This window comes from Candoia aspera, chromosome 1, assembly GCF_035149785.1.
Source record: "Candoia aspera isolate rCanAsp1 chromosome 1, rCanAsp1.hap2, whole genome shotgun sequence".
Lineage (NCBI taxonomy): Eukaryota > Metazoa > Chordata > Lepidosauria > Squamata > Boidae > Candoia > Candoia aspera.
Genome location: NC_086153.1, coordinates 282488921 through 282556061, shown reverse-complemented (window position 1 = coordinate 282556061; position 67141 = coordinate 282488921). Strand labels below are relative to the sequence as shown.

Sequence of the window (67141 nt, the reverse complement as noted above, 5' to 3'; positions counted from 1 at the left end):
CATGGAGCGAGAATTGCCAGATGTACAAGCTGGGTTTAGAAAAGGCAGAGGAACTCGGGACCAAATTGCCAATATCCGCTGGATAATGGAAAAAGCCAGGGAGTTTCAGAAAAACATCTATTTCTGTTTTATTGACTATTCTAAAGCCTTTGACTGTGTGGACCATAACAAATTGTGGCAAGTTCTTAGTGGTATGGGGATACCAAGTCATCTTGTACGCCTCCTGAAGAATCTGTATAACGACCAAGTAGCAACAGTAAGAACAGACCACGGAACAACGGACTGGTTTAAGATTGGGAAAGGAGTACGGCAGGGATGTATACTCTCACCCTACCTATTCAACTTGTATGCAGAACACATCATGCGACATGCTGGGCTTGAGGAATCCCAGGCTGGTGTTAAAATCGCTGGAAGAAACATTAATAATCTCAGATATGCAGATGATACCACTTTGATGGCTGAAAGCGAAGAGGAACTGAGGAGCCTTATGATGAAGGTGAAAGAAGAAAGTGCAAAAGCTGGCTTGCAACTAAACCTCAAAAAAACCAAGATTATGGCAACCAGCTTGATTGAGAACTGGCAAATAGAGGGAGAAAATGTAGAAGCAGTGAAAGACTTCGTATTTCTAGGTGCAAAGATTACTGCAGATGCTGACTGCAGTCAGGAAATCAGAAGACGCTTAATCCTTGGGAGAAGAGCAATGACAAATCTTGATAAAATAGTTAAGAGCAGAGACATCACACTGACAACAAAGGTCCGCATAGTTAAAGCAATGGTGTTCCCCGTAGTAACATATGGCTGCGAGAGCTGGACTATAAGGAAGGCTGAGAGAAGGAAGATAGATGCTTTTGAACTGTGGTGTTGGAGGAAAATTCTGAGAGTGCCTTGAACTGCAGGAAGATCAAACCAGTCCATCCTCCAGGAAATAAAGCCAGACTGCTCACTTGAGGGAATGATATTAAAGGCAAAACTGAAATGCTTTGGCCACATAATGAGAAGACAGGACACCCTGGAGAAGATGCTGATTCTAGGGAGAGTGGAAGGCAAAAGGAAGAGGGGCCGACCAAGGGCAAGATGGATAGGTGATATTCTAGAGGTGATGGATTCGTCCCTGGGGGAGCTGAGATTGTTGACGACCAACAGGAAGCTCTGGCGTGGGCTGGTCCATGAAGTCACAAAGAGTCGGAAGCAACAAAACAAATAAACAACAAGCCATACATCAGAAACATCTCCGAAACCACCAACAGACTGTTACAACCACATGGCATCACCATAGCACATAAACCAACTAAAACTCTTCAAAACATATTAAGCAACCCAAAAGACCCAATAGCCCAAGAAGAAAAAACAGGAGTTATTTACAACATACAATGCAAAGACTGTAACAGCCACTATGTAGGATAGACAGGCAGAAGACTAGCAGAGCGCATCCACGAACACCAACTAGCAGTCAGAAGACACGATGAGAACTCCTTAATCTCACAACACATGGACATAGTTTTAACTGGGAAACTGTGAGCATCCTAAACCAAGCCAAATCCAAAAAGGCCAGAGAATTCCTGGAAGCCTAGCACAAAGCAGCCATCAACGGACACGTAGAGATAAACAACATTTACTTACCATTCAAAAGAGACAATAGAAAAGCCAAAAGACCAGTACACTCCCTTGCCAGCAATCAACACCCAGATATGCAAAAATCAACACTAGGATTAACACCAGATGAACCATCAAACAGCACAATACATCCTAATCAAGGAACTATTAACTCAGGCAATCAACCAAGCAGCAAACAACAGCCCAATCAAAGAACTCCCAAGGAGACAACAACAGCCCCACCAACCAAGCAGGGTAAGCCATGGTATATAAACTGAGAGCAAGGCCCACTCCCTCTTCGTGCTGAAGATGTTGCCTAGTCTGGCAATGAAACGTCTTCAAGAAAGCAACAAGGCTCAGAGAGCACCAAGGACTCGACAACATTATGATTGAAAGCAATGGTGAAAGACCAAAGACAATTAAGATGGAAGTCCTTCTGTTATTCCTGATGTAGAGTCTTTTCCCACTACTGAGTTTAATGGGCCCTTTGCCGAGCTATGAGTCAGCACAAAATTATGTTGGCATAAAATCTGCTAACTCCATGGCCAGTCTCTTGCCTGTGTGCTAACTGTGGCTGTTCTGAGCCACTGCTAAATGGCAATGTCCTGATTTATTCGTGTGACACTCATCATCAGCAAGGATATTAGTTTTCTCTCTACTTTTGCTGCCATCCCCTTTCACTATGTCACCGGTCTGCAGGAAACCCTCCAGCCACCACAGCATTGCAGCAGGAGTGGGTGGGAAAAGTCTGACTTCAGAACCCTGCATAAGATTCTCTAGGCTCATTTGTCTGCCTCTCCTCCTGCATTCATTTGGGCATCCTCTCAACAATGTGAAATAAACAGACAGCCCCAGAGAAGGAGACAGACTCTGCAATACTTGTTTAACTAATCAGATAGTGCACAGTGAAAAAAACTGAAATTGAACAGCTGGCAACTAGATCTCTGACTGATAGATAGAGAGTGGTCTACCCATGGAAGAAACCTGCAGTTGGCCGGGGATTTTTAATTTTTGCTTAACACTTAACTTTTATCGAACAGAATTAGCTGCCATAATAATATCTGACAAATTTAATTTAGGTTGGAAGCAGAATGTTTTGGCTATACTGTGGACTAAACATCCATCTCCAGAGACTTTGCTGTCCATGGATTATCATCAAGCCAGGATGCTTCTTAAACAGGGAGTCCTGGCATGGAATGGGAAAATAAGTTTAATTTAGTTCTTAGAAGTCTTGGCCCCTGGAGTTTGAGTCTGAAGCAGAGGCCACAGCCAGTCAAACCTTCCTCCCTTTGGAGCTGCCTAAACTTTGCAGAGCCTTCTCTCAAGTTCAGTTTAATGTTCTTCCATCAGCCGGTGCTGGAAGAAGTTTTAATAAGACCCCCTACAACACTTGCTCTTGCGATCAAAATAATGTCCTGTTACACAGTAAAACTTCAATTTAACAGATAATCCGGGGCAAGAGATACCTGTTAAATCTTACTTTACACTATTTGTGTATTTATGCAAATGACTTAATACCATAATCAATTAATACAAATAATATAACATCAAGTATTGTACGTAATTGCACAAATGACATAAATTCCATCAACTGTCAACAGTTCTTCAGCGGTAATGGAGTGTATCCATTGTTTTGGGATGGAGTCTGAAATAAATGTTGTCGTATCTGAAGTCCAGTGAATGGATGTCTAGAGAACTTAGGTTTGACTGTAAATATTGTAAGCATCTACATGAACTTTTGATATCCCTTTTAGCAGATTTTCCTGATCACCCAGACAAATTCTTTTTCACCCTGTTAGACAGGTAGTCTGCTAAAACTAGTAACGTAGCAATTTTTTATTGGTTAAGGCACCAGGCTAGAAACCAGGAGACTGTGGGTCTTAGGCCCAAAGCCAGTTGGGTGACCCTGGGCCAGTTGCTCACTCTCAGCCCTAGGAAGAAGGAGGCAATGGCAAACCACTTCCAAAATCTTGCCAAGAAAACTGTAGAATTGTCTAGGCAGTCAATGCTGACTCAGGGGTGCACACACACACACACACACACACACACAAAGATAAAGAGGAGTTGCCAACAAAAGTTTGTCCAACTTTCTCAACAGCTGTACCAATTTATCTCCTACTGCTTTTATGTCATCTGTTTTATTACAGCAATATGTTTTATTATGCATTTTTATTGTCTGGATATTTTAACACTTGTAGGCAATTTTAAGCTGGTGGTCTTTGGCCCAATCAAAGTATCAAAATATTTAAGTATCAGATCAGTAGGGAAAAAGTACCTAAAACTGGCAAATATAGGAAAACTGGCAAACAAACAGGGTAGGTGTCCTATTATGTGACCTGAGGTATGTTTGGAGAGTTGTGGAGGGCAGGTAAACCCCTCTAGCCTCCACTGCAGCCATTTTTTCCCCACATTTTCCTTTTCCATTAGTTCTCTCATTATTGTCTGAATTACTATAATGAAAAAGGTGCAGCCGCTGTATCTAAAGATAAGGAAACATTTTGGAATTCTGTTAAAGTAGAATAGTGCAAAGATTACCCCTTTTCTCCAAATAAAACAATGGAGCTCTCTTCTCAGCCTTCTTGGAAGCCTGAAGAAAAGTTAGTGTCAAAAATAAGAGGAGAGGGTGGTGACTGACATGAAAGGAACTCAGGAAATAAAGAACTAATAGAAAGGGAAAATGTGGGGGAAAATGGCTGCAGTGGAGGCTGTCTAGTAACCGAGGAGATGGGTTTACCTGCACTCCAACACTCTCCAAACATACCTCAGATCACATAATAGGACATCTACCCCGCTTCCAAGATATTGGGGGATATAGAATTAGAGATTTTACACAGCTGTTGTCAGCTTAATTAGAAAATACTATATTAAAACCAGTACATCTTAAGATGACTTAAGGATTATTTATTCATGGGTTATGTGTCCTAACAGTCAGGAATCACGCTGAGACGAGGAGTAAGTCTCTAGTGTTTATTACTGCTACATAAGACAGAAAATCCTAACAAACTGAAGAAGCGTGGGAAAAACCCAGACAGATAAACCCCGAAAGTTAAGGCGGGTCTGATCTGTGTCTCTTTGAATGGCTGCTTAATTCCTCAGTACTACGCATGCGTTTTCCACCCTGGATAGAGGCCCCCTCCTGCTCGCCATCAGTACTCATGACATTATGGTTCAGAAGAGGGCAAAGTCATGAGGCCAAGGGGGCAGACTGATGAGGTCAGGATGATTATAATGCAGTATGGGCACGGCCACTGTCGACCTCCCAAGTAGACCAGACAGGAAACACAACCAGATTAGCTTATTCTACTTTATTGTTAGGCTACATTAACAGAATTTTGCAAGTCTGAAGGATTGCCTGATCAGTTAGAGTAGATCCTTTTTTAAGTTTCTTTCTCTGTCTGTTACTCAGTTGTGGGCTCCTTCCCCTTTTATCTGATTGTTCCCTTGGGACATACCTTGGGGTATGGGGGCAGCATCTCCCCCATACCCCAAGGTCATTCTCACATTCCATTACAGCCATAGAGCAATCAGCAGCATGACTGAACTATTTCTAACTAGACCAGCAGTTAGAGTGCCAGGGTTGAGCATTGTTGGAAGATGTGGGGAAACCATCCACTGGCACTTCTCAATAGTTCCCTGTCAGCCATTTAGACAGCCATTTTTAGACAGAGCCAGAAAAATATAAAGTGAGAGAACAAAGAAGAGTATATGAGAGAATGAGAGAGGGCACAGGAAGGAGAAGTAAGAGAAAACCAAGACCATGAGAGAGGCAGAAAGCAAAAAAAAAAAAAAAGACCAAAAAAGGGAGAAAGAAGCCATATTAATTGAACTTCATCACCAAGGGCATTCTAGATCAGGGTTTCTCAACCAGGGTTCCATGGACCCCTTGGGTTCCATGAGAGGTCACTAGGGGTTCCCTGGGAGATCATGATTTATTTAAAAAATTATTTCAAATTCAGGCAACTTCACATTAAAGAGGTAAGTTTCATTCTTTATTTTTCATTTAAGAATACTGTTAATGCATATATACAGGCCTACACACAAAACGAATATAATAATTTTGTAACTTCTGGCCTATATTTGAGCCTGAATGTGCAGGGGTTCCCTGAGGAATATTAGGATGGATATATCTGACTGGGCTTCATTCTCCCAGCTACATGGCCATATAAAGAGCTAAAACAGGGTCAGGTGAACAGTTGGTCTTATAGAAGGACCAAGCAACAGCCAGGACAACTGGGTGGGGGGAGGCAAGCGGGGCATGTGCCCTGGGCACTGTGCTGGGGGGGCGCCAAAATGACAAAATAGTATTTGGATACTGAATGGGAGGGGGGGCGCAGAATCCATGTTTGCCCCTGGTGACACAGACCCTTCTTTTTCACATTTCAAACTGCCATACTTCTCAAGAGAAAAGAGGCAAAGGCACCCAGCTGCAAATGCTATCCTCTTTTGCATGCTCATATCTTCACAGGGCACACAACCCTGACTATAGTTTATGTATCTTACTAAACTACATAGTCTGGGTTCACACAACACCAGGCCCATAAATAGTGGTTTACAAAACCACTATGATTGGGTGGGTTTCATTTTGGCTTCATGAGTTCCACGAACTCAGACTCTCTTCTGCCAGTCCAGACACTGTCCCAGAAGGCAGGCACAACTGGAAGCTGCAACTGCTAAATGAAGCCGGCAGCTGCCATGTCCAGGCCACGCTTTGGGTGGAAGGGAAGCAAATGGAGATGTGCCTGGTGGGACCCAAATTGGCTCATGAAATCCACCAGCCCCGGTGGCGCCCTATTTCCATTTCCAAACCACTCCGAAGGGAAACAGCATAGAACTTCCTTTAAGAAGGACATCCCGAAGGTGCGGGGCAGCAGCCTCTGTATTGAGGGTTAAGCTTAATAGATGATCTGGATGCGGAAAGTCCCATGCAGCCCAAGGTGGGGCTGCCCTCTTCAGCCACAAACACCTTGCAGTGCTGGGGAGGGGAAGTTGCACATAGGTGGGCTAAGGGCAAAAGTATAGGAATTAATGCACTTTAAATGCTCCAGAGATATAGATATCAGCCCTGCCTTTTCCTTCGGATTGAGGAACTTTATTCTATGTATATGAAGACACAGCTGTTCCCCCGGGGAGTGGGGACATCTTGGATAGAAATCGGAGGAAAATTAATCAATCAGCAAAGCAGCGCCAGCTCCGCTCCGGGTTTGTTTCCCCGCCATCGCAAGGGGCAGCACCGACCTTCGGTGGGGCCTACAGTGCAAGCAAGGCGGAAGAGCTGCGTGGCGCCGCCCCCAACAGTTCACGCGCCGTGGCACTAAACAAGGGCCCGGCGCGGGAGCGCTCGTGCTCGTTTCCTGGTCGCCGGGCTTGAATTGCTCGCGCTGAGATGGCCCATTTGAGTGGGGTCTTGCAGCCGAGACTCGAGGCGGCCGAAGTGATCGCGGAGCAACCGGAGAGTTACCAGCTCCGCCAAGAGAACGAGCTGCAGGTACTGGAGTCTATCTATGGGCGGGACTTCCAAGACCTGCGTCTCGGCCAGCCGTGGAAGGTAATACGAAGAGGCTAATCGGATTTCCTGTTGTCAGTGTTGTGCAGATAACGTATGCAAACTGGGAGTCGTCGCGGAAGCTTATGTAGATTTAGATTTACTATATTGATTTAAATACATTAAACGGATTTGAAGGAGGCCAGAAGTTCGGGTTTTTTGTTTTTTTTTGAGACTGAAGTTTTGGTCTTGTTTGCCTGACTCGCCCCAATCCTTGTTTTCACCCGTCCTTTCCTAAGGTTGTCTGCTTGAAAGCATTTGATATCTGAAGGTATGTTAACGACCTACACCTTTTGCATTCACACCCAGGATGGTTAAAAAAAGTCTGCCTTTAACTGTTCCATAATACATGCAAACAGCCTTCCCATGGAGTAGCATGGAATTTGAGTCCTATGGCAGCTGTGCCTTATTCTTGTGTATTTCTAACAGGGACCTATTTTGACCAGGTAGCATTCATTGTTTGTTACAAACCTATCTAGCCCATGCATTGGCTATTTCTGTCAATTGGAAGGAAGTAAATTACAATAGGACGGACTATCTAAAAATTAACAGCGTGGTGCAGTACGCTTGAGAGGCATGACTTAATTTCAAATAATGTGTCTATGTGTACATATACACACACAGAGATACATACACTAGCTAATTTTAATGGAGGCAATTTTTAACAATTATTTGTAGGGCAACAATTACTAAAACTTAATTAACTCCAAAAACAAGGGTATGGTTTTCTGTCCCTCACATTAAGTCTTTAATATAATTTTATAGTTTTAGTGTTTTGTCTGGCTGTAGTAGTATTCTTTTTATTGTTAGGAACCTCACTGAGATAATCTAATGAAGGTGCAATATGTAATTTTTGTAGAAAAATAAAATGGGATCACTGGGAATTCATTAAGGATTCATTCACAACCAGAGAAAATCTGAAGAACCTATACTATAGAATTTCTCAGTTATATGTTTCTGTGGTTTCCTAGAAATAGTTTGTCACATATTCATCTGACAAGTCATGTTATTGCATGCACTGACAATTGCAGGGATGAACATGTACACCCAGCCCCCTACGCACTTACTTTACCCCTTTCTTATTCTTGGCTGAAATAACAGGGAGAAAAATCTTAGTTTTGTGCTTAAATTCAAAAACTCACTTAACTGTGGAGTTCCGTTGGTAACTTTGGACCAGTACTCTTTAGCCCAGCTTACCATCTGGAGTTGTTAGAGGATAAAGCTAGGTGATACCCTCCCCCATGTAATCTATGTAAAGCTCCCAGGAAAAAGAATGGATGTTAATGTAATAAATTTGGTCTAGTGGCTAAGGTGCTGGGCTAGAAACCAGGAGTCTGTGAGTTCTAATCCCACTTTAGGCATGAAAGCTGGCTGGGTGACCTTGGGCCAGTCACTCTCCCTCAGCCCAACTCACCTCACAGGGTTGTTGTGCGGAAAAGAGGAGGAGGAAGGAGTATTACGTATGTTCCCCGCCTTGAGTTATTTATAAAAATATTAAAGGCAGGATAAAAATTAATGAAATAAATAAATCTCCATGCAACAGTCATTTAAAATGAAGGGATAAGAATATATTTTGTGTTCTAGCAACCACAGATATAACAATTATACATCCTTAGTTATACCTCCTGAATTAAAAAAAAAAATAGCATAGGAAATTGTGTGTAATTTTTGTGCCAATCCTAATATTTATTTATTTAATTAATTTTCTATCCTGCCTTTATTATTTTTATAAATAACTCAAGGCAGCGAACATACCTGATACTCCTTTCTCCTCCTATTTTCCCCACAACAACCACCCTGTGAGGTGGGTTGGGCTGAGAGAGAGTGACTGGCCCAAGGTCACCCAACCAACTTTCATGCCTAAGGTGGGACTAGAACTCTTATTCCTTTAACAGTGTTGTAAAATATTTGGCAATATTTTTTTAACAAGTCAGCTGTATGATAGTTTCCAGCCAATTATCTTCACAAAAAAACTCTCCTGCTTTCTTCTCTGGTATTAATCACTTGAGATTAATTAATTTTAGATTTTACATAGCACATGGCTAAGCCTAGAGAAACTTAATGGGACACTAGGATTATCACCAACAAGGTGAGTTTTTTCTAGTGTGCCTTATGTCATGTCTCCTTCTTTTTCCTTCTTGAATTTAGTTTGAGATACATGAGAAAAAAGGTGAAAGGTCCCCTGTGCTAGCACCGAGTCATGTCTGACCCTTTGGGGGGATGCTGCTTTCTTAGTGATGTTTTCTTGGCAGACTATAGAGCAGGGTGGTTTGCCATTGCCTTCCCCAGTCGTCACCTTCCCCAGAAAGCTGGGTACTCATTTTACCGACCTCGGAAGGATGGAAGGCTGAGATGAGTATCAAATTATTTCTTAATATCACTAACCTTTTATCAAAATGAGCAAGTAAGATAATAAGTATCAAAGGGAATTGTTTTTTCTTTTCCCAAGTGCTGCTGCTAAACTGAAGCCTTTTGTGAACATTAAAAGAAAAAAAAATCAACAACTTACTTCACCCATGGGTAAATTAAGCATAATTAGCAGGGTTATTACTTCCCCAAAGACTATGCTTTTCCCCAAGACATTTATTTATGACACTTGATACAATCTTTCCTTACTTAAAGTTCTTTCATGTATTTTGTTTGTAATTTCCCTTGAATACAAATTCTGCATACCAGGAAAATAAAAATTTTGAATCCATTCTTGTCAGATAGGAAGTCTTTGAGGGTTTGGTTGAGCCCAGTTTCTTATTAACTTTCTGATTTTTTTTTCCCCGTAATGTTGTAGATACGACCGTCTCCTGAAATCAATCTAGTCTTGCGACCTCAGGGCTTAACTGGTGACCATGAAGTCTATGCCAAAGTTGACTTATGGGTCAAGTGTCCCCAAACCTATCCTGATATGTGAGTAAATACCGAATCTATTTTATTCTTTTTCTGAATTTAAAAAACAAACAAAATTTTCTGAAAAATCTGGACATACCATAGGAATTCATATGGATGAATGAGAGGATGCTTAATTGAGGAACCATGTATGGGGATGCAGAGCAGTCTGGATCAAGGGCAAATATTCTTTGTCCTCCAGATTATTTGAAATATAGTTCTTATTTTCCTTTGTCATTACTCATTGTTCATGCAGGCAGGGTCTGGTGTGGCTTGGAGTCTAAAACATCTAGACAAACCAGATGGCATCTCCCTGACATTGTTAGAGGATAGCAATCTGTTTTGTACATGATTGCATTCTTTTGAATGACCGTGTTTTCTGCCCAAAGATATTTATTTTTATTTTATTTTAAATATCAAATTTATTCACCGCCCATCTCAGAGAGTGACTCTGGGTGATTCTTTTGTTTATATACATGCAAGATGTATCAATGGCTCAGAGTAGCTTTTATCAAGTTAAGGTGGTATGTCATCTACAATCCAAATTAGAGAATACGGTTTTAGCATCAAAGATTCAGGAACTTGTGACTTCTAGAATGGTATAATCCCATTTATATGACAGTATTTCAATTCTTGCAGAATGTAGTTACATAGATGCTTGAAGCTTCTAACATTGACATGTATCACTTTTACTGCTGGCTGTTACATTTGCAGGTTTAATTAAAAATGCTCTAGTGGTTTTCAAAGCCCTAAACAATTGGCTGTCAATTTGCCTGTAAGAATATCTGCATTCATATGACTCTGCCTGGGACTTCAAGCGTAAAAACACTGTGAGGCAACTTTATAAATATTTACTGGTGGACATCAGCAACAGAGCTTTCTCAGTGTTGCTTGGTATTTTTAGAATTTGGGCTCAAGAAATGGCTGACTTTACAATAGTTCTTTAGAAAGTGTTTAACCTAGAGTTCTTTGATTTAAGATTAACTTTTTAATGTTTTATATTGCTTGTTAGCTGTTTAAATTAATGAGTGTGGTATGTGCTTTTGAAATGTGTAAATACACTTTTATTATGATTATGTTTTATTGTGTTTATGTAAGCACTTTGAAGTAAAAGGTGGCCCACTGGTCTTTTAAATTAATTAGACAGTATATTTTTCATGATTTATTGGGAGTAATAGTGTTGTGGTCTAACGTGGGTAACGCCTTGTAAAATTCGCCTTCTAGTGATTTGTTCCTCTTCCCTCTAGTGTTCCAGAAATTGAACTTAAAAATGTAAAAGGATTATCAAATGAAAATATAAACCTGTTAAAATCCAAACTAGAAGTATTAGCAAAAGACCGTTGTGGAGAGGTAAGTGTGTTAATTTAACTCTAGATGTTAAGCATCTCCCCTCTTTTGGGGGAGATGGGCAGTAATTAAATTTGAATAATAAATAAATTAAAAAAAACATTTTTGATATTACTTTTGAGGTTTCAGATGGAATATAGCATACTGTGTGTGTGTGTGTGTGTGTGTGTGTGTTTATTGTGACAATGCGTGTATTTGGTATGTTACTATTTATAACTTTTTTACCAGCTGAGTAAGAACAGAATTATTTTCTTTTTCTGTAATTTCTGTTAGGTGAAAAGTCTGTATCAGAAGCATTCAGAATCTGTGTTGCAGATTATGAACTGGTGGTCCTTCACACCATGTGTACTAACAACGTTATCTTTACTCCCTAAGCAACCTGAAGATCAGCTTTGCTTCTAATAGCTGCTTCTGTAATGCTGGGATCTTCAGACCATGCCATTTCTTCCTATAAATCATGACCAGATGTGTGTCATCTTGCTGGAATGACTTTTCTTACTGCTGCGCTGTGGCACTCTTTTTCCTAAAGGAGTTACCTAGGTGCTTACAAGCCAAGATAAACCATTAAATTGTATTTTTACTTCTATTTATTTATTGCACATCTATACTGTTGTTATTAAAAAAAAACTCTCTGTGGTCTTCAGTCAAAGAAAACTACAAAGGACAATATCATTGCAATATCATAATAATAAAAACAAAACAGTAATGAAATGAAAACCCATAAAATTAAATAAAGATAAAAATAGACGACTGTAAGTACCAAACCCACTGTAGTAATAGCAGCACAACAGCTGAAGAGCCCTACATAAAATTCTGTTTTAACAGCCTGAGGGAATGAAGTTAGGGTAGGTGCCAACCTTTGGAAGGAGGGTGTTTTATAGTTATTATTTAACTTCTACATAACTTGTTTTTTTTGTGTTTTTTTGATATCCTTGTGTTACTTTTTATCATGTGTCATTAGAGGTTTTTCAAAATCTCTTTGATTGCTTTGTGAGCTCTCATTGTTTGGGAGAGATAGTTAACAGGTATATGAGTGTTTAATATAAAATTGTCACAGAATGTTAACAGGGTCTCATTATTAGAGTTGGCAGTACACCATTGATGCTGGGATAGGTGGTAGCATCTAGTTACCCTCAGTAAGCTCAATGAGGGTAAATTGGATGGGAGACACACAAACACACACCCTGAGCTACAAGAGCTGTAGGTTAGACGGGAAGTTGAAAAAACATCCCAGAAGAAGCAATGACACATCACATATATAATGTTCCCCCAAAAACTATATGAACATGTCTGTGAAAACACCAGAAGCTAGGCTTGTCTTGAAGGAGACATAACCCTGGTGGCAGCAAGCCTTCTCTTCAAGGATAAAGAATTCTTTAGAATGTAAGAATTTCTGAATGAACTGCCTGTAACACTATGTGCTATTGTTACCTGCCCTTCAGTACCAGGTCAGAATATGATTTTTACTCTCTCAGTTGAGACTTAGTTGCAGCCTAATCATGTCATTTCTCTCTTAAATGCTTGCTTTTCAGTGTAACTTGTTTGTTAGTGTGTGTTTTAAAGTAATTTAGTGCTTCTTTTACTTGGTTTTATCCCTTTATCTTGTTTTTATGCATTGCAACTCACCATGAGATAATAATTGTTACCATCCTTCAATAAATGAGAATGCATAGGTGCAAATGAGTTCTAGAATGTTGCTACAGCACGTGGAGGAAACTTGTCTAATTAAGTACTATCTGGATAGCTCCTATTTTCCCAAAACAGAAGATCTTGTTTTATTGTTTGATGAGTTACATACTGTATATTACTTTCCAGCAACAGTGTGCCTAATAAAGTACAGCAGAAATGTGTGTGTTTGTGTGCCTTTGAGTCAATGTTGACTCCTGGCAACTGTCTGGACAAATCCCTGCAGTTTTCTTAGCAAGATTTTTCAAGTGGTTTGCCATTGCCTCCTTCCTTGGGCTGAAAGAGAGCAACTGGCCCAAGGTTACCCAGCTGGCTTTGTGCCTAAGACAGACTAGAACTCACATTCTCCCAGTTTCTAGCCTGGTGCCTTAACCACTATGCCAAACTGGCTCTAGAGCAGAAATGGGCATGAATAAACTGAATGATTGGTCCCCATATTTTTTTTGCAGCCAGTTAAATGTAACAAAGTTACATTTATCACTTTCTAAAGTTACAGATGTAATTTAGACCTGAGTAGAAAGAAACCTAGATATGTACAGTAATTATGACTATTATATCTTCTGCCACAAGAAACACAAGGGTTAATTTTGAACTTGGTACATCTTGATTATCTATTCAAAGCAGAAATGATATCTTTACAAGGATATGAATGTGCATTTAAATTTCATTTCTAAGGTGAACTCTATAGTTAAATTAATGAGATAGATCAATACAAAGTTCTTTTTTTGACTTATGATTAGTGTTTACAGTATCATCTTCAATTGCTTGCATTGACAGTATTAGGTTATGGGTAGTCCTCACTGAATAACCGTTCATTTAGCAGTCATCCAGAGTTATGATGGTTCTGAAAAAAACTGACTTATGACTGTTCCTCAGGCTTATGACTGTCGCAGCATCCCTGTGGTCCTGTGATCACGATTCAGGTGCTTGGCAACTGTCACACTTTATGACAGTCACAGTGTCCCCTGGTTACAAGTTTGTCATTTTTGACCTTCCTAGCCAGCTTCCAATAAGCAAAATTAATAGAGAACCACATGATTTGCTTAACAACCATGTGGTTCACTTAACAACTGCTGCAAAAATGGTTGTAAAATTGGGTCCAGATTCGCTTAATGACTGCATCACTTAGTGACCTAAATTCTGGTCCCTATTGTGGTTGCTAAGCAATGACTACCTGTAATGGCTTTAACTAGCAGGATTTAGAACTATAATGCATTTAGAAACAATGTATTATGCCTTACCACCAAGGTACGCATTCAACAGAAATATTTATGATTTTCAGTGCTGAGATGGGACACTGTCTTCTGAAGCCAAGTTTAGTTGAGACTGATGCTGGTTTAGTTATTTAGCTTAAAAGGAAAAAGTCAAAATCAGTTGTGTTTTGTTGAAGGCTGTGGTGTTGAAGAGTTTAGATTTTATTTTTGTCTTTCCTCCCTAGGTGATGATATTTGAGCTGGCAGAATATATACAGTCATTTCTCAGTGACTACAATAAACCCCCTTCAAAATCTTTCCATGAAGAAATGCTAAAGAATCAACAAAAGGAACAGGAAAGATTAGCCAAGGAAGAACAGCAGAGAATTCAAGACCTGAAGAAAAAAGAAGAACAGATGGTGAGAATATTTTAATATTTTTTTCCTGACCATCTTACTCATATCATTTCTGTTCATCTGAACAGGAAAAAAAGTCCATGGCTACAATTAGTTAGGTAGGTAGGTAGGTAGGTAGGTAGGTAGGTAGGTAGATAGATAGATAGATAGATAGATAGATAGATAGATAGATAGATATATTTCAAATTTAGTCACCACCCATCTCACTCAAAGAGTGACTCTGGGCAGTTTACAATAAAACTAGAATAAATAAAGATTACTTTATATGTGTATTATTAATAATAACTTACTTTTACATCACTCTTCCAAAGGAGAAAGGACTATACAGATATAAATACACACACAATTTGGTAATAGCCATCAACAATAAAACAAATTCCCATAAAGTAATTCAATAAAAAAGTGGGAGTACAAGCATTTAAAATGTTAAATGAAAAAGCAGCCTGGTTCTTCACTGCAAAATGTTCTCAAGGTTGTTCCAATATGACATGTTCCAAAATATGTAACAACTGATCTGTGTTCCATCCTGCCCCTTTCTTGGCCCAGCATTTTAACACTAACACACACACACACACACAGGCATTGAATCATCCTGTTCTAATATATAGTCCAACAGTTAATTGAAGAACCAATTTTCAACTGATGCCCAAAACTAGCTTAATTGGTACCCATCTGATCTTTAGGGAAAGGGTCTTCCTCAGCTGAGATATCACTGTTGAGTAGCTCCTATTCAAAATTTTGGAAGCCAGAATTTTGTTAATGGGCCATCCCAGCAGATTAAAAATCATGGGCAGAATAATATAGGGAAATTGTTCATTTTTATAACTAGACAATAAATCATTTAAGGCCTTATTCATAAAAATACGTTAAATTTATCTTGTAGACATAGGGTACTATGGAGGGCAAGCATAGTGTAGCATGTACAGCATAGCAGACTAGGGGGATGCAGACTCTCTTTTACAAAAGATGGAAAATGTGCTAAATGGCTATTCTGGGGTGCAGTAGCAATCCAGCTGTATAAGCATTCTTCATCATCCCCACTACCACAAGTCATCTTTCCTGTGGTTGGCCATATTCATTCTGCCATCTCTTAAATCAGCTTTCCGGTTGAAATCAATGGGATAAAAAATTATCATTTCAGCTTGTCACTCTGTAAATACCTTTATATAAGTAGACTTGTCCTGACTATAGTCCATTTGTGGCTGAAGTTGCATTAGAATCTACAACACAGTCCATTGGTTCATCTGGATTATGTCTGTTGTAGTCTCTTTTGGTGATTTAAGGAGGATGAATTTTGGAATTTAAGATAGGACAAAACACCATTCCCTGCATAATTTCTGTAGCATTGGTCTAACATATATATTGCAGATATTTTTTTTCCAGTCAGATAACTCTGTTTCCATAGTGTAATTTCCCTCCAACCTTTGCCAACAGTACAATTATTACTAGGCAAATTGTATCATTTTTAGTAGTAGTTAAACATGCTAAAAAAATTTAAGAAATCTTTTAAACTCTTTAGTAAAAAAAAAGAGATCATTTTACAGCATATCAATGAATTTATTCCAGCACCGTGAAATTCTTGATGAAATTCAGAGAAGGGAAGAAGAAAAAAGAGAAGAAAGAAAAAGGAAAGAAATAGCAAAACAGGTATCATAAAAATATTTCTGTATTAGCAGAGTATAAGCAGTATGTGTATCAGCCACTTTTTTCATCATTAGAATTCTTTATGAGCTTCTTGATCCAGTTTTGGAGGCTGCAGGCCATAAACAACACTAGTATTCTTTAGAAAGATTGTAGGCATACCTCTCCTTTGCTTTCACCCTAGGAAGGTTTTTGTGAGGCAGTTCATTCTCCCAAATCGAAAACATCCCCCAAAGAAGCTTAAGATTAGATGGGAGCATTGGATCTCCATGGCTTGTTTGTTGCTACATATCATCAGGGAATTCTCAGAGCTGCTGATCTGTAAGGGAACGATTACCTAGGTCAGTGTTTTTTCAAACTTGGCAACTTTGGCTAGGGAATTCTGGGAGTGGTCCACACATCTTAAAGTAGCCAAGTTTGAAAAACGCTGACCTAGGTTCTCTCTGGACCTAGACCTCTGTGGATGTGGGAGTGACAGACTTGCTTGCATCTCTCTCTTTCAAACAGCACAGGAGTAGAGTAGGCAGAAGGGGAGTTAATAGGGATTGAGGAGAGCAGGAGATGTCTGCTTTGGTATTCTTGCCATAGGTTGATACATACCAAACTTAGTACTGCGGGTTTTACCAGTGCAAACACCATATTGCTCCCCTTTTCTAATGGCTACAAATATGTTTGACATAAATTACTCTCAGGCTTACATGTGGCAAGCTTATACAGCGCTGAAAATAATTTTGGATTGCACTCAGCAGAGTTTTGCATGCAAAGAGCAGCATAGAATAAAGGTCTCTGACTGTTGCCTCAGGTTGCAAGCTTGCATTGTCAATGCTGACTTATAGTGAGGAAAATAATATTCAGTTAAGAGGACATTGATCATCCTTCAACCCCCTCCCCCCCCAAGTGGAGCTCCAGTCAGGAGCCCATCTACTTACTTACTTAAAAGATTTGAGTACACTAATGAGATTCACTTTCCCTTCCTTTTTCCTCCTACCTTTCCAGGAACGTTTGGGTAATGCCACTCAGACAAGGCAGGACGCTTCTACTGTTCAAGATGTTGCAGGGAACAAAATGACTGTCAGCTTAACAGTTGGTGCTACAGATCATGTAGGGAACAATAAATACCGTGCAAATTCCACAGGACGTTCGAAGTATGTATTACTCTATCAGAAGGGATTGGAATATTTTAAGAGAATTGATTGCTTTCACTCATGACATTTTGGAAGTTCTTGCTTTTTGTAGATGCTCATGTCGTTTTGAATGGCATACACATGTGTGAAAATTAACAAAGGGACAAAAAAAAAGAATATTGCATGCTCTTACAATTACAAAAAGATTAATATTGTAAGGCTGGACAAATACTTGTTTTCCGTCAGACAGAATGAATGTGCTGAAGAATTCTCTCTTTGTTGAATAAGTATTCAATTGCCAGGGGTCTTAGACTTCTTAGAAATTGGCCTATGCCATTGGATATGTTTAATTTTCTACTTTAACTTTTAAAAAGAGAAACAACTGACTTAAATATAGTCAAACTTCAATTTTACAGACCCCCTATAGTGGACTTGGGATGCAGCAAAAAAAAATCTAAATTCAGACAGTAACATCAAATGATAGACTTGTCCATTGTTGGGCAAATCAGTCTGAACAACGTTCAAATATTTAATGCAAATTATGTAACTCTCTTCTAATTTATGTAAAAGTTATATAAATTGCTAACCTTTAATTCATTATGTAAACTCAGAGTTCATAGATCTTTAGCTTTAATTGACCTCCCCACTTCCCAGGAGGTCCATGAAGCTGAGGGCATACTGTATAAATAAATGAATTGAATGGTATGATAGGAACATATATGTAAACAATTGATGAATGAAAGTGATGAATATCCATGAAAATTCTTCCTCACTTACCTTGTTCTTTCAAATACATATACATTTTCTAAAGAGCAAGATACGATTTGCTTTCTCCTGCTGCAAATGAACAGCTCTTTTCTGCTTTATAATAGTTTAGCTGAAATTAGAAATAAACCAAGTTTGATGGAAGTACATCAATTTGCCGTTAGTACTACACACTTAAACTAATATTTTGGCTGCCTTCTCAGTGAATTGAATGGCTGTTAATACACACACACACACAGAGTGACACATACAGATATGCATACATACAAATGTATCTCCAAACAAAATAATGTTGATGTTGGCTGTATAGGAGAGAGCGTCAGTATTCTAGCTGCAGCAGTGAAGAGTCTCCAGGGACATGTGAAATTTTGAACTTCCACAGCAGTGCAAATAGTCAGCTTAAAGTGCACAAAGGAAAGTGTATAGGTAAGTTGAACATAAATATATTAGCAATGCAAAAATATATTATTGTGTTTGTTCTTCCATTTCATTCAAAAAGAAAACATCCTACATGTACTTGAAAGAGGGAAGCTGAGAAGCCCCATTTTGTGATCTGGTGTTTATTTGACAGTTCAAAGGATCCAATCCATTCATCTTTTATCTTTAAGCATTGTTAAATGTTACAAAAGGTAAACCTGCCAACTATACATTATTTCCACTTCTGTGAGCTTTGTACCATTGTTCACATCAAATTAGGCCAACAGGGCTTTGATTCTTCCACAGAGTGGAACCTGTGCTGGGTATGGAATAGCAGTGATAACAGATGTATGGAGGAGAGAAACCCTGGGGTGTGATTAATGCTGTGCCGGTCAATCTGTTGTGCAGCTCCTTCAGCTGAAGCGACAAGCCACTTTTGACGCTGAATAGTAGTATGGTGCCTTTTATGATGGAAACAGTTGTGAGAATAACAGTTTCTCTATCACAGTGTTTCTCAACCTTGGCAACTTTAAGACATGTGGACTTCAACTCCCAGAATTCCCCAGCCAGCAAGGAGTTGAAGTCCACATGTCTTAAAGTTGCCAAGGTTGAGAAACACTACTCTATCATGTATGTGTGGCCTTTGGGGGATTGTGAATATTAAAATCTCTTTATTATTTCCCCTTCCATATGAGAGATGGTCAAAATGCCGCACTTTAAGCCTACCAAAAGAATGTTGAAGATTTTTACTCATTTTGAACACAACCAACACCCTACCTCACCCCAGTGTATTTAAAACAATGGCAATAGAAGGAGAAAGGGCATACCAAACAGAACTTAGAAAATGTCTAATTTATTATGAACTTGGAATCTATAAGAATATTTGCGTCAGTAACTAATATCTTTATCTGTGTAAAGATAAAGATATTAGACAAGGCAGTGGTCATAAGAACCCAATACATTGAACAAATTGGGGTATCCTGTAAGGGAGATTCATATATCTGATTACTGACCCCTTCTATTATCACATATGTATTTTATTTCTCTATTTTTATTTTATTTTATTTTTGGAATTAGGCTGTGTATTGTATTGCATTTTATTAATCTTACTTTATTGATAAGGTCACAGGAATAATCAATTAATAAACTACTACTACTTTATCTGTATTTATACCTAAAGACAAGGATGAACAACTTGGTAAATCAATCTACAACGCTTTAGATATTTGTTCTGGCAACTTTGTCCAAGTGCATGAATGGGTACTTCAGTGGCAAAAGAAAATGGGAAAATTTCTCACGAGTCAAGAAAAGGAAAAGGTTGAAAAATGCAAAAAACAGGTAATACTTGTATGTGTGTGTTTTATTAGGCCTTGCTGCCCCTTTGATTTTTGCATTGTGCAATTGCTACTTGAAAATTATAATTGAACATCAGGTACTTGTGATGTGCTGTATAAAACCAGAACTAAACTGGTACCAGTAAAGGTAAAGGTTCCCGTTTAGTCGTGTCTGACGCTAGGGGGTGGTGCTCATCTCCATTTCATGGCCAAAGAGCCAGTGTTGTCCGAAGACACATCCGCAGTCATGTGGCCAGCATGACAGTCACAGAATGCTGTTGCCTTCCCTCCAAAATGGTACCTATTTATCTACTCGCATTTACATGCTTTCAAATGGCTAGGTTGGCAAGAGCTGGGGCGAGTGCAGGAGCTCACTCTGTCACATGGTGCTTGGGTCTCAAACCACCGAACTTGCAACCTTCCGGTCAACGTGCCTGGCGTCTTAACCACTGAGCCACCATGTCCTCCAAACTGATACCAGTAGTGCATCTAAAAACCTTCATGGGTACTTTGGAACATATGTACATACGTAATTACTTTTGCAGAGACTGTCTGTTAATGTCTTACAAATGTGTGAAGTGAGATAAGTCAGTGTTCCCCCAACCTGTAGTCCTGTAGATGCCTTGATTCTGTGAGAATTCACAGCACAAGTGAAAGGCATTGGACTGAGCAGGGTTAACATAGATTTCCAGTACTAATTTGTAAGCATTTCAACAAAACAGGCACATGCTGTGTTATTTTAGTCATTAGGATTTTGCATGCTTTGAAAATGATTCAAAAGTGGTGTTTTGCACTCATACAAATGTGTGTGCATGCTATCTCTCTGCTATTCATTAGAGTGGTCTCTCTTTTTTTCAGGCTTCCAGGTGAGCATGAAAATTGTGCAGCTGCTTTAAGGAGTCAACTCATTAATTCAACCCTTTAAAAAGTGCCCTGCTTGCTTCTTCTGAATAATTTTTGAACCTTGCACAGCCCTAAGGGTCATCCCTATAATCCATTTCTTCCATGATTCAGATCTTAATAAAATGTTCTGTGCAAAAATGAAAAAATAGGTTGGACACATGATTAAAAGCATACAGATGTCTTTTATCCTGCTTCCTCAGTTGACTCAGTGGGGTTCAGTTGACGTGTACAGTACCTTGTATGGAAGACATCTTCAGTGATGATACTGCTTTCATAATCTGTTCAGTACTAATTGAAATGTTTGTTTCCTTTCAACAGATACAGGGAGCAGAAGCAGAATTCAATTCTCTGATGAAATTAAACCATCCTAACATAGTCCATTACCTATCTATGACCTTTAAAGAGCACAGTGACTCAATTGTAGTACACATATTGGTGGAACACATCAATGGATCTAACCTTTCTGTGTACTTGGACAGAGAGATCCCGCTTCCCCTTGATCAGATGCGCCATTACACAACCCAACTTTTGTCAGCTCTTGACTACTTACATAGTAATTCAGTGGTACACAAGGTTTTGAGTGTATCCAGCATTCTGGTAGATACTGAAGGAACTATCAAGGTAACTGACTATAGTATTTCCAAACGGTTGGCAGAAATCTGTAAAGAAGATGTTTTTGAGCAAACCAAGGTCCGATTTAGTGAGGACGCCTTACCAAACAAACCAGGCAAAAAAGGAGACATATGGAGATTGGGTTTGATGTTGCTTGCTCTCAGCCAAGGACGGCTAACCAAGGAATATCCAGTCACAATTCCAAATGATTTGCCTGATGATTTCCAAGACTTTTTGAAAAAGTATGTAAATAGCTCGTTACATTTAACTATTATAGAATATACATGATTATAATTTAGGATTAAGGCAGGGATTTTAACAATATTGTTCTCAGTGATTTCAACAGGATTCAAGGATTACAAACAAGATAATTATTTAGGTGTGCAAGTGGAATTTATGCATCCAGGAACATGTTTTTTTGAAGGTTTTTCCCTATTAGCTAAAGGTAATAAAAAGGCAAATGATACTCCAACATCAAACATTGGTACATAATTAAAAGTATATATACAACTTATATTGATTTTATAACACCATGTTAACTAACTTGGGGTGGGGGGTTGTTTTTAGTTTTTGTTCTACACTTAAATTTATTCCTCTGGATTTTTTCTCTTTTTAATCCCATCTCCCAGAATTTTAACCCCTAAAAAGGACAAGGCTGTAGAAGGCTATACTTAGTTTTGCAGCTTTAATTGCAAACGTCAAAAATCATGTAGTTACAACCTAAATAACAGTTCTATTGAGTATTACCAGCATTAAATCTGTATTTGTCTGGATTGTATTCAGGTGTGTGTGTTTGGAAGATAAAGAAAGATGGGGCCCTCAGCAGCTATTACAGCATAGTTTTATAAATCCACCACTCATGAAAGAACCTATATTGGAAGAAAGCCCAGATGGTAAATATTTAAATGTTTTTCTAATATGCTAACATTTTAGTAATAGATACGCATGTAACTTTGTTTTAAAAATACATGGCATATCTTTAGATTATGTCAAAATATTATTCAAGAGTTGCATATTTTAGTATAAAATGCCCGTCAAAATAATGTGAAGGTTTTGAAAAAACATTAGCATTCTAGTTTTTGATATGCATTATTTATTTAAATATTGTGCCTGAGAGAATTTCAAATGTGCAATATCATAATCTCTAACACCAGTTGAAATCAACAGGGAGTAAAACGATTCTAATCAATTATTTATGCCTGAATCATCACAAAATATTCTCATCTTATATTTTTCAGATGGAAAATATTCTTGATGTAAATATATATACATAGTCCCTCATCAACCTGCTTTGATAGCATCTTTAAAATACTCTCAAAGATTAGAAAGTAAAACCTACAGTGTAAAAACGTTGTGTGAGTGAACAAAAACAATACTTGTTGAGTAACAAAAATAGTATAATTAATTGTTCTGTTTAATCACATTAGGAATTTGGACTCTGTGAAAGTTCATGTTCTTCTAGGAAATAATTTCAGCTAGTAAAGATACCACTAAACTCTCTTTAATTTTTTTAAAAATATTAGTTCATAATAGATAAAGTAGCCAAAGAATAATTCAGAAAGTAGAACCAGTGTTTGTATAAATTATAGCGCACCACTACATTTTTAACATACAGACCTTACCTTGATTCAAAAGAAGACCTCAGTTCATTATGCATAAAAATTAGATATTCACTGCAATAAAAAGAACTTTCAAAATACATGGTCCATAAATCATGAGAAATGTTACATCTTTTGATGAACTGTGGCTCAATTGTCTCTCACTGAAATCAGTCCTGGCAATTCCTTTTCTCAGAGAAAGCCATCTTGCAGTCTGGTAGTATATACATTGCAGAGTTGACCTATTGCCCCACTGGCTATTGGATATTAACATTTCGAATGTTAGCTGTATATCAGTTTATTCATTTATTTATCATTTAAATTTATATCACCACCCTTCTCCCCCAATGGGGGACTCTAGGCCATTTACAATAAAAGTAATAATAAAAACAAATAAACCTAAGTTACACTCTAAAAACATAAATAAGATAATAAATATAAAATCCAAGAGGAATGTACATAGAGATTGACAAGTTTGTCCAGTATAAAATGAGGTGGGGCATTGTAGAATGAACATTCACCTGGTATTTAGGATGATGCTTTAGATTCTAAAACAATGTTGTTAGAGTAGATGCAGGGCAAAGGGAGGGGGAGGCAGAAGCAGATTTGGCACCTGTGTATCTGTTGTTGTTGTAGTTTGGTCTATGGTTGCCATATGGCATAGATCTGCCTAGTCTTGTTGATGTGGATGGGTTTTCTGAAATAAAAAAACTAGTACTGCTAAATAAAACATGAGAAATACTCATATAAAGAGAGCCAGCTTGGTGTAGTGGCAAAGGTGCTGGCCTAGAACCCAGGAGCCTGTGAGTTCTAGGCCTCCCTTAGGCATGAAAGCTGGCTGGGTGACTTTGGGTCAGCCATCCTCTCTCAGCCCAACCCACTTCACAGGGTTGTTATTGTGGGGAAAATAAGAGGCAGGAGTACTAGGTATATTCACTGCCTTGAGTTGAGACACACACACACACATAAATAAAAGGCAGGATAAAAATATAATATAATAATAATAATAATAATATAACAACAATAATAATATAATTACATGACTCAGTTTTCCAGTATCATTTTTCCTGAAAGAAATTACAAAACTGCCTTCTTCCAAGAGGATGGAACAACATTTTTTTTTCAATAAGAAATTAATAAAATCCTGAACTCAGTCCCTTTAGCTAGCAAAGATAGATCTCTCAATGTAAGTTGCTAGGGTACCTAAGGAGGAAGGTGCTGTTATGCTCAATCCCCCAACTGGTTGTTGGAGTAGAATATGATATCCACATGGACAGCTTCTGTTTTATTGGCTTACTGTTTTAAAACAGCTTACTGTTTTATTTATTTAGTTGTAAAAATCCTAGCTCAGCCTTATTCTTCAAACACTATCAGTTGAAATGGAATCCATAAAATTGGACCAGATGTTAATTTAGACAAAAGTATTGAAAATGATGTCAAACTGAGAATGAACATGAACAGCTTTTTCTTCAAAAATTTCTTGTATAAAGAGCTGTGGACAGTATAAAAATCCAATCTCCTATTTGGTTTCTAGTATTATCTTTATTGAATTGGCTCCAGTTTGTCTCTCTTATGTAGGTGATACAGTTTGAGACACCTGCCAATACAACCTTGTAGTGATCAGCACTTTAGACTGCGTTCCAATAAAGGTTTTAATCTTCCACATTGGGTGTCGCACCAACTCTTGTTAGTTTTGGATATCAAATTATATACAAATTAATTCTTCCCTTTTCAATTATATTTTTTCAATTTCAGATTCAGCAGCAATAGATGATATTGAAACTGTTATTCCTAGCAGCCAGATTGCTAGTGATGTCTGCTTCACAGAAACACAGAGGCAACTTTCCCGTTACTACATTGAATTTGAAGAACTACAGTTGCTTGGAAAAGGGGCCTTTGGAGCAGTCATCAAGGTAAATGCAGTGTGCAGCGTGAAACAAATTTCGCTCTGTGGAATGTATTTGAGGTATGCGTGTGAATAAAACAGTGATAGTGGAGCAAATGTTGACTTTATTCAGCTGTGTCCTTCCATACAGAGGAAAATTCCGAGTTTATTTGGGGTAAAAGGAAATGAGCAGGTGCCCAGAAAGAACTGCTTTATATGATCTCAACTGAAGCTTTTGTCTTGTGTCATTTTTTCAATGGGCAGGTCCAGAACAAACTGGATGGCTGCTGTTATGCAGTCAAGCGTATTCATATAAATCCCACAAGCAAGCAGTTTCGAAGAATTAAAGGGGAAGTAACACTTTTGTCACGACTAAACCATGAGAACATTGTGCGATATTACAATGCATGGATAGAGAAATATGAGGGTCCTCTGCTTAATAATTCAGCATCAGAAAGCTCAGAAGGGAAGAAAGTAGCTGAGAAGCTGGCTCAGAATGGGAAAGGTGAACAGGAGTTTGTGGATGATATAGAAGCAAATGCCCCTCCTCCTGTTCTGACCAGTTCAGTGGAGTGGAGCACCTCCTGTGAAAGGTCATCCAGTGCCAGGTTCAGTGGAGCTGATCAGGAATCCAGTGATGATGATGATGACGATGAAGGGGAAGGAGTCTTTTCGCAGTCATTCTTGTAAGTAGGACGTTTAGTCTCTCTGCTTTCCTTTTGCTTGTTTACTGTCGATTGATTAGATTGTGAGTTGTTCATTCATGGAAGGGATTATTCTATTTGATGCTTGGAATCTAACAGAAGCAGCTGTGAAAATGGAAGATTATTTTTGCTTATTCTCCCATCCCCAGACCTTCTACCTGTAGGAACCTCTCCCTTTCAGATGTTGCTTCTTACATGGTACAAAGTTAAATGCAACATCTTTCTGCAGATGTGAATGTATACTTTTGTATTGTATTGTATTGTATTGTATTGTATTGTATTGTATTGTATTGTATTGTATTGTATTATTATTATTGTATTATTGTATTATTGTATTATTGTATTGTATTCTGCCCAGAGTCCCTTTTGGGAGAAGGGTGGTGATAAATTTGATTAATAAATAAATAATACTTATTATTTATGTACAGTTATTTACAGATTCAGAGTAAGAAAACTGGGAATAGGGCAGATGCAGAAGGTTGGACACCCTTTCAGTTAGAACTTTGCAATGCTTCCTTTGGCTGAAGTAACATCTTCCAAACGTTTCCTGTAGCCAGCGAAGATCTTTCTGTTCTTCTTTGCAGACTGTTCTAGTTCAGAATAATTCTTAGGCCTCCTAGAACATACTGCATTTATTCAGCCTCTTCACAGATTTTCAGTAACATTCAGCCTGGAGTCTGTGAAAGCCATTCCAAAACCTTTATCTTTCTTTCCTGTAAGTACTTCAAGGTTAATTTGGAGGCGTGTTTCATATGGTTGCTATGCTTACATATTCAGCCTCATTTCAGCTTCAGTTTCCTCATTGACTATTAGAAATCAGCTTGAAAACCTTGAGAAGCCTCCTCAATACTGCCCAAAATTGATTGATCTGCAACAGATCACCGCAAATTTTTGTCCCTGCCATGTTCACTATTTTCTTATTTTGAATCTATAAAAACTAAGTAAAAATAAGTATGCACTCAAATCTGCAGAAACAGATGGTTTAATTTTGTATCATGTAGAGATTGTGCCAGCTTCTGTTCACTTACAGATTCATTGAAACATTCAAGTTGCCTAGCAGTGCTTAAACTTTTGCATAAAGTGTATCTGAAGTGGAAGATAAACCATCTTTCAGGATTTTTGTCTAATATGATGATATATTACAATTTAATAAAATAAGGTATATCTGTCCCAGTGTACAGTACAGTTAAAACAACAAAAACTCATAATTAATTAAATCAATAAATAAAAGCAGAATTAAGTATCACAGCAATAGAGTAACATTTTTAACCTAATAAACTATTACTAAACTTCCCTCTGTGGAACACTCCCCTGTGAGGAAGAGTTTAAAAAGCACTTTCTGCAAAGATTTGGGTATTTAAAAGCTCTTGTTTCTTGATTTAGGCCAGCTGCTGATTCTGAAAGTGATATCATTTTTGTTCACGAAGAAGACAACAGTAGAAATCAGATGATGGTAAATATTGTACTGAAAATATATCTTTAAGCCTCCTCTTTCAAATGTGTGGATTGACAGTCTAGTGATCAAAAGCTACAGAATGTATTGTTATATGATTCTGTTTGCAGTTAAAAGCCACAATAACACTGCAATTTGCTTTATTGATAGAGTATTTGTACCCAGCATGGTGTGGTGGTGTTGGATGGTAGCATACAAATAAAACAGGTTTATTTGGCATTTCAGCACATAACAATGTTGTGTTTAAATGAAAGTAATGTTATCAGTGGATTTATGGACTGGTTAAATGTATGCAGTGAAGAATTAGGTTTGCTTACATTGTACTTCTGTATTTCTGTGATCCAGGATGAAGATTGCAAGGAAAAGGATGGCCATAGTGAAGGAGAGAGAACATCAGTGATTCAGACTGTGCATCATCTTTATATTCAGGTTAGAAATTGTCATTTGGTGCATCCAGGATAAATGTATCCAGAATAACATGAACAATTCCTGTTTCTGAGATAGAAGTAACATTGTAGTCAGTATCCAAAATCAGCAGCCATGTAAGCAGTCAGCAAGAAGTGAATTTTTCAGCCTTATCATATCTGTAAGCAAAGCACACCGTTTATCATTTCAGAGCATGTTTAAAATGGCAACGTCTCTCTCAACTCATGCTCAACTCATGCTCAGCTTCTGATGACTACATGGATACGTGCATGTTGTTTTCTTGGTAGCAATATGGACATGAGATGTTCTGCTGGAATGTTTTTTTGATTACCCAGTTTATTCCCTACTGCTGTGGGATTTTCACAACCTAGCCTAAAATCTTGGAATTTCCTGATTGTTTCCCCTCCAAGTACTAACCTTGTCAGCTTTTTGAGGTCAGCCAGTTACTGCCACCTTTTGTGAGAGAGTATGCTGTTGCCTCTGGTGTGAGGAATAATGATCCACAAGGAGGGCAGGTGTTAAAGGCTTTTGCTGATGTTTAAAAGAAACCCCTTTTTATTAGATTTGCCTCACCTCACTGCACAGAACATTCAAAATTGCTGTACTTGAGTTAACTAATATCAGAATACTGTGTGCCTTTGAAAAGGATAATGTCTACCACGACTAGGTGTTCTGAGCCCTTAGAATTGATCTAACAATATACAGTATGCAAAGGCATAGTTTAGAATCATATAAACTTTTTCGTCTATTCTTAGCATAACAAGGGTAGAAAGACATTAGTTTCTTTGAAGGACTGATTTTTCCAGTCAGACAGCTGAGCAAGTGAAATTCAAGCAAACAAACCTACAGTTCTCCTCCTTTGCCTCCTTCCATTGTCTGCCCTCAAAAAAGGATGAAATTTAGCCAGTCAGAATACATTTCTTTAAATAAATTTCTTTTAAAAGTAAAGCTGCCAGTAATTGAACAGTTAAAACACCCCAAATCTGGGCTGTAGAATAGTAACAGTGATGATCTTCCCAGATGTTTTAAGCTTTTTTTTTCCCCCTCTAATCTTGCATCTGAAGATGGAATATTGTGAAAAGAGTACTTTACGAGACACCATTGATGAAGGTTTATACCAAGATACCAATCGTCTTTGGAGACTTTTCCGGGAAATTTTGGATGGCTTAGCTTACATCCATGAAAAGGTTAGTGATGTTCGTGCCAAGCAAATGCATATCTCTTGTACTTCCTTGGGTTTTAGTTAATTATTTACCCAGAAGTTATTCTGTCCTTGATGAGGGCAGGGGAGGCCTCAATTATTACACTGCTATCCCGTTTTCATTTGTGGTTCCTGGTATATCTGGGAAAGTCAAAAAAATCACCACAGTGTCAAGCCTTAGCAGAACTCCTTATCCATTTAAACATTCCAAACCAATAATGTTTGCTTCTGCCAGCAAGATAACCACCTGACTGCTGTTCTCCTGATGTATCTCCTTACTCAGGGATAGGTAACCTGTAAAATGCTGTTTTTCAAATCTGGTGCCCTTCCAGGTTGTACCAACAAAATTTGGCAAAAGACTTCCATTGTGCTATCTTTAACTGTATTTTGTGTCTTCTTATTCTTGTGATATATTTGGAGGGGGAGGAGTCTTAGATTTTATGGGATATTTTTAAATCTTTTCTCTCCCCCCCCCCCCAATTTAATGCTCTGGTCATGGCTGTGTTGATGTTACTGGCTGAGCTAGTGTAATCCATGGACACTAAAATAGTAGAAAGGGAAGGATTTTAGCTGATTTTCCTCTCCTTTTCCAGTCCCCTTTGACAATAAGGGATTCTGTCAAGTACTTTCAGAAGATACAAAGTGTTGCAAGGAAGTGCCATTTTCAGAAGACAGTGTTTGCGTTTAAACCCAGCTTTAAGGCAGTATTGCAGAGTTAAAGCTTCAGTGCCAATTCTGTGTGCACCATTGGTCCTTGGAGGTCTTCTGGTAACAGTCTCCCCAAAAGCTCCAGGCCAACATGTCCACATTCTCAATATTAAGTTTAGAATCAAAATGAGCTTGAAGAACCAAATCTCTTGTTTTTCTTCTAGCAAATTGAACCAATACCTTGGTTTGTTACTAATATCTGCATATCTTGAATTAATCTGAAAAACTTTTTCCATTTCCTCTATCATTTTATCTTCCTCCCAATCAATCAAAGCTGCCAAAGCCTGTGTTATTTTCTTCTCTTGATCCCCCTGAGCCTTAGACAAAATTCCTTATCTCTCAGTTCAAATAATGCAATTCTATCCAAATTATTTTCTTCCCCTCTCTAATGCATCAGCTCTGTTACCAACTTTTTAAATTCCTCCCTCAAATTTCATTTCCATTTTTTCCAATTTCTGATCAAATCTTTTTTCAAATTCAGCAAATCTTTTATCCTCCTGCTCTTTCAATTCTTGAAAAGATTGAGCAATAGATTGTGTAGTTTTTAATGTGAACTCCTCAAACCTAACTTTTATAAAATCCAATTCACCAGATCCACCAGACCCACGCCGTGTTTGCTTCCTTGTAGTCATAATTTCTCCTTTTCTTTTATATATGAAAAGAAAAATTTATATAGATATTATGTAATCTGAGTCACCCACTATTTTAAAAGTCCTAATACTTTAAACTTTAATACTGAGGCTCCATCTAGTGTCCAAATATTATAATTACAAGAGGAAAAAGGTCCAGTATATTTAACAGATGGGGGGAGTTATCTAATCACAAGACTTGGTTTGGAACATGAGCTTTTCAGTGTCAATACTTGAAACATGAACTTTTCAGTATCAGTATTTTGAAACAGTATCGAATCACAGCTTTAAAAGCTAGCCACAACAAAGCTTTCTCATAAAGTCTCAAAATAGTTCCAATCTCAAATCCAACGAAGTCTCTTACTTAACTAATTTTTTTCCCCATAAAAATAATATGAGAAACAGAGAACAATTTTATTCCCTTAAAAAAACAGAGATTTCAATAAAACAATATGCCTTTTAGAATAAAGAAAGCACATTTAAAAATAAGTCCCAGAAAATAATGAAAAATCCACCAAGAGAAGATAATATTTCGGTATAGGAGATAGCCTCTTAAAAACCAATAAGGAAAGTAGAAAAAGTGAATTAAGAAATGGGGTGGCCAGAATTAATGTCCTTTAAGGGCTTCAGACGTGGTTCGGACAAGATAGTTCTCCTGCTTCTCAGCCGTTCCACTCACCATTCGATTGTCGAGTTCATGACCCTCCGGTGAGCTGCAGCTGTCCAGAAGACCTGAGGAGTGATTCCTGGGTTTCCTCCTTCATGGAGAATATTTCGGGGCTCAGACTTTCACCTGAGCCACCAATTAATCACCACGCTGTCGATCTAGCCTCGGAGCTGGCTAAGATCGCGCTTCTACCATGAAATCCCCACCGGAAGTCCTCTGAAATCCCCACCGGAAGTTCAAATATATTTGAAATTTCTTTGCGTGCAATGCTACCCTGTTAATAATGAAATTATAAACATTATTTATTATTATTATAAACAACAACGTGAAATCACAGCTGCCAGGCCTTAGCTGGTGTTGGCCTTCATTTGCACTGAGTTCTTCCCAAGAACCTAGGATATCATAATGTTTAAGTGGAGATCCAAGCAGTGTCACCTTTTGTAATTGACAGATAGAAATTTTGTCAATGCACAGATTTTTTAAGTGCCATCTGAGGTTTCTTGGTATGGCACCCAGTGTGCCGATAACCACTGGGGCCACGATGGCTGGTTAATTCATAATCTTTCAACTTCAGTTTTCAGATCTTGATACTTGTGATCTTCTCCAATTCTTTGTCTTCTATTTTACTATCTCCTGGTATTGCCACAACAATTATCCACACTTTCTTCTTTTCAACCACAGTTAAATCTAGTGTGTTATGCACCAAGACTTTATCAGTTTATATTCAGAAATCCCACAATATTTTAACCTGCTCATTTTTGACTACTTTTTCAACTGTATGTTCCCACCAATTTTTCATTACTGGCAATGATGATGATGATGATTAGTAGTAGGGTTTTTTGGGGGGGGGGGCTTCTAGTCAGTTTTTGACTTCTGATGTCTGCCTGGACTAGTCCCTGCAGTTTTCTTGGCAAGGTTTTTCAGAAGTGGTTTGCCATTGCCTGCTCCCTAGGGCTGAGAGAGAGTGACTGTCCCAAGGTCACCCAGCTGGCTTTGTGCCTAAGGCAGGACTAGAACTTACAGTCTTCCAGTCTCTCGCCTGACACCTTAACTGCTGCAGCAAACTGGCTGTCAGTGGTATTAGTAGTACTATATTTATTAGTATACATTGCTTTGGGGATATAAATCCTTCTGAGTAGGCTCACAAGTAGCATTAACAATGATAAAAATATTTATAACCTGTGCTATAATACTCTAGGCAGGTTTCAAAAATTGTGACTTACTGTCTGTCTGTGTATAAATCCACTAATACAGTGTTTCTCGATCTTGACAATTTACAGTTAAAGTTGTCAAGATTGAAAAACACTGTACTAATATATAAGGGTCAGGTGAAACAAAAGTCAGTTAAAAAAAAGACTAAAAGTTTTTCAAATGGAAGGCCAAAGGCAAGATGAAATGCCTTAAGTACCCCCCCACACACACACAAACAAAATGAAGCTTGGAACTCTAGTGGACTTCTGATGACCCTCAACCAACATAGGAATATAAACAGAAGTTTCTCCTGCCACTTTTAAAGAGCGAGCTGACTCATACTGGAGGATTCAATCTTGTATTCTGTTTGAGGTGTGCTTCATATACATACTATTTCATATCAAACTTTATTTGATTTTATTAAAGGGAATGATTCACCGAGATCTGAAACCTGTCAACATTTTTTTAGATTCAGAAGATCATGTGAAAATTGGTGACTTTGGTTTGGCAACAGATCACCCAGCATATGCAGTAAGTGTTTGTAAGAAAAGTTGAATGCTATTGTCTATAATTTGGGAAATATTATTACTATAGAACCAATATAATGTTTTAATTTTAGCTTATGTGGCTAACGCATCAGTCTGCAGGAGATACTGATTTTACATTGTGCATCATGTTATGGTTTATGGCTTCACTTGAAGTTCTGATACTGTTATACACCTTTTCCTTTAAGTTGCCTAGACTTGTATACATATTTCTCCACATCATCTTTTAATCTCACTGACTAGCTTAAGGTCCTGCTAATGAGTTTTGTAACTGAGCAAGGATTGGAGTCTAATACATTCCATTTGCATAAATTTTCAAACAACACTGTTTTTGCTTTTCAGCCATTAAAGATCTAAGAATGTGGGCAGATATAACCAGATATAGTGGGGTTTCTTTTTCAGGTAGACTCTAAACCCGGAGAAGTTTCCAATGAAAATTTGGTTAAAAGTGATCCATTGGGTACGTATAACACAGAATATTTTTCCTGCCTTATCTAAACATACATTTTTGAAATGCAGCTTTCAAGATTGAAATGAATTAATATCCTTCAAACTGCAGGTTCAGGGCCAGCATTTGTCCTCCAAATGCTGACCAAGCTTACTTTTTAAGCAACCTTATGTTGGCCACTGGCAAACCCCAATAAGATTGGTATCTACCACTTCCTGTATGAATAGTTTTCATATTTGAACTCTAAGAAATGTTCATATTTATGACATTCTTTGTTCTAACAAGTGTTTCTAACATTCTGCTACAGCAGTATCTCCACTGAATGCACTAGCAGTTTGGACCTCACTTGCCTTTTCTTGTTAGGTTTTAGTCTGCTTCTGATACAGGAATTTTCTCCAGTATCTCCTTAATCACTTTGTGATGAAAGCAGGAATTCTGGTCATAAAATAATGCGCATAATATTGGTAAGAATACAATGAAAGCCTGGAATATAAAGAGTTGCAATAAATACTGAGAGCTTGGATTTTAAAAGAACCCATAATGACAAGTGCATCTTCACAGCTCAAACTATACAGTGAAGGGGATACAAAAGGTCTGATCTGATAAAATATTTGGGCAAATATCCCCACTTGGATTCATACTTGCAAACTGATTATAGAATAACTGCATTTTCAAGCTATACAAAATAATGTAAAATGTGTGAGTTACTTTCTGAGCATTTAAAAGACAGTAAAGCAGTTAATAAAATTAAATAATTAAATAATTGGTTTTTAACAGGCAACTTAACAGGAATGGTTGGCACTGCTCTTTATGTGAGTCCCGAGGTCCAAGGAAGTACTAAGTCTACATACAATCAGGTAAAAATGTCCATAAGACTCGTATTCCTATCAGGGAAATTGCCCACATGCACATTATGTGAAATCCACAGTGGGCCTTTTGGATCCAGCTTGCTTGGTTGGGTCCAAAGATCGCCATTTACTTCTGTTCCTGCATGGAGTTCTTGTGAATTGTTTTTTGTCTCACTGAATCCCTGCATCATCTATAGGCAGAAAAGGATATAAGAAATAATAACAATGATTAATAATCTATTACTATTCATAGGGGAAAGCCTTTAGAATGGCATTTGGTGTCATGTAGAAGCTTTACCAAGAAGAGAGGATTGATTTTACATGTTGACTATTCACATTTGTAAGCATGCCTTCCTCTTGCCTATTGAGATCTTTGGATACTATATTTTCTTTACTTCAGACATTAGCACTATATAAAAGTATGATGGCAGCAACTCTGCAATGTCATATTTATTTTGGCAAGTGTACTAGAATTCTGCTTGCAGTCATAAGTATGCAGAAGTTCTTCACACTTTCCTTCGCAATAATTTTTTTATGGGCCTGTAGTAAGATAAGCAGTCAGACCTCTGGACCTTTTAGATTCCAGATCCTATTTCTTGCAAGTATACTGACTTTCAGTCTTCCTTTTCTAGAAAGTGGACCTCTTCAGTTTGGGTATAATATTCTTTGAGATGTCCTACCATCCAATGACTACTGCATCGGAAAGAATCTTTGTTCTCAGTCAATTAAGGCTTGTATGTGTAAAGTTCAGTAATAACTTGTTTAGCAACTTATTTGATAGAGATAAAATGCTTTTGTAACCTACAAAAAGGCAATATTTCTTGTATATTTCATGGCAATTGCACTAGGTCATATAAAACTTTAACTCAGTTGCTAAAAACCAATAGTATTATATATCATAAATAATCTAGATCAGATCTTTCCTAAGAAGTGTTTGTTTTATTCAAATGCACCCAGGACAATCTGTGCAAATCTTTAGAGCATTGATATTATGTTTGAGTTTTTATTTTGTAGGATATTCTCAGAAAAAAATTAATCTGGCACAATAATAATGTATATAAGTTGAATAAAGCTTTGTTGTCCCTGTTTGGAGAGTTTCTCTCTGTTGACCTCCACTGCTTCCACTTTTAGAAAATAAGGAGGAAAAATATATAGCATTATATATGAATAAAGTTTGTTGTATATGATATATGAAGCATAATGCAAACGTAGGCTGATTATGCCCATAATGACATAATGCAATGTCATTATGGGCTTTGTATTAGGGCAGTGCAAAGCATTAAAAAGAGGTGCTTTACAAAACACATTAGCATAAATGAAGAATTTCTCTTCAGACTATTAAAGCTGAAGAGTGCCAAAGCAGCCACATCTTTCAGAAGGCTCAAGTGCCAGTTTCAAAAGCTGCTCCCAGCTGTTCCCATATCTACATGCATGCCCAGCTACACTGTCTGTATAGGCACAGACATGAAGCAAATTGGCTGAAATAGTTACCAGTCTGTATCTCATATATTTATCCAATTTGGTGCCCTCTAGATGTGATGGATTTCAGTTTCATAATCCCTAGCTAGCATGGCCCTTGGATATGCTGTCTGGGAATTAAAAGAATTGAGATCTAACACTCCTGAAAGGCCTTAGATTGGGAAAAACTGCCTTACGTAATTATGAATGCCAAACACATTTACATTTGGATACACATAACTTTTAAGATGATCTTTGTTTATTCTAATTTACTTTATTTCTCAGCCATCTATTGAATTTCCAAATGACTTTGATGAAGTGAAAAATGCAAAGCAGGTATTCATTTTTTTAAAGTAATTGCTATATTGTGTATTAAAAATGTAATGTTTGTTCCCCCCCACCTGTGGTTAAATAATACATATCCAAGTGATCTAGTTCCTTGAAAGTCACGAAGAGTCGGAAGCGACTAAACGAATAAACAACAACAACAAAATACTGAAGTAATATTTTTCAAAAATGACTTAAATATTATACAGTTGACAGATGTAATTAGTATGGCTGAAAGATTAATCAGTGTTCTCTACTTTATTACATGAGTTGTAAATGTAATACATATTGATTGTGAGTAACCAGGAAGATACATCTAAAGACAGCCAGTTAGAGAACTCTTTGATGTATACATTTAAAATGGCACTATATATTTTGGCTTTTTAGAAATTGGTGATTGCTTGGCTGTTGGACCATGATCCTTCAAAACGACCAACTGCTATGGAGCTCTTAAAAAGTGAACATCTTCCACCTCCTCAGATGGAGGAGTCTGAACTTCATGAAGTCCTTCATCATACCTTAGCAAATGTGGACGGAAAAGCATACCGGACAATGATGGGCCAGATATTCTCCCAGCGCATACCTCCTGCAATAGATTATACCTATGACAGTGATATCCTCAAGGTGTGCTCTTAAGTCTGCATTAAAAAGAAAAAGCAACTCTAGATACTTTTGAAATCTAGTAGAATTTATTCAAGTTAGGGCAGACAGTTGAGTATACCTGGAATGTTTTTCTTGACTAATAGATCCAAGTGAATGTTCACTGATTAATTCCTGCAGGCACTGCAGGACATGTGTGTGAAAAGACATTTTACTCCTAAGAAGATGTGCCCCCTAATGTGCTACACAGGGGCATTTGCATGTAAATATGTAAAAATACTTATTTCCTAGTAAGTACATCATGTCCCCAAACTGTCATATAATCTTTGCTAGCCCTCAGTTTAATGTAAGTAAAGTCTCCCTCTTTGGTTTCAGTGTGGAACGAACCAACAGAAAAGGGTTAAAAACTAATTGGAAAGAAAAGTGGAAAGCACTGGGAAATATTGCTCTGACTACTTCTAATGCTTCCAGTTTAGTATTTTAATATACAAATAAAGTATGAAAACTGGCAAGGGAGGGGGTATTAGTGAATGTTTTGATTGCTGCTCTGTGACTTTCCATTATGTCTTAAAAGCTCTTTTCATTGGTGGTGGTTTTTGCTTTTGAAGCCATTATTATTATTATTATTATTATTATTATTATTATTATTTATTCAATTTATATGGCTGCCCATCTCATGTTAATGACTCTTGGAGGCTAACAATGTTAAAAATATGAAAAACAGATAGAAAAAAAACAAAAGCAACAAACAAAACAATAGCTGGGGTAAAAACAGATCCACCATAATGATTAACATAGCCAGTTCTCAATCCCACTTCCTGACCCTCAGGAAGGGCCAGTGACAGAACCAAGTCTTTAAGACCTCACAGAAGGCTGACAGGGTTGTGGCCAATCTGATCTATTATTATTTAACAATAATTTATTAAACTTGTATGCTGCCCAACACCCAATGACTCTGGGCAGCTCACATACAGTAGATTGTGTTTGCCTTCTCAACCTGGAGTTCTTTCAGGGCAGAATTTCTGAAATACATTTAAACACTATATTGCCCACTTTAAAATTAACTGACTTTAAAAAATCAAAACATGGTACAAATTCATTGCATAAACATGTTGCACATTTAAAAAAAAACAAATTTAGCTGGCCATAATAAAAAAATCCTAGGATCTATTCCCAGACTGGGGTAAACTTGATTTAATGTGTGCAAAATAATGTGCAAGCATTGAAGTGCTCAGTTAGGCACTGTTTTCAAATTTGTATTAATTTGTGAGCTGAGATGGAATGTGGGAGTAAACTGCAGACATGGGAATCAGATTTCAAGCATGGAAACTCCCAAAGGCTAATGAAGTGAAAATAACAAATAAGCATTAGTTAATGCCCTCTTTTGGGGGATAAAAAACTCATCTGATAATTTGAAACTGCAAATATTTACTGAAAATATCTTTGCTAATTAATACAGTATGTTAAACTTGACTTGCTCACAGATACACTCTATATGATTTTTGTGACTGAAGAGAAAAAATGCATTACTTATCTCGGATCATTGTTAATTTTAGGGTAGCTTTTCGGTTTGGTCAACCAAGATTCAACAACATGTGTGTGAGACTATTAGCCGAATCTTTAAAAGACATGGTATGTAGGTTTATATTAAATATTCTTGAATTAACTCTTCATACTTTGTTAAATTTCAGACATAGCAGTATTATATTTATATGGCTGCTAGGTGTAGCTTTCAGCTGTTTTATAAGAAGTCAGATAATTTGATTTGTTGAAATGAACAAACACTGAACGGAAATTCAAACCTCCCTTATTACGAGAAGGCTTGCATAAGAAAACTTGCTGGTGAATGGTACCAAAAAGTTTAAAAATCACCAAAATGTTAAATAAGTCGGCAGCTCCAAGAAATAATCTCAAGAAGATAGCAAAATCAGCAAGATCTCTCTCGTTCTCTCTGACGCACACACACCCACACACACCCACACACTCCTTTGTAACCAGTCATAAACATATACTTTATTTGAAAAATGGAAATGTTAAGTGAAAGATAGGCTTCTGAAATGGTTTCTTTAAAATTATTTACTATTTGTTTTATGGAATTATAACAGTTTTTAGCATTTTTGCACAGGAGCCGTCAAGATGCATACTCCTCTGCTGATGCCTAGGAATAGAAAACTGTATGAGCACAACGAAGCTTCATATTTGATGGATCACAGTGGAATGCTGGTGATGCTTCCTTATGATCTCAGGGTGAGTATGAGTGTCATCTTCAAGGATCTTGGAACAGCCTTGCCTAATCTGGTGGCCTCCAGATTCCTTGGAATACAGCTTCTATAATTCTCAGGCCGCATGGCCAAATCAACTACTGTGGATTGGAAGCTGATTTGGAGAGTTTGCACAAGGGGATGCATTGGGAATGGAGAAATGTTGGTATAGTCCCACGTTTGATAGGATGATAAGTTTACTTGCATAGTAGAACAACTTGTTTTCTTTATGTCATAAACCATATTTTCACTTCAAGATTACTGCTGATAGTCATGAAAATTATGCAGTGTATATTTTTATGTTATTTGTTTTTCAGTTTATAACCTGCTTTTCCTTTTCAGATTCCATTTGCAAGGTTTGTAGCTAGAAATAATATAACAAACTTGAAAAGGTAAGGGAAATCTCCCAGGTATATTTTTATTGTTTCTTCAAAACTGGATGTTTATATGTTGTACTTCTGTATAATAAAGCTGGCTTAAGAGGAGGGACCAAAGTTCATTGAAAACCTTATATGCCGAATGGAGATCCCTGTCCAGTTAAAAAAGGATCTATTGTAATATAACCAAGAAAAATCCTCACTTAGGGCCTTGAAGCAACCTTTCCCAACATAATGTACTTTAGATGTGTTGGAGCACAATCATCCATTGTCATTGGGGTGCCCCTTCAGACAGTCACTCAGGCCCTGGTCACCTCATGGCTTGACTACTGCAATATGCTCTACTTGAGGCTGCCCTTGGACACTACCTGGAAACTCCAGCTGGCCCAGAACAGCAATGCAGGCAGTGATGGGCATGCCTCAGTAAGCCCATGTAACACCTCTGCTTCGCGGGTTGCACTGGTTGCCTGTTTGCTTCTGGGTGTGATTCAAGATGCTGGTCATTACCTATAAAGCCCTACATGGCTTAGGACCTGGTTACTCGAGGGACCACCTGTCTCCTACAGTATCTATTCAGCTGATTCGATCTTGCATGGTTGGTGCGGTTGTGGGTTCCTTCAATTAAACTATGTCATCTATTAGCACCCCAGAAGCACACTTTCTCTGTAGTAGCATTTGCCTTCTGGAATGAGGTTCTCCACAAGATCCAGATGACCCCCATTCTGCTGTTGTTTAGAAGGGCCATGAAAACCTGGCTCTTCACCCAGGCTTTTGGTAGGGGGAGCGAGAGCCCTTGCTTTGTTCCCATCCTGTCTGTCATTCTTGCCATCTTTTATCTTCTTTTAAAATTGGTTTTAGTGTAATTTCCTTGTTGTGAGCCACCCAGGGTTGTTGGGAATCAGGCTGCACACAAATTTGATAAATAAATCATGGCCCAAATTATATGGGGGTCGTTGCTCAACAAATCTAAACAATGGGAAAGATGTCTTTGAAAATCATGGCCAGTTGGAGTAGACAAAACTGGATAGATGGGTTAACGTGTACTACCACAGAAGATGGCTTCATGTGTTTCAGTTGCAAACATTTATCTTTCTAGATACTGCATTGAGCGAGTTTTCAGGCCTCGGAAATTAGATCGTTGTCACCCAAGAGAACTGTTAGAATGTGCATTTGATATAATCACGCCTGCTGGAAATAGTTTTTTACCTATTGCAGAAACGATCTACGCAATCTCTGAAATAATCCAGGAATTTCCTGTGCTGCAAGTAGGTGTTCTTCTGTCATGTTCTATCCAAAATGTATAGGGTCGCAGTGGGAATGTTAGTGTTAAAACTATTTTTTCCACTTGCTGTCAAGAGAATCCAAGATTTAACTCCTCCTACTTGCTAAGAATACCAGTAGTCATATGACCTGGCTCCCTCTCTGTTCTTACTCTGAGTAAGTTCTTGTTCGTTCTTTGGCATTTTTTGCTCAGTTCTCTTGACCTTCTTTCCCTGTTTTATTTTGCAGAGCTTTCTGATTTTTTTAAAAAAACTTCGTTCTTTTCCTCTCTCTTCCCTTGTTCCTGCTTGTCATAACATGAACATGCTGAAGCTTGTAAAGCATAATTAGTCAAACTCTTTTTTACAAGTTCATCAAACTATAGTGTCTTGCTGAATTTGGCAACAGTGCCATCTCCATCTGTCACCGGAGATACAATATTAAAGATTAGATCTTTAATGCAGATTAGTTCATGTCTCATTCTTTATCCAATGGGAAGTACTAGCAAATCCTAGCAGACATCAAGCCCCCTCTGTCTTATAGAACAGCAGACAGTGTAATTTACATCATAGTATACATCCTGCAACAGTCATGGAGAAAGGGGCTGCATCCCTTAATTTTTTTCTGCCTTACCTAAAAGTTAGTTTATGTTTAAAAAATGAAATGTCTCAACTCATCTCTCAGGTTAACTATGGGCTTGATCTCTGTCCTTAGAATTTTGCTTATTGAGATTTGGCCTTGATCAGTTTCCAACTCTTAATTTCCATGGAGTTTGGAGAGATCACATTCAAGACTTGGTTATCATTGTTTCTTTTAACCCTTTTTAGACACACGATTGAAGAGTTGCACAAGCTGTACTGGCTAGTGTACGGCCAGAAAAATAGTTAAACTTTGTTGATAAAATGGATACACAGATCCACTAAAATAAAAAACAGAGGCAAAGACTCATTGGCAAAGGCACAAGATTGGCGGACTCCGTGCAGGGCAGTTTTATAGTGCAGTAAAGGCAAGGATAATTTTTTATCCATAATTCTTTATTCCTTAACTTCAATCCAGAATTTTTTATTCCTTAATCTTTATCAAATAATATTGCTCCAAAAGTGATTTCTTGGGGTCTTAAAATTATTGATATAGGAGATGCTTGGCTTAATAACTCTTATCTGACCATAGCTCTGGGTATTTTTCATTAATGAAATCCAGATGAATTGGATTAAATCTAATTCATTAATGAAATTCAATTAAATTGGATTAAATCCAGTGCATCAATCAAATCCAGTTCAGAAGCATTGTGTAGTCCCAGAACAATGTTGAGGAGGAAGCTTCTATTCTAGAAGAGCCTCTGTGGGCTCATGGGTCTTCAGATCCTTAATTCAGGAGTTAATTAAATTCACTGACAAATAAGAGGCTCCCAGTATAGATAAACTCAGTAGTTATACAGCACACAAAGATGTGGGTTAGGATAAGAAAATATTAAACTATTTTTGTATATTGAAACCTAAGTGTAGTTGTCGTGAGAAAGTAATGGAAATGAAACTGAAATGTGTTTGTGTTTCTTAGGAAAGAAACTATAGTGTCTTCTTAAATCATACTGCCTTACTGAAAGCAATCCTTCTGCACTGTGGGATACCTGAAGATAAGCTCAATCAAGTTTACACAATTCTGTATGATGCTGTGGTAAGGCATGACGTTGTTCTTGAACTATGCTTTTATGTTATTGATTACAGGATGGGCAGACAGGGTACCTCTGTCACTGAAGGAGGGCTGTTTAGAAAGAACAGGAAGGGTAGCTGTTCACCAGGCCCATAGAAAAGAGAAAAAAAAATACGCAGCCATTAAAATCCCCTTCAGAAGGAGGACAGTGACCAAAAAGAGGATGTGACCAAAAAAAAAGTGATGAGCTATTTCTTTTCCAATGAACTGCACTTCCAACTAAAAAGCCTCTATAACACTAAGAAATAATGGTCAAATACTCTGTAATCAGACCTAAACTGACTCTCCTTCCAAGTATACACACATTTTTTCTACTAGCAGATCATGGCAGCATTAGCTGCCCTGTTAGTAAAAGAAGAAACGCTTGGAAGGTTACCTCAAGATGCAGCTACAGTATTTGTTTTGCCTTATCTACATCCTTCTTGCCCAGATCTTCAGCCTCACCACCACAGACTCTTTGAAGACCAGTCAAGTCAGTCTTGTTCCTGCATGTACTTGGACTGCCTCCAAGTCCCATCCCAAGTCCCAACTGGACTGAAAAAACTGGACACTCACTAGAAGGCAGCAAAGAGATACAGAGACTAATAGCTCTTTATTGCCATCTGGTGCCTGTCTAGATTTTTGTAGCTCAGATGTATCGGAAGGGAATAGAAACAAAGCAAAACAAAAAGGTGGGAAAAGGTAGAGATAAATGAAGGGCAACCTTGAAAAATCTGGATAATTACACCATTACATCTGGGCACTTTAAGGGAAAGACTTCAAGTTGCATCAGAACAACTGTTGGATACTGAGTAAAATATCCCAGTTGCAATTAGGCAATAGTGCAATCGTTTTACTTGTCATGAGCCTGCTAAAGAGCAGTGGTGCAACTAAACTTGGCCAATAGTTGGAGATTCAACTCCATGCACTGGGATGCCGTGCTGCAGCATTTGAAAAGAGAGAGAGAGAGTAGAGGTCCTCTGTTTTCCCTTTCCTTTACTACTGGAGAAATGGAAATATTGGATGTGACTCCTTTGCTCTGCAGCACTCAAAATCTATAAGAGTTAAAGGAAAGAGATGGAAGACATGTCATGTCAGTGAAACCATCTCATAAGGAGGAGTTGGGGTCAGTGGGAGGCCAGAAAGAATAGTAAATAGAGATGGTTGAGGATATAAGGGGAATAAAAGGAGAACCAGAGGTAGGATGATACACCCAGAACTATATTTGGCCCTGTACTTGGGGAATCCTACACCTTGACATGTCCACTGCTAAGCAGACCCACTTTTTGTTACATCACCTGCTGAGTCAGGAACCCTAGACATAGATTGCTTGCTGTCCATTAGTACTATGTTGCTTTCACTGCAGTGAACTTTTGATCATGCACTCATTCTCATATGAATAGTTAAATATACATTTCTAAAGTGGCATGATAATTGAATTCAGTTGGTACAAATAACATCAAGTGGAGGTATTGCATTCAGATATTCCTCCAAGGCCAAGATAAAGTTGGCAGATCTTACAGGAAATGAAATTTATGGTAATTAGTTTTGTTGTTGTTTATTCGTTTAGTCGCTTCCGACTCTTCGTGACTTCATGGACCAGCCCACGCCAGAGCTTCCTGTCGGTCGTCAACACCCCCAGCTCCCTCAGGGACGAGTCTGTCACCTCTAGAATATCATCCATCCACCTTGCCCTTGGTCGGCCCCTCTTCCTTTTGCCTTCCACTCTCCCTAGCATCAGCATCTTCTCCAGGGTGTCCTGTCTTCTCATTATGTGGCCAAAGTATTTCAGTTTGGCCTTTAATATCATTCCCTCAAGTGAGCAGTCTGGCTTTATTTCCTGGAGGATGGACTGGTTGGATCTTCTTGCAGTCCAAGGCACTCTCAGAATTTTCCTCCAACACCACAGTTCAAAAGCATCGATCTTCCTTCGCTCAGCCTTCCTTATGGTCCAGCTCTCGCAGCCATATGTTACTACGGGGAACACCATTGCTTTAACTATGCGGACCTTTGTTGTCAGTGTGATGTCTCTGCTCTTAACTATTTTATCAAGATTTGTCATTGCTCTTCTTCCAAGGATTAAGCGTCTTCTGATTTCCTGACTGCAGTCAGCATCTGCAGTAATCTTCGCACCTAGGAATATAAAGTCTTTCACTGCTTCTACATTTTCTCCCTCTATTTGCCAGTTATCAATCAAGCTGGTTGCCATAATCTTGGTTTTTTTGAGGTTTAGCTGCAAACCAGCTTTTGCACTTTCTTCTTTCACCTTCATCATAAGGCTACTCAGTTCCTCTTCACTTTCAGCCATCAAAGTGGTATCATCTGCATATCTGAGATTGTTAATGTTTCTTCCAGAGATTTTAACTCCAGCCTTGGATTCCTCAAGGCCAGCTTGTCGCATGATGTGTTCTGCATACAAGTTGAATAGGTAGGGTGAGAGGATACAGCCCTGCCGTACTCCTTTCCCAATCTTAAACCAGTCTGTTGTTCCGTGGTCTGTTCTTACTGTTGCTACTTGGTCATTATACAGATTCTTCAGGAGGCATACAAGATGACTTGGTATCCCCATACCACTAAGAACTTGCCACAATTTGTTATGGTCCACACAGTCAAAGGCTTTAGAATAGTCAATAAAACAGAAATAGATGTTTTTCTGAAACTCCCTGGCTTTTTCCATTATCCAGCGGATATTGGCAATTTGGTCTCTAGTTCCTCTGCCTTTTCTAAACCCAGCTTGTACATCTGGCAATTCTCGCTCCATGAACTGCTGAAGTCTACCTTGCAGGATCTTGAGCATTACCTTACTGGCATGTGAAATGAGTGCCACTGTTCGATAGTTTGAACATTCTTTAGTGTTTCCCTTTTTTGGTATGGGGATATAAGTTGATTTTTTCCAGTCTGATGGCCATTCTTGTGTTTTCCAAATTTGCTGGCATATAGCATGCATTACCTTGACAGCATCATCTTGCAAGATTTTGAACAGTTCAGCTGGGATGCCGTCGTCTCCTGTTGCCTTGTTATTAGCAATGCTTCTTAAGGCCCACTCAACCTCACTCTTCAGGATGTCTGGCTCTAGCTCACTGACCACACCGTCAAAGCTATCCCCGATATTGTTATCCTTCCTATACAGGTCTTCTGTATATTCTTGCCACCTTTTCTTGATCTCTTCTTCTTCTGTTAGGTCCTTGCCATCTTTGTTTTTGATCATACCCATTTTTGCCTGGAATTTACCTCCAATGTTTCTAATTTTCTGGAAGAGGTCTCTTGTCCTTCCTATTCTATTGTCTTCTTCCACTTCCGCGCATTGCTTGTTTAAAAATAATTCCTGATCTCTTCTGGCTAACCTCTGGAATTTTGCATTTAATTGGGCATATCTCCCCCTATCACTGTTGCCTTTTGCTTTCCTTCTTTCTTGGGCTACTTCTAGTGTCTCAGCAGACAGCCATTTTGCCTTCTTGGTTTTCTCTTTCTTTGGGATGTATTTTGTTGCTGCCTCCTGAACAATGCTGCCAACTTCTGTCCAGAGTTCTTCCGGGACCCTATCTACTAAGTCCAGTCCCTTAAATCTATTCTTCACCTCCACTGCATATTCCTTAGGAATATTAGTGAGCTCATATCTAGCTGATCTGTGGGTCTTCCCTAATCTCTTTAGTCTGATCCTAAATTGTGCAAGAAGAAGTTCGTGATCTGAACTACAGTCAGCTCCAGGCCTTGTTTTTACCGACTGTACAGATGTCCGCCACCTTTGGCTGCAAAGGATGTAATCAATCTGATTTCGGTGTTGTCCATCTGGTGAAGTCCATGTATAAAGCCGTCTCTTAGGTTGTTGGAAGAGAGTGTTTGTTATGCAGAGTGAATTGTCTTGGCAAAATTCTATCAGCCTATGTCCTGCTTCATTTTGTTCTCCCAGGCCATACTTACCTGTAATTCGAGGTGTCATTTGACTGCCCACCTTAGCATTCCAGTCTCCGGTGATGAAAATAACATCTCTTTTAGGCGTGTTGTCCAGTAGGTGCTGCAGATCCTCATAGAACTGCTCTACTTCAGCTTCTTCAGCATTTGTGGTTGGGGCGTATATTTGGATCACTGTGATGTTAGATGGCTTGCCCTGAATTCGAATTGAGATCATTCTGTCATTTTTTGGGTTGTATCCAAGCACTGCTTTAGCCACTTTACTATTAATTATGAAGGCTACTCCATTTCTTCTGTGGTCCTCTTGTCCACAGTAGTAGATCTGGTGGTCATTTGATGTGAAGTGGCCCATTCCAGTCCATTTCAGTTCACTGACGCCCAGAATGTCTATCTTTAATCTTGACATCTCACCAATAACCACATCCAATTTGCCCTGGCTCATAGATCTTACATTCCAGGTTCCAATGGTGTGTTGATCCTTAGAACATCGGATTCGGCGTTCACCACCAGCACCATCGGCCGCTAGCCGTCCTTTCGGCTTTGAGCTAGCTGCGTCATCACGTCTGGGGCTAGTTGAGCTCATCCTCTGTTCCTCCCCAGTAGCATTTTGACCATCTTCCGACCTGGGGGTCTCACCTTCCGATGGTATACCGACATATCTCTGGTTGTACTGATCCATTTAGTTTTCACGGCAAGAATACTGGGGTGGGTTGCCATTACCTTCCCCAGGGATCGCATTTAGTCTGACCTCTCTGTCATGACCTTCCCGTCTTGGGTGGCCCTTCACGGTTTAGCTCATGGCATCATTGAGGTGCTCAAGCTCCAGCACCACGACAAGGTAACGATCTTTTGCTGAAGATGGTAATTAGTAGAATTAACCATATTTACCTATAATTTCTCTAATGATAAACCTCCAAATCCTGAACAGATAGGGATTAGTATGGAAACCACTTTTAACATTTGCAGGATGGTTTTTTTTAATCAGGGATAAGGAACTAATCTATCAACTAATCTGTTATGATTATTTGTGTTGCTGCAGACTGAAAAGCTAACTAAAAAAGAAGTAGAGGCCAAGTTCTGCAATCTTTCCCTTTCATCAAACAATGTAAGTAATTTGAAATTAACGTCATTGTTTTAGTTATTTTTCGATTGTTTATGTTCCATTTTTCAGTCCTGAAAGGTTTCATGGATTAGTTAACAACTAAACCCAATGTTTTCATTTTTTGTTTTTTATAGACAGTATCAGAAGGTCAAATTGGCCAAATACTCCTGTTCGTCTGAACACTTATTTGCCTTTTTCTTTGTATTTTTCTCCATGTTTCTTTCTTCTCAGATGAGGCACAGCACCTTTGATGCAGAGGTGCAGATATAATTCACAGCTGTTTTGTATGAACAAATTATTAAATCTCAAGTAGCTGATAAGATTAGTATAAGACTGTATACATGCTTATCGTGTAAATCAACATGCTGTTTCGTCTAGTCTAGCTTTATTTATAGGAAGCTGCAGATGCTTGCTTTGGTCATCACCTTCCATTTGCCTTTATTATCTATCAGTATTCTTTTTTAACCAATTATCTCCTTTTTTCTAAACTTACCTTGGAGGTAAATGAAAAGGAGAACCATGTTGCTCCATATTTGGAGAATAATGTTTGAGAAGGAGAATTCCTGCATCTCTTTTCACCATGGCTGATGATTAGAGGGTGTTCAGGTTGACAGATTAGTGCTGCTTCTTAAGCCTCCACCTCTGGGTGAGTGCCAAATTGTCATCAGCAGCAGCAGGCCAAAGACCAGAAGAGGTGATGAGGAGCAATTTTGAATTCACTCTATTCCAAGGCCCCTAACTTTTCTGTCAACTACATTAACCTCAGAGGTGCAGTTATAGGTAGGAAGTTTTAAATACACAAATCTGCCAGCTGAATGGTCACAAAACAATCAATTCCTCCAATTCCCACCAGGAACTGGGGTGAGGTATAGCCTTGTTGTTTTCATCCAGTCTCATTCAGGATTGCTTTGTGAAATGATGAAGATTGTATGTTCTGGCATATGAAAGAATTCTCCTACAGAAGTTGGTCTTGTTCTCACTCAGTAATTGGAGAAAGAAGTGAATCTTTCTATTGGCCTTCCTGGCCCAACCTCACTGCCTCTCCCCACCACTTCCTTACCCTTTACAAAAAGGGATGAAGAGGAAGGAAGAGTCTTTTCAATGGCATGCTTTGAATTACATTTCATAGTTCTTTAATAACTGGGGTCAAAGCAGTTAAATAACTGGTCATAAGGCTGGGCTTTGTACCTTTAGTACAGAACTTCAGCATGCAGCAGTTCACAATTATGTGTCTTTTCAGCTTGTTCGGCTCTACAGATTTATTGAGCAAAAAGGGGAGCTACAAGATCTAACCCCATTGTTGAATACTATGGTAAAGCAAAAGACAGGTGTCGCCTCATTGGTGAAACTTGGGATGAAAGAACTGGAGGAAGCAGTCGGTCTGTTAAAAAAACTTGGCATAAAATTTCAGGTTTGTAAAACAAAATAGATTGTATTGTTAGTATTTCTTACAGGGTTAGGTCAGTCAACTGTAAAAAGAATATTCAAACATCATAGAGAAAGCAGGAGTCAGGTGTAAAATTTTGCATGGTGTTAGTTTGGAAGCTTGTGGAGGTAGTGAAATAAATTTCACAAAAAATAAAGATCTGCATTTGACTATGTTATTTGAGTCCGTTTAAGTGTCAGTACTATACCACTGCAAAGGATATGTCACTTGGCTACCTCACAGGGGTGTCCACAGGGGCCAATCAAAAAAGTCAAGATGGTAGCCTCAACCTTGCGATCAAACCCTGCCATTCTTTTACATGCATGCCACAGTCCACTGTTGACAGAACGACAAGAAGCTGAAAAGGCAATACTCTGTTATTTAGAATTTCCTCAGAAACAAAAGAATTCAAATTATTTTACAATAGTCTGTGCTTTTGAGGATATCTTTGTTATTTGAATGTTATTTGAATTCTGTATCGGGGTCAGTGAAAGGGGTGGACCTCAAATGTTCTGTGCATTAGGGAAGGGATGGGGTGATTTAAAATTGGTGCCTGAAACTTTGCGGAAAAATAAATGGTGTATCCAAAAATTTTAGCTCCGCTCTTTCTAGGAAGTTCAGGAGGCTGAAAATGGGCCCCTGCAGGTTGCATGTAACATGAGGCTTGCTCATCTCTGAGGTGTGTCTAAAATGAAGAATTTTCTCTTACAGATATCCATAAACTTGGGCCTGGTTTATAAAATACAGCAGCACAATGGAATTATATTTCAGTTTATTGCATACATTAGACGGAGACAAAGAATAGTTACTGACATACTTGCTGCTGGAGGTAGATATGATCATATGGTAAGTGTTACAAATGTGTCCTATTTAGTATAATAAAAGACCCTGATCATTTTCTAGTGTATTTCTGTTTCTGGTTTCTGCAGATTTCACAGTTCAGAGGCCCAGATGCAGTTGGTCCAGTTCCTTCAGCTGTTGGAGTCAGCATCGCTGTGGACAGAATAAGTACCACAGTTTTGAATATGGAAGAGCCAGTATGTTTGTCTTTCTGCTTTGCATATTTCAGATAGACTCCATAAAGGGCAGGAAATACAGATCTTTCTCAAGCAATCTAAATAATGAAATGAGATTACACAGTTTCAAATTGGCACTACTATTTCCATTAACTAAATAGAAGTTCTACAGCTAAAAAAAGAAAATGCAGAATATGGTAACTTCAAACTGCATAAGGCATCTTTGCAGAAAGGCCAATGTATTGTTTTGGGGTCTCTCACCCATTCATGCTAAATACATCTTTCATGTATCCCAGACAAAACACGATCATAACTAATTGGTAATATGAGCCATATTAAGTGACCAAGAGTGTCTTAGCCTTAGAATGAGATTGTCTGCCTTTCCAGTTTAGATGATTTCAGGAACAGGCAGAACAGTCCCACCAAGTAAGTAACATTCTGGTTCCTTTTTCTCTTTTCTCCAGTTTACAGTGAGCTCTTGTGATTTATTAGTTGTTAGTGTTGGCCAGAAGTCAATGGAAAGAGCCATCAGTGTTGTTCAGAAGCTCTGGGCTGCAGGAATTGCAGCTGAAATTATGTATGACTGGTCCCAGGTAAGTTGTCATTTATTGTTCATGTTGTTTTTGGGCTTATATGCATTTCTTTTTCCAAGTGCACCAGAACTGCAGCTGCAAGCAAAGCTAAGATAAGGCAGATTTTGGGTTATCGTTAAAGGAGGAAAAATGGTCAACTACCAGTAAATTGACTTGTGAGCAAGAATGCCTTCGATAACCACCAATCACAGATTTGTCTATTGTTGTAACCGGGGGAGGGTATTGAGTTTTTTTTAGCATGCCATCCTACAGGATTACCAAACTCCCAATACTTGCCCTAGAGTAAAGGGTCATTAAAATGAAGGAACATTGAACAAGACCATAGTCAGCCTGCCTCTTGCTGAAAACTGGGGTTCTGGAGAGCATCTCAGTTTTGCTCTTAGAAATTCCAGTTGCTCTGTGGTGCATTGGTTAGGGCAGTGGGCTAAAAACCAGGAGGCTGAGAGTTCTAGTCCCACCTAGGCATGAAAGTCAGCTGGGTGACCTTGGGCTCAGCCCAACCCACCTCACAGGGTGGTGGTTGTGGGGAAAATAGGAGGAGGAGGGAGTATTAGGCATGTCTGCCACCTTGAGTTATTTATAAAAATAATAAAGGTGAGATAGAAAATATATAAATAAATAAATAATCTGCTCTATTCTGACACCGATTTTTGTAAACATTTTAAGGTAGCTTTCCATAAATATTACTTATTAAAGAAACTGGATACGCTAATAGAATCTACTGAATTCAGTGTAAAGATTTCCTGCGTTTTCTAGAATTATTTTTGCAGAACAGATTCCATGTATCTTTCACATTGAAATCTAAACAGTTTACAGGTAGTCCTCACTTAACGACCACAATTAGGACCAGAATTTCAGTCGCTAAGCGATTCAGTTCAGTGAATCACCATGGTTGTTAAATGAACCATGTGGTTATTAAGTGAGCCATGTCATTAAACAAATCATGCAATTCCCCATTGATTATGTTTGCTGGAAGCTGGCTGGGAAGGTTGAAAATGGTAATCATGGGACCATGGGATGCTGTGACAGTCGTAAGCGTGTGGACCGGTTGCAAGTCGTTTTTTTCAGTGCTGTTGTAAGTCTGAATCATCGCTAAATGAATGGTTGTTAAGCAAGGACTACCTGTATTGGTGTTTCTTGTATGAGTGTAAAAGATTTAGTTGGAATATTAGATAGATAATCATTTTTAATCTTTCCTTTTCATGGAACTATCATATAAGATTTATCTTTATTGTTCATTGCTCTGTTTTAAATTGGGTCAATTTACTTATTTTAATATGTTATATGTTAATATTACTGTGGATATTTTATTTTTGGAATTCCTTTTTACTATTAAATGTTTCAGTGCAACCCACTGGGCGTCCTTGAAGATTACAGTAGTGCACAAATGTGATAAATAGATAAAAGATTGGTCAGTCTGTAAGATGATGACTGACCTCAAGCAAGCTATTAAATAGAAGGGGATTTGAATCTATTTCTGTTCAATTGACAAGTACTACTCAAGTCTTTTCTGAGAAAACTCTTTAGCAATTTAAAATTAATTTAATTCCTTTTTTGTACAACATGTAATGTACTAGTCCCAGGAAGAATTACAGGAGTATTGCAGATGTTCTGGAATCACCTATGTAGCCCTCATTTATGATAAAGAAGGAAATCATGTAAAGGTAAGTGTGGTGGTGGCATCTTTCCATACTCCCTTTCTCATCTGTGTCTGCTCAGTACAGTTATATTCTCAGCTACTACAGCATTTTGTAAGCTTGGAATGAGGGCACATGATGCCATCATCTTGCTGATGCTGCCCTACCTGAGGGAAGAAAGACAGGACGTAAATACCCACAATTCAAGGAAATGTATGATTGAAAACGAGAGAAGGCTATAAGACTCCTGTGTAAAACTTACAAAACTATAAGACTTCTCTCACTATATTGGAGAACAGACCTCATGAAGTAGCGCTTTTCCATCCCATCCTCCCACTTACAACTCTTGGAGATCTATAGCTGTCACTCCTGGGCTAGGGATCCTCTGGAAGGGTGTGATAAATGGTGTGGTGGTAGGGGGCAATTGAAAGAAAGCTTGTGAGGGCATTTTCAGAGTGATCTGAACCAAGCAGTGGTGGTATTTTTATTTGTTTAGAGTTGTGTACTCTTTCTCTCTCACGCTGGGTGGATGGATTTGTGTTTCTCACTCTCAGACCAGCACACAAACAGGATTGCAAAAGTACAACTAAAAGGGGAGAAAAATCACACTCTAGTTGAAAACTTTATATGAATATAACTGGGGCAGATGGCAGTCATGAAGAAAGGCCTTGCAAAATGAAAGATTGCCACTTGTCTTATTGGTCAGTTCTACTCTTATTCCCTAAGGCTGCTAGTTTTTTTAATGGTTGATTTAAATTGTATCTCATCCATTTCCTGATTTAATTCTGGTAACTCATTCTTTATATTTAACAATATAAAAATTAAAATACTTTGTGGGGCTATTTTGCAGGTAAAATCATTTGAAAGGGAAAGGCAGACAGAGAAAAGAATCTTGGAGTCTGATGTAGTTGATCATCTGGCCCAGAAACTGAGGACCAAATTCTATGATGAAAGATGTAGCAGGTAGCAACAAGTACTATAACTTGGCGAACAAGACACGGATTATTTGCAGCAGGAAATGAACTATCGTAAACAAAGTGGTTTGGGTGTAGGTTTTGCAGTAATTCACCTTAAAGATTATAAACAATGTATCATACAATGATTTGGCTTTATATATGTCGTGAACTGATGTGTTACACAAACCAGGGCTATAGGCTTTCATTGAAATAATCTTCCCTGTATAGACTTCAGATGGAATTCAAATTACTTATTTGTAATATACACTGAATTGGTTCCAGACTTCCACACTTGGAAGGAAGGGAAAGTGAAAATCACCAAAAACCGCTCTGCATAACAGTTTGAGAGGTCTTTTGAAATAACTTGGTAGTAGGGCTGGGAAAGGGGGAAACATGGCTTCACCCAGCAAAGAAAAGTCTGGATCCAACTTTCTGAATGTTACAAAGGTACTGAATTAATATATGCTGAAAGGTTACCTATTTATTTATTTATTAGATTTACAAATAAAATTATTTGTAAACTGCCCAGAATTGTTGCATACAAGTTGGGCAGTTGAGAAGTTAAATTTATCTATCTATCTATCTATCTATCTATCTATCTATCCACGCACGCACGCACGCACGCACGCACGCACTGCCCAGCAACTCTGGGCAGTTCACAGATAAATTTATAAATGCTCTCAAGTATTAATAAAATATCAATTTTTGTCTTAATCTGTTATTTTGAAAACAGTACTGAAGAGGCCTTTTATTTTTAAATCCTATTTTAGAGAAATTTCTGATAATGTGCCAACACAAAATCTAAAAGGATTATTTTCCAGCAATTCAGGTATGTAATGACTAGTGTGTTATATTTTTCAGTAATCTAGTAGTAGTTATGTAGCAGAGGTGCTCATTAAAATGGAAAAGCAGTCCCCCTCTGAGATGGTTAAACAGAATGCAGGAAATAAATGAATGCATAAAATGTATTATTTTGAATGTTAGTATTCAAATGAGGCCATTTATCATACAAGGGGGGGCAGTTTAAAAGGAAGGGTATAATAATTTAATTAAAACGCATTTCTGATTAAACCTGACCTTTAAAAATATTTGTCTGTGGTCCAGCATCCAAAATCTGATTGAGGGTATGGACATACTTACAAACAAAACTTTTTATAGTCTCAGTTCTAGTGTGCACATATGAGAAACACAGGAATTTTTAACTAAATCATTATGCATTTCAGGTTTGTCTGAATCACATGGAACTGTAGTAATACCAAATGTGTGCATCATTCCACCAGAAAAGCTGTCAGCAAATGTCAGACGACGTTATGAAACTCAGGTATTATAAATGTCTCTCTTCTCTCAGTAATTATATTGCAATATGACTGTAGCTTTGAAATTATACCACAGAGGTTGTACAGAGGTAGGAAGAAATGTAAGAAATGGTAAATAGGCAAGCAGAATTCTGGTCCCTTTAGTTTATTATTTTCACTATTTTCTACTCTTTCTGGCAGTGACTCCTTAGGATATGAGTTAGGGGGCTCTCCTAGTTTTATCTGAAAATTCCAAGGATTGAACTCAGAAACTTTCCTGTGCAAAGCTTGTATTTAACTCCAGTCCTATATTTTCAGAGAAAGAGAGAGAAATTTAATTAGATGGCGACATGATGCACTTCTTAATGTTTTCTTCTCAGAGCTGCTTCCCTTCCTAGCCTAATGGTTCTTCCTCTGAAGTGAATATTTGTAGCTCAGGGTTGAACTGTGGAGTCCTTGGTGCTCTCTGAGCCTTGTTGTTTTCTTGCAGACGTTTCATTGCCAGACTAGGCAACATCTTCAGTGGGAAGAGGGAGTGGGCCTTGCTCTCAGTTTATATACCGTGACTTGCCCTGCTTGTGTTGGTAGGGGTGTTGTTCTCTCCTTGGGAGTTCTTTGATTGGGCTGTTGTTTGCTGCTTGGTTGATTGACTGAGTTAATAGTTCCTTGATTAGGGTGTATTGATACAAGGAGAGAACAACACCCCCACCAACACAAGCAGGGCAAGCCACGGTATATAAACTGAGAGCAAGGCCCACTCCCTCTTCCCACTGAAGATGTTGCCTAGTCTGGCAATGAAATGTCTGCAAGAAAACAACAAGGCTCAGAGAGCACCAAGGACTCCACAGTTCTTCCTCCTTCAAGCAAGTCAAGTTCCTTATCTAGTGATGCACTTCCTCTTCATTGCAATCTGATTTTAAGTAAGAATTTCTCTAGTACAGTTGGAAGAAGGTTACAGAATTAGGAGTTGGGCAGGGGACAATTGGATTAAAGTAGAGAACCTGGAACTGATATTTTCCTTGAAAGGCAGATACACTGTCTTTTGCCATAGCTTTCAAAAGAGATTTCTTGGTTGAATCCTGGTACAAGGTGACCATAGGATGAGGAAAGTCACCTCTGGGAAAAGATACTGGAGAAAGACCAGGCTTTCCTCAGTAAGCTGGAAAAGGAGATGTGAAACCTAATCTTCTGGGAAGGGAGCATTCTGTTTCTTCACTGGACCTTTGGAAAACTACCAGGCCATTCCTGAACAGTCAGATTGTCATGGTTAGAGAAGCTGAGCAAATTCTAGATGACTTCCCAGTAGTAGGCAGATGTTCATCCCTATCCAGACGGTCACTTGAATGAGTGAAACTAAACTGAGTGGGTGATACAGGCATGCTTGCAAGCCCCATTTACAGTATCACCACACACCGTCCTGTAAACGCATTACACAGCTGCACAGGTATCCTTGAGTGCTGGGATTTCAGGAATGGAATTTGAGAGTGCACCTCCTTCCCCCTCTGTTTATCTCTGTAAATATGAAGATAAATTCCTTCATGTCACTTTTGAGTTAAGAATTGTTAACAGAGATACTTGTTTAATATAAAGATAAAATATTCTCTGTGTGTTTGTGTCTGTGTTTGTTAATTATTTTAATCCGATGTAATTTCCAGGTACAAATCAAACTCCAGGCCTGCTTTACTAATTTCCCACTGAAGCTGAGTGAAGTTGAAATTTTAGCAGTAAGTCACTTTACTTTTTTCAACAAGCCAGTAGTATACAGCAACTGGATCAGAAACCAGTTACTTAAAGCCATATCAGAGGTTTAATTTCCAGGAAGAAGTGTGTTTCATTAGTGGTAAATTTCCTGTTCATTCATATGAAATCCACCGAAGTCACTTTTTTTGTCCTGAGTCTTTCCAAAACCCTTTTAACAATTGCCTCCAGTAACTTCAATAACTTGCCCACAACAAAAGGCAATATTGGGCAAGTTGGGTGTGGGGACGGAGTGACAGTGCTCTGTATTAGGGACTTTAGCAGTCTATTAATTTCCTAACAAAGCTCAGGCCAGAGTATTCTGATGGGAATCCAAAAAGGAAACCTTTTTTAGAACTTCTGTGATGTCAGAGTTCAGGGTTTCAAGTTCTATTCTGGTTGTTCTGTTTGTTTGTTTGTTTGGTCATCAGAACGGGGCATGTATGAGTATGAATCTGTGTGCCTACAGATCAAGGCTTCTTGGATCTTTCTTGCAGTAAATATGCAGAACTTGAGGATATTCAATCCAGTTAATTTTTGTGCTGGTAAACGGTCCAGAATTTAGATGCCTTACAGATTTACCTTCTGCAAAACCCAATTTTACATGGGCTGTAAGTGAAGCAAATGTAACTGTATCCCATAGTTTACGTTATCATAATGCTTTTATGTTTTATTTTTTGCAGGTCGATCTACCAAAAGAAACTATAATGCACTTCTTATCATTAGAGGTAAGCCTATGAATTAAATGGTCTTACTGGTGGATTTAATTAATAACTTGAGATTTTAAAATGCTTAAACAGAGTTGAATGTTCATTTGTTATATGAAGTAAGTAAAATCTCATTCCTGGCATAGAAGAAACTTAACATACTCCTTTTCTGTAAGTCACTTTTTCAAGAAATCAGAGATTTGTATCTATATGTACATCCAAAAAATAAAAGCATCCTGACGTTCTCAGCATTAGCTTTTTTGCAGTCCTTGTTTCAGAGTAAGATATTTGTTTGAATGTTTTCCATCTTCTCAGTTTGATGACCAAGCTTTCTATACAACTGTGAAACAATTGATGTCTCGATTGCCAAAGCAAAGATATATTAAACAAGTTTGTGATGAAATCCATACCATCAAAATTGAAAAGAAGTAAGTATTCTTATGCATACTAGCAGTACCGTATAAGACTCTCATGTTGAATCTGGAAGGTCATTTCGCAAATTTTAGGAGGATGTATAAACTCTACAAGGATTCCACAGTATCAAAGATTGACATTGAATAAAACCTCTAGTGCAGTGTTTTTCAACCTTGACAACTTTAAGATGTATGGACTTCAACTCCCAGAATCCCCCACCCAGAAGTCAGCACATCTTAAAAGTTGCCAAGGTTGAAAAACACTACTCTGGTGTTAAAAGCTTACTGAGTTCTCAGTGGTTTCCCTTTTGTTGGATTCAGTAAAGGAGCTGTAATTTAGAACCATCATAATGTGAAAATCCTGAACCATCAGAGACTGTGAATTCAATTGGAATAGAAGATAGGACCCTACTATGTATGGATTAGCACAAAGATAAATTTGTCCAATAGCTGTTGGATGAATTTATCTGGCCTCTTGAAGTAGCCCTAACCTGTAACTGAAATAAAAGAGCATCTCTTGTCAAAATCAGCTAGGTTTTCTCAACTTTCTGTCTTTCTTTCTTTCTTGCAGAGTGCCGGTCCTTGTTCTCTACAGTTACAGAGATGACTACTACAAAATCCTGTTTTAGTTACGAATATTTAAGGGATTAAAGTCAGGATAATGAATGGGACAAAACATGTACTTCTAATTACTTATGTGAAGGAAAATTGCACTTTGATGTTGCTGATTCCCCAGGCAAACCTTGGACAATCGCTGCCTTTTAAGTATTACGTTGAGCTCATGTGCCTCAGCTGGCATCTTTAAATGTGTAAATCTTTTCAAAATATATTGTACAGTCCTTTTCAAAATAAAATAATCTTCTGGTACTTTAGGATGCACTTGTCTTTGCTTAAAGTAAAACCAGCAGATGGTGGTATTTGGGTTTGAAAAATTCAAGTACCGTAACTGCAGTTTTCATTGTTTATCCCATGAATCTCCTTCCACTTCTTTTGACATTGGGAATGTAGGCTAAACAGAAAAGCAATAATCTCCAGCTACCCTACTATTGTGAGCTGAAAGGAATTTATAGGGGAGAAAGAGGCTGAGACACTTGGAGGTCTGGATTTTGTTTTCAGTGGGATCAGCTAATACTTTCTTTAAGGTCTCCTGTGCTTCTTATAAGGGAGGAGGTTACTAAGTGAATCTGGAGTTTGTGCTTTTTTCACATCTATTTTCCTTCTCTAACATGGATACTTTTTTGTATTGAATTTCCTGTTGCTTCTAAACCAGGTATCCAGGTAATTGCTTCTGCACTTTATGGGAAGACACTTCTTCAGATCAAAGTGTGAATATTTTGCATGGACCTATGATCAAATTCAAGTCTGTAGAGCAGGGATGTGCAGCAGATCTGAAGTGGAAGATGCTTTGAAGTGGGAATGGATATGCATGCCGCACCTGTCAGTGCCTCCTTTAAGAAGATACATCTTTTCTAGGACTTGCACATGGCTTCCTTGGGTCCACACAACTCTGATGTGAGCCCTGGAAAATTACACCAGCAGGCCCAGTGAGCATACCCATACCATCTTCAAAACACTTTTGGCTTCAGATCCATATAGAATCAAAAAGGTGTTTTGAAGATGGTATGGGTATGCTCACTGGGCCTGTTGGTGTAATTTTCCAGGGCTCACATCAGAGTTGTGTGGACCCAAGGAATTATTGAAAGAGTTCCCAACTGGATATAGTGCTTAATAAATTAAGCTTTCATGTTTAATAACTTAGTAACTTGATTCCTAAGGAATAAATGTTAGGGTGGTGGTTGGGGACTGAATGTACACACACTATGCATGTAATCGATGCAGTGTTATTGGCTGTGAATCCAACTATCTGCAGCAAATATATGATTGATACATAAGGAGCATGATCTGAAAATTTGACAAGGTAAATGGAATAAAGAGTTGGAAATTATACAGAAATGCTGAAAAACTAGTGCAAGTAGATGAATTTATGTATCAAGAATGTTTATAAAAGATGGGAAAATAGATGGAAAATTTTAGAAAGTACAAATGCTGGTAGAAAGGTAGTGATTAGAATGTGTCCTGTTGCAAGGAGTGTTTGTCAAAAGAACTGAAAATGGCTGTAGAGCAGCATGTTTCTACTCACCTTGTTAAGTGGGAAAATTGAATATGTCAGGAGAAACACAGAAATAAATTGAATGGAGTAGGAATGAGGTACTTAAGCCTGTGTGTAAAATAATTAATTTAAATTTTAAAAGGCACAGTAAGGTCAAGTATGAATGTAGGCTGAATACAAGAGTTAAATGACCACTATGAAAGGAAGATGTTGATGTGGCTTGTCATATAGTTGCCATCACAGAGCACCTGAGGATTGAGCTGTAATCAAGGTATGGGGAAAACTGGTTTTAGTTAGTTTAATTTTACTTACTGTGTGTCTTTTTTTGGCTTACCATTCATTACTCCTTTTCTGCATTCTGCATAGCATTGCTCCCCCAAAAGGGAATGGTGGTGTTTGTACATTTGTAAAGGGGATGACTGTAGTGGGATTCACGCAAACACAAGTATACCCAAATAACTCAGGCATAGGTACAGTGGCAACCTCCCCTCTACCAGCTTTTTTTTGGTGGGGGGGGGAGCTTGACCAAATGAGCTGGTTCTAAGGTAAAAACTCTTTCAGAATGACAGTGCTGACTCAATAAGAACGTAAATCTTTATTATGTATGTCAAGATTAAGGAAACTAGTTAAGAACTGAAAGAAGGGAAAAGAAAAAAAGAAAACAATTACTTCTAAATGGGTTAATCCCAGCTGTTGTTCCTTCAGCCAGGACTTGGAATATGCAAATATACACACACACAGAACCAAGGCAGAACAAGTAGACCAAAGTATAGGAAAGGCAGCATTGCTAAATCATTTTTCATAAAATAGCAACAATTCTAATCTGCATCTAGTTTCCACTAGTCCTAAGACTGCTGGGCAGGGGTGTTTCTGTTCCTCCCACCAGCAACAAAGATAAAATGTAACTCACTCTTCCACTTTTTAAAAGCCCATCTGAGAAGGAAATCTTCCTGATTGGCTATTTAACATTTTTTTTTTGTATTTTGATTGTCTTTGCTCACTACCTTGATTAACACATTTAGGTCTGATTGACAGCTCAGATTTAGGCTTTCCTTTTAACTCTTTTTTGCCTGAACCCTTTGGGATGAGATTTTTCCCCATTCATTTTAAGGGCACAGGCTAGTTCATTATTCATACAACATTTAACACACAACTATATAATTACTTAGTGGGTATAAAGATACTTCAATAGGAGCATCAGTCATTTATACTAATTTATCATAGGAGCTAACTGCACTTAGCCTTAAGTGAGTATGTTTTCTTAACCAGTCAGGTTCTCTAAAATGGCCCTTCTTCTGAACAACCGTCTTATTTTCTGTATTATTTTGCATAAATGGGTTCACTGAATACCACATACTTTCCAATACTTAAGTCACCAAATTCTGTTTAGCTGGAACAACCTGTACAAGGATATACAGTTAAACAGTAACATAGTTTAATGAAAGAAAAATGTCATCTATGGCTGTGGACCAAATTCAGTTTTATAATTATGATAAGATGCATATTTCTAATTATAGTCCTGTTTGCACACAGGTCCCATAGAATCAAACGGTTTTGACAGGTGGTACATTCAGCACAAATATTTAAGAATCAAGATACTAGTGGTTCAAAGTTACTTCAATGATTTTACCAAATAGATAAGCAAACTTCATCATTTTTAGTTCTGAGGTTTGTTGTAGCTGGATTCTTTGTTCCTCTTCCAAAACCAGCTGCAACAATTGAAACTTGTATGCAACTATTTTAATCTGATGATTCCAGAATTGTTTTAGGAATGCAAAACTTGCTTCTTTAGATTAGTTTGGTTAGCTGTCCTGCCACTATAAAGTAGTATTATTTTAAAATGATAGAACACTTATTTTGTGCCAGGCTTAACAAAAGCAACAGAAACACCTTTCAGTCCAATATGAATATGAAAAATTATGTTAAGCACAAGCACAGTAAAAGCGCCTTAGAAGCCAAGATGCGTAAACCATTGACAATCTTTTTCCAGTTGTAGCACAAGTTCTTGGTTGACCTCAATCTTAATTCCACTCATAAAACTTTTGCATGCACTAAACATAAATGGTTACATCAAAATTATTTTTCTGAGTAATCTCCGCAGTGTTTTTTTTTTATTTCACAAGTTGAAGATTTTCCAGTAACCTCCTTAATGAAATAAAACGAAGGCACATACAAAATAAATCAGGTGCCGCAAATATATGCATTAGGGGTATTTATTTTTGCATATCACAATCCTGAGAGCGCGCTCTGTTTGTGTAAGATGCTTGCTGTTCAGTTACTAGCTGGAAATGAAGTCAAAAGATAAGATATTACATAAAGAAAAAATGTGGGCTAAAAACATGGGTCCATTCTTTGGAGAAATGTTCTTTTATATCATTGTGTTGCTTTACTTTTCTTGTTTTTGCTTTTCTTATCTTTCTTCTTTAAACCATCCATATTAGCTCTAAGCAAATTCGAATATGCCTGCAATCAAAAACAAGACTTCTTTAAAAAAAAAAAAGCAACTTTCAAGAAACTGCTAATCTCTGGCTCAAAATGTTTGCAGAGATAAAGCAGCTACGCTTTCCTATAATGGGTTTCAATTCAGTCATGCGTTAACTGTAAAAATTTGAAATTAACTGATAAAAAAAATCTGAAGTCTAAGTGAATAGATATAAACTTACCATCTGGAATTTGTTAACTTCCCTTGAACTCACCTGTAAGAAATCAATCACATGATAAAAGCAATTATTGCTTGATGAACCAATATATTCAAGAACAGCTGGTTCTACTGATCAATAAATTCAGATAAATTGGAATTAATACATTATATACTAGTTTGGTGTATTGGTTAAGTGCTGGGCTAAAAACTGGGAGACTGAATTCTAGTCCTCCCTTAGGCATGAAAACCAACTGGGTGACTCTGGGTCAGTCACATTTTCTCAGTCAACCCACCTCACAGGTGGTTGTGGAGAAAACGAGGCAGGGGCATTATGTATATAACCTTGAACTGTACAAAATAACAACAATAAAATTTATTTACTGTCGAAGTCACATCATAATATAATTCATATAACACATTTTTCAGGAGAACAACGAAAACTCTTCAAAATGTGTAGATTTATAGTTTTGAAATACTGAGAATCAATCAGACATAATGTTGTGTTTGTGATAATTAGTATGTTTTTGGATCTCTAGTGTTGGCAAGGAATATATTTGCAACATGATATATCTGCACAGCTGTGAGCATTCTTGAGCTCACCAGATCTGGCAGCAATTGTTCATGCATTCGTTATATACTCCTTTGTGGACAAACCCTTGAAGAGTGACTGGAAGCCTCAGTTGGTACACAGCAGCTAACCTGACTGGAACACAATGCCAGGCCCATATTTTGCCTGAGTTGAAATATCTAGCTGTTTGCCCGTTTTCTCAGCACATTTAAAGTTCTAAATAGCGTAGGGCAGGCTGCACAACTCGTAGAGGGGGAAGAGCCACATTGATAAATTAAAAATAATTGCGGGCACAGTGGAATAGCTGGTGAGCCAATCAGCTGTTCAGCGGCTAGTGCCATGGTGGCAGCGATGGAGCTGGCAGCGTTGGTAAGGCATGGAGGCACTCAGCTGCGCATCTTTCAGGGTAGCAGTGGATTTTTATAGTTTTTAAAAAACAACAGCAGACTGCATGGTATGCAGGCCTGGTGTAGGGTCTGATTATCTGAAGGCCCATCTTTCTTTGTATTGATCTTAATCACTACAATCAATAACCAAGATGCTTGTGCTTTCAGAGGCTCATCTGCTGGGTACATAGGAGAGGGCCTTTTCTTGGGTCACTTCTAAGCTATAGAATACACAGCTGCATAAGCTGTGTTATCCTCCACTCTTAGTGCTCTCAGGAAGAGTTGAAGCATTTCTCTTTCCAGACCTTTTAATTCCTTTGAACTTGATTACTCCTGTTTTTGTTAAATTGTCTATATTTCATTTTAAAGTGTTAGCTGCCTTGAGGTGCCCATGTCAGGCTGTAACTTGAAATACATAAAATAATAAACTCACTACCCATTTTATATAAGGTCTGTCCCCCTACTTATGTAAGAATGCAATGGTGAGAAAACACCCTTTTCCATCAGAATACTACCTACCACTGTGCTTATTTTTTTCTTCCCATCTGTGGCTCTGAGAAGACATTTGTTGTCTACAGGTTCAAAACTCTCAAGATGGCCCTTCCGTGGGATTGGTCTTGTGCGACCATCATCTATATTGAACAGAAGCATCAAAGTTATATACAGTTCTTATAAAAGCTAGTGAGTTAAATTACATAAGATCCAAAGATGGCAAGAGAATGTTAAAATATTACATTTCTCCAGCTTTGAATACTGCTTCACAGATCAGAATGCTAAAACTGCAGGCTGGAAGGCAAGAATTCTGTTAGAATGCTGGTTGTTATATTAAGCTGGGCACAATTATAAGGTTTCACAATACCAAATACATATGAAGCTGTTGTTTAACAGCCAAAGGACCCATCTCACTCCCCAGTCCTGGCAATGCTGCTACATTTTTCCTCCCATGTTATAAGACAAAAAAGTTTACAGTTTATATTTCCAGAGTTTATTACCATTTTGTAATTCTTATGATTCAAGCAAGGAGAGAATAGGAATTGGCTCACTCTATCTTCTGTTAACCCAGTGTCAGGTGAATTGGAGGCAATATTTTCTGTCAGGCGAATTGGAGGCAATATTATTACCTGAGGGACCACCTCACCCAGTTACATCGACCCACCCAACCCGGTCAGGGAGAGAGGGCATGCTACGGACCCTGTCCATGAGGTATTGCCAATTGGCAGGGTCCAGGAACAGGGCCTTCTCTGCCATAGCACCCACCCTTTGGAACAAGTTATCCCCAGAGGTAAGACAGGCCCCCACTCTCCCAGCCTTTCAAAAGGGAGTAAAAACATGGCTATGCCACCTGGCCTGGGATAGGAGTGAGGACAGCCATTCATGGGGGTGGTTGGCCCTGTGGGGATGCCTAGATTAAGAGCTTCCCATCTTGAATTGTATATTTTATATACTATATTTTATATTTTAGACCCTGCAATTGTATTTTTATGTATTTATATTGAATTGTTTTTTAGTGATTTGCTATTTTTAGTATTTGAAGGCCGCCCAGAGTTGTCATGTGTGAGATGGGCAGCAGAGAAATTTGATCTCTCTCTCTCTCTCTCTCTCTAGGTAGGGAAAATCCCATTATTGTCACATTCCTTTTTTCTCCAATCCACTATACAAGTATTAACCTCAGCAACTTTAAGATATATGGACTTGCTCAGAATTTCCCAGCTAAAGACTACATCAATGGCTGCAGCTGGCCACAGATTCCCTATCCCTGTGATAAACTATGTCAGGAAAAAAAGGGATGTTTCTGTCCCATAAGTAGAAAGCACTCAATATAGAAAACATTCAGATCAAGGGAAAATATGTTTAAGCAATGAACACCTCTGATCCCACACAGATCTAAGTCAATATTTTTTAAAAAAAAACACATAATCCATTCTACTCACTGATTTAAGTTTTGAGTAAACATAAATACCTATTTTTAATCAACTCTTTATGTTACTTATTACTGAGATTACTGAAGTTGTTGTTCAGCCGTTTGCTAACTGAATTGTAGTTCAACTACTTACCACTGAAGAATCTTCACCTGATTTATTTTATGAGAAAATACCAACAAGTAAATGCGAGACAAATAGCAATGTAATACTTACATTTCTTTAACGTTATATAGACACTGCCTGTGGTCCTGCATTTCTGAAAAAGCCTGGTTAGCTCTGTCAAGAACTGCAGACAAACAAAACATCTAATTGTTGCAGAGATAACCATTTTGAAATATTTTCTTGTTCTAGCTACTGAACAATCCCATTCCAAAGCTTTTAGTCACACCAACTATATAAAGAGCTGCATTTGGCTGTTAAGCCGTAATATTATAATCTTCTATTCATGGAGCCACAGATAGGCACTGAATCTGCACATTTCATTGCCTCCTCACCTATCAAAGCAATTCTGACTTGCATTAAGCTAGACCTCTTGTTACATCAGAGCCAAAACTCTCGAACTGCATCTTCTATTTCAAATGAGTTACATGCAGTGATCATTAATCTCCCATGACAAGGAGTATTCAGCATGTACTATGACAGTTGCAAAATTAGGTGGGGCCAGAAAGAGAACTCACACGTAGCAGAGAACTCATGCCTTGGGTTGGTGCCTCTGGCACGCACTGGACATTACCTGCAATCTAAAGCGGCCCACGTGCAAACAAATGCCGGGGGCGTGGGGGGAGGCTCAACAACCTTACATAGTGACTTAGTAAGAAGGAAATGATGGCGCTCCTCCCTGGCTAGCCAGTCGGCTTCTGAGCCGGTGGGGGAGCATCTACATTCCGCACCAACGGTCCCGCTCCTGGGGTCCGAATACAGACTTTGGGAAGACCCGAGGTAAGGCCTCTGGAACTGTCACCACTTTTTCTATAAACCGTGCCCCAGCCCGCTACCGCCTAATCTGCTCTACATAGCAAGGAACTGCGGGAGCACAGCCTTCCCCTACAAAGGCGCCAGGTCGGAGGAGACTCCTTTTCGCTCCCAGCAACCGGCGTTTGGAGCTCAAAGAGCAGCCCTTCCCCAAAAGGCACCGCCAGTCGCGGTTAGGCCGCAGCACCTGCTCGCTCTCCAGCAGCACCATCGCTTCTTCCCAGCAGCTGCTGAAGATTCGGGGAACTCCCAACGGTCGCGAACGCCCAGTCACAACTCCCAGGACGAGCAACCGGCCAGGAAACGGAAGCAGCGAGAAGCGGAAACTTTAGAAAGAACTTCTCCCCGCCTAGCCTCTCTCTGCTGCCCCGCAGGGCTCCAGGCAGAACTGCACCCTGTTCTCGGAAGCGGAGGTTGCTCGCGGCGGCTGCCGTCAGCCTCGAAGGAGTCCCCGAACGACCTGGCTTTGTCAGGGCCTCTCTCCGCTGTGCGCGCGGCGGAGGCTGAAGTCTGTCGCGCGGCACATGCTTGGCACGCAGAGGTCTGCGCTGCAATCCCTGTTCACTTTCATTTTAAAAAGGGAAGGATTGCAGTAATAGGATATCGAAAAGTTTCTGACTCTCACAAATGACGGCTCAGTAGTATTAGCAGGACAGAAATCCAGCAGTTCTTTGAAAAAGTATGCAGAAAGCCCCCAAACACAGCAGTGCTGGGACTGCCGGATCTGGGCTGCCAAAATTTGCACGGCCACAAGATTGCAGTGACAGACTAAAGTTTTTTCAGTATCTCTTTGCTGTCAGCTAAATTTTGACAACCCATCCAGTAAATCCTCAGTAGTGGTGCATTGCTACATTTTGAAGAAAATGGCGCCATTATCATCAACAGGAGGATGGTGAGGAGCTCCATTAAAACCTAATAGCCTTTGTTAGGGTTTTGTTTTTGTTTCATTTTGTTTTTTGGTGCCTTCAAGTCAGCCTTGAATCCTAGAGATTGCCTGGACAAGTCCTGCAGTTTTCTTGGCAAGGTTTTCAGATGTGGTTTGCCATTGCCTTCTTCCTAGAGCTTAGAGAGAGTGACTGGCCCAAGGTCACCCAGCTGGCTTCGTGCTTAAAATGGAACTAGATTAACAGAATCTTGCAAGTCTGAAAGTTCAAATCTCCCGTCTCCTTTACAACCAGAGAAGCTATAGAGGGTCCCTTCTGAGCCTCTTGCTCCACCCACTATCCAGCTGTGGGCTATGCTGTCTCTTATCTGACTGTTCCCTAGGCAGCATCTCTTCATCCCATCTCCCAAGGTCTTTCCCACATACCATTACAAGCCCGATGCCCTAACCACTGCACCAGACTGGCTTTCTTATTAGGGATTACCTCATAGCAATAAGAGTGGCAAAATGTATTTTTCTGTTCTAACTATGTCTGCATCCTGACATCCATCTGCTTTAGTTTAGGTGATCTGGTCCCTCCTGCTTAAGTAAAAACCAGGGGATTACCTGCAAGGGCACTGTGAGGATTATTCTTGGCATCTGTCAGATAGTCTTTCAGATCTACCTTGAGTTGGACACGTGTTATGCTGGTCCCATGGAGTTGATTCAGGCAAGATCCGGCTTGATTGGGAAATGTTTGAGCTTGTTGGTCCTGAGAAATTGGATAGGGTCCTAGGTTCTTGTCTACCTGTGTTACAGACTCATGCCTGAATTAGTGAGTTAAGGCCTCTTGGGAGGTGATATGTGGTGGGTTCCATGTGGTGGTAAATGCATCTTTGAGGGGGGGATTCTACCATCTTTGAAGGAAGCAGTAGTCTACCCCTTCCTCAAGAAGCCATTGCTGGATCCAATGGAGCTGGGCAATTTCTGTCCATTCTCCAACCTTGCTTTGTTTGGGAAGGCTGCTGAGGAAGTGATCAAACTGCAGCTTTGAAGGACTTTGGAGAAAATGGATTATCTGGACCCCTTTCAGTTGGGTTTCAGGCCAGGAGATAGTACTGAGATCACATTGGTCACACTTTTTGATGATGTATGGCA

The 67141-nt window shown here is 38.6% G+C and overlaps 2 protein-coding genes across 2 annotated transcripts; one reads left to right on the top strand and one right to left on the bottom strand.

Annotated features, from left to right (window-relative positions):
* Positions 1-6926: 6926 nt before the first annotated feature.
* Positions 6927-57590, top strand: EIF2AK4 (eukaryotic translation initiation factor 2 alpha kinase 4). The gene is made up of 39 exons (XM_063289968.1): positions 6927-7138; positions 9921-10036; positions 11263-11365; positions 14487-14660; positions 16224-16304; positions 17295-17443; positions 18498-18613; positions 19785-19942; positions 21160-21695; positions 22237-22346; positions 24807-24964; positions 25201-25622; positions 27024-27093; positions 27439-27522; positions 28584-28706; positions 32342-32446; positions 32863-32920; positions 33686-33765; positions 34389-34490; positions 35500-35550; positions 35929-36165; positions 37698-37773; positions 38267-38388; positions 38745-38794; positions 39876-40044; positions 41597-41713; positions 46680-46745; positions 47983-48153; positions 48880-49014; positions 49098-49205; positions 49649-49777; positions 51355-51441; positions 52265-52377; positions 53141-53199; positions 53594-53691; positions 55321-55389; positions 56086-56130; positions 56425-56537; positions 57094-57590. The coding sequence occupies exons 1-39, from the start codon at positions 6977-6979 to the stop codon at positions 57149-57151; spliced, it is 4980 nt and encodes a 1659-aa protein (XP_063146038.1). The 5' UTR covers positions 6927-6976; the 3' UTR covers positions 57152-57590.
* A 3239-nt stretch (positions 57591-60829) lies between these two features.
* Positions 60830-65432, bottom strand: SRP14 (signal recognition particle 14). Its single transcript, XM_063289966.1, has 5 exons — positions 65309-65432; positions 64363-64435; positions 62747-62859; positions 61296-61328; positions 60830-61095 (listed from the first exon to the last, which is right to left on the bottom strand). The coding sequence occupies exons 1-5, from the start codon at positions 65330-65332 to the stop codon at positions 61006-61008; spliced, it is 333 nt and encodes a 110-aa protein (XP_063146036.1). The 5' UTR covers positions 65333-65432; the 3' UTR covers positions 60830-61005.
* Positions 65433-67141: the final 1709 nt, after the last annotated feature.

What these genes read in the sequence shown, in the direction of transcription:
- SRP14 (XM_063289966.1), bottom strand. Translation starts at nt 65,332, where the DNA reads ATGGTGCTGCTGGAGAGCGAGCAG. An exon ending in AGAAAAAAATAAGCACAGTG is followed by an intron (nt 61,329 to 62,746) that starts GTAGGTAGTATT and finishes GATTTCTTACAG; the next exon opens with GTGAGTTCAAGGGAAGTTAA. An exon ending in AAGTTAACAAATTCCAGATG is followed by an intron (nt 61,096 to 61,295) that starts GTAAGTTTATAT and finishes TTTTGATTGCAG; the next exon opens with GCATATTCGAATTTGCTTAG.
- EIF2AK4 (XM_063289968.1), top strand. Translation starts at nt 6,977, where the DNA reads ATGGCCCATTTGAGTGGGGTCTTGCAGCCGAGACTCGAGGCGGCCGAA. An exon ending in TTATGTATGACTGGTCCCAG is followed by an intron (nt 49,778 to 51,354) that starts GTAAGTTGTCAT and finishes GTAATGTACTAG; the next exon opens with TCCCAGGAAGAATTACAGGA. An exon ending in TGCACTTCTTATCATTAGAG is followed by an intron (nt 56,131 to 56,424) that starts GTAAGCCTATGA and finishes CCATCTTCTCAG; the next exon opens with TTTGATGACCAAGCTTTCTA.